Source organism: Chenopodium album, chromosome 6 (genome assembly GCF_948465745.1).
Source record: "Chenopodium album chromosome 6, dcCheAlbu1.1, whole genome shotgun sequence".
NCBI lineage: Eukaryota > Viridiplantae > Streptophyta > Magnoliopsida > Caryophyllales > Amaranthaceae > Chenopodium > Chenopodium album.
Genome location: NC_137839.1, coordinates 11,331,381 through 11,403,469, shown reverse-complemented (window position 1 = coordinate 11,403,469; position 72,089 = coordinate 11,331,381). Strand labels below are relative to the sequence as shown.

General features: G+C 36.2%; 3 protein-coding genes and 1 non-coding gene across 4 annotated transcripts; 3 read left to right on the top strand and 1 right to left on the bottom strand.

Annotated features, from left to right (window-relative positions):
* The first annotated feature begins 22,347 nt into the window (after positions 1 to 22,347).
* Positions 22,348 to 22,454, top strand: LOC145637435 (small nucleolar RNA R71). Its single transcript, XR_014114220.1, has one exon. It is a non-coding gene; the product is annotated as a small nucleolar RNA R71 (small nucleolar RNA).
* Positions 22,455 to 40,649: 18,195 nt separating this feature from the next.
* On the top strand, positions 40,650 to 43,611 carry LOC145634592 (uncharacterized). Its single transcript, XM_081686010.1, has 2 exons — positions 40,650 to 40,807; positions 42,670 to 43,611. The coding sequence occupies exons 1-2, from the start codon at positions 40,681 to 40,683 to the stop codon at positions 43,128 to 43,130; spliced, it is 588 nt and encodes a 195-aa protein (XP_081542136.1). The 5' UTR covers positions 40,650 to 40,680; the 3' UTR covers positions 43,131 to 43,611.
* A 677-nt stretch (positions 43,612 to 44,288) lies between these two features.
* On the bottom strand, positions 44,289 to 53,044 carry LOC145636676 (beta-glucosidase 12-like). The gene is made up of 9 exons (XM_081688239.1): positions 52,843 to 53,044; positions 46,893 to 46,980; positions 46,456 to 46,711; positions 46,060 to 46,175; positions 45,684 to 45,901; positions 45,502 to 45,533; positions 45,210 to 45,312; positions 44,996 to 45,104; positions 44,289 to 44,585 (listed from the first exon to the last, which is right to left on the bottom strand). Exons 1-9 carry the CDS (start codon positions 53,042 to 53,044, stop codon positions 44,408 to 44,410), a joined length of 1,302 nt encoding a protein of 433 aa, XP_081544365.1. The 3' UTR covers positions 44,289 to 44,407.
* Positions 53,045 to 68,477: 15,433 nt separating this feature from the next.
* On the top strand, positions 68,478 to 71,439 carry LOC145634591 (uncharacterized). Its single transcript, XM_081686009.1, has 2 exons — positions 68,478 to 68,635; positions 70,498 to 71,439. The coding sequence occupies exons 1-2, from the start codon at positions 68,509 to 68,511 to the stop codon at positions 70,956 to 70,958; spliced, it is 588 nt and encodes a 195-aa protein (XP_081542135.1). The 5' UTR covers positions 68,478 to 68,508; the 3' UTR covers positions 70,959 to 71,439.
* The last annotated feature ends 650 nt before the right edge of the window (positions 71,440 to 72,089 follow it).

The following is a 72,089-nucleotide window of genomic DNA, read 5'->3' as shown; positions in this document are numbered from 1 at the left end:
CAAGGATTAATTCATCCTAGGCTATCTCAACTGTTGACTCCATGATGAAAGCATTTAGGGTAACTTAGGCACGGAGGCTAAGCACTTCATACTTCGTGATGCAATGACAATTATGAGTGATTTTGACGAAGCATGCTTCAGCGTTAAGATTTCATGACAAAGGGTTCCTAAGGGAAATATATTTGGTCATGTATGCGTGATGTGTGTGATAGTGACACTAAATTTAGGCCGCAAGAGCTAAGTGTGTGGAAAAATATATTATTGAAAAGAGTCAAATGGTGGTGACTCTTAGGCTAGGTAAGCTAATGATGTAGGGATCAAGCCCCCAAGTCTAGCTCTAAATGAATAGGGATGAGCACAGGGGATCCCTTGATATGATCATAGTGTAAGTGTGTGAATGTGAATATGAATGCATTTTTATTACGGCCGCACCTCGATGTGAGGTTGCCTACGTATCCGTTAGGAATCAGGCTGAACGTAGCTCTAGCCGAACCTCGAACAAGTGTGTATACCTCAAAAAGGTCTTTTTAAGGGTTGTAACGTGGTTAGGCTAAAGGTTTAAAGAAGAAGGGGATAAAGGCTCAAGACCCTAGATAAGCCCGCAAGGTGTGCAACCTTGATTTTGAATATTTGTATTTTTATGCTTGAGGTTTTCTACTCTTTTTTTTAGCTCTTTCTTTTGCTTTAGCATATATTTTACTTTTGCAAGTGTGGGCAATCTTGATCATGCAGTCTATCACTCACTTGGCATTCATGTTTCTCAGGCACGGTACCGAGCACTCGATAAGAGACGCAATCTGAGACATGTTCTTATCGAAGATACTTTCATATCAAAGACATAGAAAAAAAGGTCATGAAATCTTGTCATTGCAGCTCGCCTCTTGTCTTGTGTTGTTCGCTTCATCATCACCCGGTCTTCTCGCTAGCTAGAGGCAATGGGATCTTGTTTGCTTCTATGAGATCTTAAATGAGGTTTTGAAACCTGTAGCATTCATCAGTGGTATGACCGTTTCCTCGATGGTACTTGCAATAGGAATTTGGATTCCATCTCGAAGATCGATTTTCTGGTGTTGGATCCTCGGTAGGGCCAATAGAATTGATTAATCCTCGATCATAGAGACGATTGAAAGCAGCATCGTAGGTCATTCCAATGGGTGTGAACTCTCGCCTGGGTTTCCTTTTAGATCCTTCATTATCTATGGCTAAGACGCCATTATGGTCAAAGGTACTAACATTATTACTAGAGTGGGCGTTTTCAGAAGAATAAGGATTGTCGCTCTTCTTTCCTTTCCAACCACCGTGGTTACTATTGTTAGTAGCTTTTGCTTTGCGAGGTCGTCTTCGATTTCAATTCCGACCTTGAAAGTATTCAAGTTGTGTTGATATTTTAAGTGCTTTGAATACTTTTCTTGGAGATTCTTGACAAACATCCTTACAGACTCCTTTTCGGTGGGGACCTCAATCATCTTGGCGGAATTTTCCCTCCATTTATTAAAGAAAGAAGTAAAGCCTTCATTCTCTTTTTGTCTTAGCATCTCAAGTTGTCTATGGTCAGTTTCAACTTGAATATTGCACTTGTACCTATCAACGAAAGCGTTTACTATCGATTCCCAGGTAGATGTTTTCTCCTTGTCAAGGGAGAAGAACCATTGTTGGCAAACGATTTCAAGAGATAGTGGAAACAGAGAGGGGAAAACCTTCTTATCGATACCCTTAATACTCATTATGGTTTCAAAAGCTCTTAAATGGAAGTAAGGGTTATCTGTTGCCTTGAATTTAGGGATGTCAATGGAGTTGAACTTATGCGGAAGAAGTTTTTTGTCCAGCGAGACCCCTTGTGAACTCATGCCCTGAAATTTATAGTCACTAGATAGCTTCCTCAAACTTTCTTGCATGAGGTTCATTTGTTGTTGCTTCACGGGATCGTCGACCTTAAGTGCGAGAAGTTTCAATGTCTCAGTCACAGTAGCCAATTGGTTCTTAAGATCATTGACTTCTTCTTGAGTTGCCATTATCTTCTTAGCCTTCCTCTTTTGACGAATCAGTTTATCAAAAAGTGAGACTTGAATAAAGAGGTTGTCCTTGATTAATCGCCCTTCTCTCCTCGACCAAGTACTGTGGAAAAGGAAATTGGGGATATTTATTGATAATTATTTGACTCAAACTTTATTCAACATGCAATGGATGGAGGAAGTGAAGAAAAATTGGAATAGAATGTGAAAGAAGATTTAGATGGAGGGATATGAAGAATTAGGAATAGAATGTACCCCCCAATTCAAATGACAGAAAAGACCGACTCATGCATGAACCTAAGACATGGTCATGGTGACATATACTCAAAGTGTGTGCTAAGACTAGTGAGTGTAGGTGACATGTTAAGACTCGTGTCATGACCATGTGGCTAGACTATGTAACTAGACTCAAGCAACGACTAAGTTAAGACTTCACGTATATGCATTAAACTGGATAGACTATGGTATTTTAGTCATAACTTTTTATCTGCGACTTTGATTGGGACGAAAGCAACGCCGAATTAAAGTTAAAACTCGGGGCTACAGATACATAGGTTGTACGACTCGTAGTTCTTCCTAGAACTCCGGATATGACCAAAACAAGTTGACGTTTGTGCAGTATACGGGAATAAAAAGCCGGGTTGACTTAAAGGAACTATGACTCGATTTTATGTTTATTTATTAGCTCAAATTAATTAATTAATTAATTAAACAAAGTCCTTTAGTCATTAATCAGTTTATTTAGTCTTAACACAAGTCAAACAAATGGTTAGGAAAAATCACATAAAGTATGCACAACAAATAATGCACAATTAGTCAAGTAGGCACAATATGATGCAATGAGTTTGTAACCTAACCATGGCTCTAGTTCTCTAAAGTTCGGGATATGGGTTATTCAATAGAGGGTCCATGGTTAATTGTCCGGATGCACCGCGCGGAAGCCTAACCGTGAAGGGTTGGCGCGAGTGGATGGGACACCGTGAGTTTTAGAAAAAAAAAACTCGCTTCCATGGTTTGGTGAATTCAACATCTCGGATGTACCCTTTGTTGCACGGAGCATTCAATCGGGTAGATGAAGCATGAATTCCCAGAGGGTTATGTCCATATGTAGAACACATATGGGTTTCAGAAAAGTGAGAAAAAATTCAATCAGGAAGTAGGATCGAGCAAACAATACGAAAAACTGGTCGAAATTAGAACGCATATTTCTGGCTCGGTATTGGGGGAAATTGGCGCCAGCAAACAGAGACTGGCGCCAACTTTTAACTGTAGCGCCTGGCGCCAATACTGGCGTCTGGCGCTACGGCTAAAAGTGTGGCACCAAGCTCTGGCCCCTGACGCTACTTCCCACATGCCTCAGCAGCTTTCTATGCTCGATAAAATCTTCCAGTTTCGCGTGGTGTTATTTCAGTCCTAGTTGTGAAAGACATTTCTCAAATTTCCTACGTGTAAAATCCTATGTTTTTGACTCATTACGGATGGTCTTTCCAATGAGAACCTTTTTATGCATATGACAATAATGTTAATCAAAATTACGCACATGAAATACTTAGATTTTTTCGAGTCTCATCCACTCATTCTAAATCATTGCCGAAACAAATTCAGGAATTAAAATAGAAATCCTCCCCAGTGGAGTCGCCAAAAACTGTAGGGAATAATTTCAAGCCTTTAAATCCCACTAGCTTGAACCCCACTGTGATCATACACTAAAGTACGGTGGCGTCCAAAAGGGAAGAAGATAGAGCAAAAGAGTCGCCAACAAGTTTTTAAGGAACTTGTAAACCGTTCACGAGGTGAAGGTTACACCCCTTAACGATCCAAGAGATCGTCAACTCCATAAGGTCATGAACCAAATAAGGGTTCGGGGATGAAGGTACAAATCCAACCTAAAAGAGATTGAACCTGCCCTAATAATAGGTGTAGACACCCATTTGTGTCTCCCCAAAACCAAACCCAGTGATGAGTACCTTTCACGTCGAATCATAATCGAATGAAACGAAAGTGTGGAAAGGTCTAGTGTTGCGGAAAGTTTTATTTCTTTTCTTTTCTCTTCTCTCTGTTTTTGAAAACTTTATTTTAAGAAAACAGCCAATCCAGTTTGGTTGGTCCATGATATGGGTCCAATAGTGGTGTAGTTGGATGGGGTTTGCAAAGACCTTTCCAACGATATATTATAAGCCCAATTCCGATGAATATTGAGGAAGTTATGGCCAATTTACTAAACTGGGTCCGGTTTGAGCTTTAAGTACGGCCCAATGATCTAGGGGAGGGCCTAATATGATTTATCATTCCTAACGTAATTAGGAATGGTTTTGGTCTTCTAGAACATTCTAGAAGGTTTTTATCATTCTTAATTCAATTAGGATTCTTCAGAGTTTTAATTAGATCAAATAGCATTTTCGACCGAAATTATATTATTTTATCTTCCAGTATGGAAAATTATCAGATTTTCGAAAACGCGTTAAAATCCGGTTTGGCGTCCAACCCCAGGCCTTGGCGCTTGGAATCAGGATTGGCGCCAGACGCCAGCCATTGGCGCCTGGCGCTAGCCACTGGTCCTGGCGCCAATGAGCCAGGGCTGGCGCCAAGTTAGTTTTTTGATCTTCAGACTCTGTTTTGATAAATTATCTTTTTTGGATGTTTTTCTCTATAAATATCGTATCAGAAAACTCCGTTTTCATTCATCATCTACATCTATCAATCACCAATTCTCTTTATTCTTAAGTTTTTAATAAATTCCGTTTTCAATCATCAACTCTCTTCATTCGCAAGTCCCAAGTTTTCAAATATCATTCATTCAATTCTCTTCATCTTCAAATAATTCATTCATCTCATTCATTCATCAATTTTCAATAATATTAATTCTTTAGCATTGATCTTTCAACATTCTTTCTTCTTTGCTTTTTAATACAAAATTCCGCATTCACAAGATCTAGAAACACCTAGCCATATTCGAAGTTGCCTTCGCCCTAGACGTGAAAGGTTTTAATTTCTGAGGGTTTGGTCCCAAATCTCTCTTTCAATTATTTAATTTAATTGTTTTGATTATTATTTTCCTTGAAGTTACTAACGTGTGTATTTTGTAATTAGAAAGAGGTACGAGGCATCCAAGTAAGTACTTAATTGATATTATGATGTAGATATCATGCTTATATTGTTATTTTGATTCCTAGTATTATGTCTAGGGTAACTTTAATATCAAGTATGATTAAAAGTATGATGCTTCCTATATTCTTTCTAATATTTATTCTTGTTAGTATCATGTTAGGGCTAAAGATTTAATTTTTATTGCTTAGTGACATGCTAGGGTTTGTTATTAATCTTGTTAGTATCATGCCTAGGATCTTGCTATGCTTTAACATGATTATGATTGATATTATTATTATTATAATTATTATTCATGATATTGATTATTTATTATGTTGCTTGATATGTATCATATTTTATATTCTTTATTGCTTGATCACACCTTTTATTGCATGTTTAAAGGGAATTTTGTACTTGCAATCGCGCTTAATAAGATATTAATAATCTTGTTAGGTTAATTGTGATTATAATTCAAGTGATCGCCAATAATAGATTTGTATGTGCATTAATATTCAACCAACATAAATTAAACAGGTTTAGGGTTAATCCTATTGATTGTATGTTAGTCAGAAAGCGCACATGAATACGAGCAGAATAAAGTAGAGGCCTATTATTAGGGCAGGTTCAATCTCTTTTAGGTTGGATTTGTACCATCATCCCCGAACCCTTATTTGGTTCATGACCTTATGGAGTTGACGATCTCTTGGATCGTTAAGGGGTGTAACCTTCACCTCGTGAACGGTTTACAAGTTCCTTAAAAACTTGTTGGCGACTCTTTTGCTCTATCTTCTTCCCTTTTGGACGCCACCGTAATTTAGTGTATGATCACAGTGGGGTTCAAGCTAGTGGGATTTTTAAAGGCATGAAATTATTCCCTACAGTTTTTGGCGACTCCGCTGGGGAGGATTTCTATTTTAATTCCTGAATTTGTTTCGGCAATGATTTAGAATGAGTGGATGAGACTCGAAAAGTTCTAAGTATTTCATGTGCGTAATTTTGATTAACATTGTGTCATATGCATAAAAAGGTTCTCATTGGAAAGACCATCCGTAATGAGTCAAAAACATAGGATTTTACACGTAGGAAATTTGAGAAATGTCTTTCACAACTAGGACTGAAATAACACCGCGCGAAACTGGATGATTTTATTGAGCACAGAAAGCTGCTAAGGCATGTGGGAAGTAGCGTCAGGGGCCAGAGCTTGGCGCCAAATTTTTAGCCGTAGCGCCAGACGCCAGTATTGGCGCCAGGCGCTACAGTTAAAAGTTGGCGCCAGTCTCTGTTTGCTGGCGCCAATTTCCCCCAATACCGAGCCAGAAATATGCGTTCTAATTTCGACCGGTTTTTCGTATTGTTTGCTCGATCCTACTTCCTGATTGAATTTTTTCTCATTTTTCTGAAACCCATATGTGTTCTACATATGGACATAACCCTCTGGGAATTCATGCTCTATCTACCCGATTGAACGCTCCTGGCAACAAAGGGTACATCTGAGAGGTTGAATTCACCAAACCATGGAAGTGAGTTTTTTCTAAAAACTCGCGGTGTTCTATCCAGACGCGTTAACCCTTCACGGTTTGGCTTCTACGCGGTGCATCTGAACAATTAACCATGGACCCTATTTGACTAAACCATATCCCGAACTTTAGAGAACTAGAGCCATGGTTAGGTTGCGAACTCATTGCATCATATTGTGCCTACTTGCCTAATTGTGCATTATTTGTTGTGCATATATATTCTATGCTTCTCCTAGCCGTTTGTTGATTTGTGTTGAGATTTAAATTAATGACTTAAAGAGCCTTGCCTAATTAATTAATTAATTAAATCGAGTCCATAACGTTTTTTCTTCTTTTAATCGGAATTGACCTAGTACGAGTTTAGGCATACCCAGTTGACTAATGATACCGAAAACAGTCCCGGATCGAGGCTCCAAAGTTGGTGCCAAAATCTGAGCTGTAGCGCCACTGTATGGTGTGTAGCGCCAGACATTTACTAAAAAGTCTGCCGCCAACCACCACATTGTGACGCCAGTCCTGTCGCTTGGCCGATACTTCAGATTATTTGTCGAGTCATCACCTAATGTCTAATTAGTCAGTTTCCTGTTTAATTCGGTTAATTTTGCTGGCAATAATGCTTAATGGAATCAATATTCGAGTTTAGGCACTAAGTCCCATGGTCTTACACAAGAGTCCAAGCATGTCACTTACACTCAATACACACACTAATACACGTCTTAACCATGATTAAGGGAGTCTTGGTGCGCGCGTTATTTTTCGTCATTTTTTTTTAGGGAGGTAAGTCGGATATTAATCCTCCAAATAAATAATAATACTTAAGTTCCCTACACACATGTACATTATTGCTCCCTAAAAATATGCATACTTTTTTTTTAAATAAAAGCCATAAAGTCAAACTGATTCGAGTTAAGTAATTAAAACGCAAACTGGCTTAATTTACAGCGCGTGGTCAAGAAAGGAAGGACGATTAATCAAAGATAACCTCTTCGTACAAGTCCAACTTTTTGACAAACCTATAGCTCGCAAGAGGAAAGCAAGAGTTATAATGGAAACTCAGGAAGAAGTTAATGATCTCAAGAACCAACTGGCTACTGTAACTGAGACACTAAAGCTTCTCGCACTTAAGATCGAGGATCCCGCGAAGCAACAACAAATGGACCTCATGCAAGAAAGCCTAAGCAAATTGTCCAGCGACTACAAGTTTCAAGAACTCACATCCCAAGGGGTCTCGGTGGACAAAGATCTTCTTCCGCAGAAGTTCAGTGCCAACGACATCCCAAAGTTTAGGGCAATCGACAACCCCTACTTCCATCTAAGGGCATTTGAAATGATAATAAGTATCAAGGGTATCGATAAGAAAATTTTCCCTTCTTTGTTCTCGCTATCTCTCGAGACCGTTTGCCAACAATGGTTCTTTTCTCTTGAAAAAGAAAAGACCTCTACCTGGGAATCCATAGCAAACGCTTTCGTCGATAGGTACAAGTGCAATGTTCAAGTCAAAACTGACCATAGAGAACTTGAAATTCTCAAGCAGAAGGAGAATGAAGGCTTCACATCTTTCTTTAACAAGTGGAGAGAAACCTCAGCTAAAATGATTGAGGTACCAAGTGAGAAAGAGTCCGTGAGATTGTTCATTAAAAACCTCCAAGAAAAATATTCAAAACATCTTAAATATCAAAATAACCTTCATACCTTTAAGGCTGTTTATGATATTGGGATTAATATTGAAGATGACTTAGCTAAATCTAAAGCTGCCAACAATAACTCCAACAGTGGCTGGAAAGGAAAGAAGAACGACAATCCTTCTTCTTCCAAAAATGCCCACTCAAATAATGTTAGCGCCTTTAATCTGGAAGAAGTCCTCGCCATGAACAACCAAGGACAAAAGAAATCGTTTAGGAGAAACTTCACTCCTATTGGCATGAGTTATGACACCGCATTTGATCGGCTAAATGCAAAAGGTCTTATAACTCCCATTGGACCATTTGGAGATCCACCAGTCGAGAAGAGGTCGCCTAATTGGAACCCCAATGCACATTGTAAATATCATCAAGGTAGGGGCCATTCCACTGAAAGCTGTTGGAAGCTTAAGGAAGCTATACAAGACTTAATTGACGGTAACAAGCTGCCGTTGCCTCCTGCCAGTAAGAAACCGAGTATTGACAATGCACCTCTAGCTCACACATTGGCTATCTCCGATGAAGAAGGCGAAGTTGACCCCTCATCTCTCATTAAGCCTGTCAAAGTAACCAATGTCGAAGAGGAAGAAGAAGAGACCTTTTTCGATGTCGAAGATAATCTTCCAGAACCAGTAAATGAGGAGGAGATACGAATACTCACACTGTATCTGAGGGAGACATCGCAATTGTTAAGTGAAAATCTCAAAATTTTGAATGAACTTCACAAGGAATATGATGAAGAACCTAAGAGAGAATTCACACCAGTAAAAATGACTTATGAGGCAAAATACTTTCCCTTACAAGTCACCGAAAGACCCAAGAAGAGCAATAAAGTTTATACTCCAATTGGGATCCCGTATGCACAAATGTTTAAAATGCTCTCCGAGAGTGGCAAGGTCAAACCTCTTGAACCGAGACCATTTGAATCATTAAAAAGAACAGATAGATATTACTGTCAATACCACCAGTCAGGAGGACACACCATAGAAAACTGCTTCAAATTCAAGGATTTGGTGCAGAAAATGATTGATAGAAAAGAATTAGTCCAAGTTCAACAAGAAGAGGATATAAATGTTAATGGAGTATGGGACAGTGATGAAGAAGATGTCTATCTAAAAGACATATTAGAACCTTCACCTTCCATATCATACACCACGGACGACATTTGGGTTGAAGAAGATTCATCAATAGACGTCCTCACAAGATCCGGGAGAATACAACCTCCTGTTTCAACACAACCCATGCCTACCGTACAACAAGTTCCCATACCTATCATCGAAGACAATGACATCGTTAAACAATTCAAGAAGACAAAAGTGGAGATGAATGTATGAAAACTTCTGGCAACATCTTGAGAACATAGATTGGCTGTGATGAATGCCTTGGATAAAATCGGGATAGATTCTGACACCACTCCTGAGGGACTAGCTAACTTCCTCACGAGTGATCTCCCTAGTCCAATTAATCTAATCACCTTCTCTGATAAAGATTTACCCCCGGAAGGTGACAAGCACTACAAAGCGTTAAACCTCACAGTAGTCTGCAAAAGAATGAATGTTCCCATGACTCTTGTAGACAATGGATCGGCTATTAACGTCTGTCCACTTAGGACTGCGAGGATGCTCGGCATAAAAGATGAGGATTTAACTCCGTCCACACAAGGAATAAGAGCTTACGATAATACTCGACGTTAAGCTCTTGGCAAAATAACCCTAAATGTGACGGCAGGAGCAATAGAACATGTTACTACTTTTCAAGTGGTAGACATCAAAGCCTCATTCAATCTGTTGCTAGGACGCCCTTGGCTCCATGACCTAAAGGCCGTCCCTTCATCTCTCCACCAACAAGTGAAAGCTATAGTTGGAGGAATCCCCATCACTATTGATGCTTCGTCAATGAGGATCAAGTCAATAGAGAATCCAATCATCAACGTGAAGCACGACGAAGATGATGAAGACCTATGGGGCTTTAACGAAGAAGTCTCCTTAATCCAAGAGGATGAAAGGACATCTCTTTGCCACGACCCCCATTCCAAAATGATTATCAACACTATGCTAAAGAAACAAGGACACTTCCCTGGGATGACCTTAGGAAAGAAGAAGGGGATAGAAAAATCGATAGAGTCACCTGGCCTCCCTAAACTAGATACTTTCGGACTTGGTTTCGAACCGACTCGGAAAGATCTCAAGCGAGCCCAGGACAAATTGAAAGCACGTAGGGACGCTCGCATTCAAAAGAAAGCAATTCCAATGGATCAGTACCCTCTTACGCTTAATGGTCAGTTTATAAAAGAAGGAGAAGACTATCCATACCATGAATTTCCCGAACCATTTGTTGTAAATGGCATACGACAACCAGGATTTGAGATTTTCTTGGATTGCTACTTCACTGACGAAATCCCAACTCCCGTCCATAAGGAGAAAGCACCTCCATGCTTTGACTTTAACGTCATGGGATTACTGTTTGGGCGAGAAAAGAATGAGCCAGTTTATGAGGAAGACAACTCCTCACTCATTCAAACGGTCCTACAAAGCGAAAACTTTGACCCCTCAAAGCTAATTACTCCAGCTGAAGGATTATTGCAAGGGTGGCGCAAGACTATCAAGGTGACTACTCCGAGTGGAAGGAAGATATCAATCACGACAGGACAAGGGCCGATGTTTGAAGAATCGTCAGAGTCAGAGTCTGAGTCTGAGTCAGAGACTTTCCCTTTAGAATCTCCTAAGTCTTTAGCTATAACGCCTTCCCTTCCTATTTCTTCTCCTAGAATAGTTAGTGATCCAGTCCCTGAGGACATATCACTCTTTGATGTAATGGTCTCAGAGTATACTAATATCGCTCATTTTCCTTACTTCTCGTGTTCTTCCCTAACCCAAGATGACGAACATTGCTTAGCTAACGATGAAAAAGATAAAGAATTTATTAAAGCAATGGAAACACTTGAAAAGAAAACACCGGTAATAGAAGAGACTAAAACAGTTGACATCTCAAATGATTCAACTCATAAAAGAGAAGTTAAAATCGGACTAACATTGAATAAACAAGAAAGAACCGATTTAATTAACTTGCTTAAAGAATTTATCGATGTATTTGCTTGGTCATATGAAGATATGCCAGGCATTAACAGAGAAATAGCTCAACACACTATACCACTAATACCAGGAATGAAACCTGTAAAACAAAAATTACGTCGAATGAAACCCGACGTAGCACTTAAAATAAAAGAAGAAGTTCAAAAACAAATAACTGCAGGTTTCATCAAGGTATCTAAATACCCCGAATGGGTCGCCAACGTCGTCCCAGTTCCAAAGAAAGACGGAAGGGTAAGGATGTGTGTCGACTATCGAGATCTAAACAAGGCAAGTCCAAAGGACGACTTCCCTTTGCCACACATCGATATTCTGGTAGACAACACAGCAAATCACGCGCTTCTCTCATTCATGGACGGATACGCAGGGTACAATCAGATTCTCATGGAGGAAGAAGACATGGAGAAGACAACTTTTATCACACCGTGGGGCACTTACTGTTACACGGTAATGCCATTTGGGTTGAAAAACGCAGGTGCTACTTACCAACGTGCAGCAACTGCCTTGCTTCATGACATGATGCACAAAGAAGTTGAAGTATATGTCGACGACATGATTGTGAAATCAAAGGACCGTCCAGGCCATCAAGTAGCCTTAAGGAAATTTTTCGAAAGGCTAAGAAAATACAATATGAGGTTGAATTCATCAAAATGTGCTTTTGGAGTCACCTCAGGCAAGCTCTTGGGGTACGTCATAAGATCTATAGGAATAGAGATAGATCCAACCAAGATTAAAGCAATCATGTCAATGCCACCGCCCAAGACCGAGAAACAGATTCGAGGATTCATTGGCCGTTTGCAATACATAAGCAGGTTCATATCAAAACTAACAACGATATGCGAACCAATCTTCAAAAAGCTCAAGAAGAACGTACCAGTAATATGGGATGACGAGTGTCAAAAAGCCTTTGACCGGATCAAAGCCTATCTCGCAAATCCTCCCGTATTAGCGCCAGCACTTCCCGGAATACCTCTTAGGTTATATTTGACGGTTACCAAAGAGACAATGGGAGCCATGCTAGCACAAGAGGTAGAAAACAAAGAGAATGCAATCTATTACTTAAGTAAGAAGATGCTTGAATACGAAACACGCTATACACCACTCAAAAAATTGTGCCTCGCTTTGGTGTGGGCCACAACTAAGTTGAGACATTATATGTTGGTGCATACCGTTTTCGTGGTATCTCGATTAGATCCACTCAAATACTTGTTCGAGAAATCAACACTCAATGGACGTATTTCAAGATGGATAGTCAACTTAGCCCAGTTCGATGTGCGGTTTATGCCACAAAAAGCTATTAAAGGATCCGTGGTGTCAGACTTTCTGGCAGATTTTCCAATAGAAGACTCGACACCAATACAGGACAATGAATTTCCAGACGAAGATTTGATGGTCACCGAAGATGATACTTGGACCTTGTATTTTGACGGAGCCTCAAACCAAAAGGGATGTGGTGTCGGAGTGCTACTAGTATCACCTAAAGAAGAACACGTCCCAATCTCAATAAAGCTTGATTTCGACGTTACCAACAATGCTGCTAAATATGAAGCATGTGTGGTAGGCCTTGAAACAGCTCTGGCATTGGGAGTAAAGAAGTTAAGGATATTTGGAGATTCCTCTCTAATCATCAACCAAATATCTAAAAGGTGGAAAGTTAGGAGCGAAAGCCTAGCCCCTTACCAAACTTATCTGGAAACTCTTACCGATCAGTTAGAGAAGGTGGAATACACATATCTACCTAGAGAAGAAAATCAATTTGCTGATGCCTTGGCAAGATTAGCCTCAATGGTTAGGATTCCCACGGATATTGAGAAAATGCCTCTAACTATCGAAAAAAGGCACAAACCGGCATATATACAGGCTATAGAAGACGACGATCCAGTCCAAGACGAAGATGAAGAACAAGAAGAAGAACCATGGTACACAGACATTCTCAACTATGTCACCAATGGAGAATACCCTCCTCATGCTGACAAAAGAGCAAAGCGAGCCTTGAGACTTTTGGCTTCTCAATATGTACTCATAGACAACGAGCTACATAAAAGGGTACCTAAAGGTCGAGCTCTCCTATGCGTAGGGAAGGTGGATGCACAAAGAATAATGAGAATGGTCCACGAAGGAATCTGTGGAACTCATATAAATGGCAAAATGTTAGTCCAGAAAATAATGCGAGAAGGGTATTATTGGACTACCATGAATAGGGACTGCCATCAATATGTAAAAAGATGCCTTAAGTGCCAAATTTATGCCAACTTACAACACGTTCCTCCATCTTTGCTCTACACCTACACATCACCATGGCCATTTTCTACATGGGGAATTGACATAATTGGCAAGATCGCTCCTCCAGGGACAGGAGGCCATGAATTTATTCTAGTAGCAATTGATTACTTTACGAAGTGGGTTGAAGCGCAATCATATGCTAAGCTGACTGCAAAACATGTAGCACTCTTTATCGATAGGAATATCATTTGTCGATATGGAGTCCCACATGAAATGATAAGTGACAATGGAACTCACTTTCAAGCCGAATGTGAAGAATTGCTACATAAATATGGTATCCAACATCATCATTCGTCCCTTTATAGACCTCAAGCAAACGGAGCAGTCGAGGCAGCTAATAAAAATTTAAAGACTATCATCGAGAAAATGACAGAAAATTATAAGGATTGGCCTGACAAGCTTCACTTTGCATTGTGGGGTTATCGCACGTCAATTCGTACGTCAACAGGAAATACACCATTTTCTTTGGTATATGGAATGGATGTCGTACAACCTGTCGAACTAGAAATACCATCTCTACGTATTGCACTAGAAAGTAAACTCGATGAAGTCGAATGGACTAGGGCACGATATGAAGAATTGATCCTACTCGACGAAAAACGACTAGAAGCCCTACATCACACTCAGTGCTATCAAACTCGTATGGCTAGACATTTTAATAAGAAGGTCAAGACAAGAAATATCAAAGTAGAAGATTTGGTATTAAAAGCGTTAAGAAAAAATGTTTTAGATCCAAGGGGAAAGTTTAGACCTAATTGGTCTGGCCCCTACATTGTCAAAACAATCCTGTCAGGTGGCGCAGCAAAATTAACTGACATGGATGGCAATGAATTCTCAAACATGACCAATCTTGACCAACTTAAAAAATACTACCCATAATTACTTGAGTAGGACACTCAAGAGAGCTACGTTCGGCCTGATTCCTTAGGAAAGGATACGTAGGCAACCCATTACGGGTGCGGCCACTTTATTTTTCGACACCTCCGCGTTCCAGAATCAACAGAAAGTCAACAAAAGTCGGAAAAGCAGCTGGCGTCACAGAACAGAGTCTGGCGCCAGCCAAAAGCCATTAGCTCCAGACGATGGAATTGGCGCCTGGCGCCAGACCTCATTAGCTGGCGCCAATCTGCAATTACCGACGCCAATTCAGTCATAAAATCTGGGCGAATTTCGGTGTTTTTCGGAAAATTTTCGACTTCCGTACTCGAAAGATTTCTGGAAAATTATTTTTTTTCGGTTTTTCATTGCTTTAATAAACCAAATTTAAAGTAACAATTTAATTGAAAGCTGAAATTTCATTAATAAAATTTAAATAAGGCTGAAATAAATTAACTTTAAATAAAAATTAAGAATCTAATAAATCTAAAGCTAAGCAATGGTCTAGTCTTTCTTCTCCTTCTTTGCTCTTTTCCAATTCTTTTCTGCCTCCTCCTCTTCATCCATTACTTTAGCCAGTAGGCATCCTTTAGAGGACCTACATTCAATTTTAGAATAGATTGTTTCTCCTTCAGCTAGCACCCCATGTTTCTTTTCCACCCAAACTTTCTTGTCTATAGCTTTCCTTTTCCCTTTCTCTTTAGTAGTTTTCTTTTTCTTAGGCATTGTAGGTGTCTTGAACTCAATTCTTGCACCTAAGCGTTCCTTGGCCGGTGTCACCCTGTCACCTAGACGATTCTTCACATCGGTTCTACCCTGATCAATTGAAGACTTCTTCAACAACCACTTCTTTACGTCATTAGGTAAAGAAGGGGGAACCTTTTGGGTAATCACTTCCCATAAAGGTCTAGCGCTCCAATAAGTGTCAAATTTATCTACTTCTTGAGATATGGGATACTCATAGGGAGGACGAAGATCCCCGGAAGGAATATTTTGAAGCAAGCCATATTGTCTCCTTACTCTGCAGGGGTAATAATATGTCATGCGAGATAAACTTGGAAGACGGCAAAAAGGTTGCTTGTTAACACCAACCATCCTTTTTATTTTCCACCATGGGATGACCCACTTGATAGCGAAATCACGTGATTCAAAGACTTTCTTCCACCCATGGCGCCCAATTTTAGGGATGCGCTTCTTTCTCCTCACAAAGCAAGTGGGCGTATAATTTTCAATATCATCCGGAGGACTAATTAATCCTAGCCTCTCCATTAGCCACATCTGTAAAAAAAAAAAAAAAAAAAAAAAAAAAAAAAAAAAAAAAATTTCCAATGCAAACAAATTAATATTACAATACAAAAATATATTTTTTGATTTCTGTAATTAAAAATATTATTTTTCTACCTGTAATAAAATTGGAGAACCGCGAAGAGGTGCTTTTGGATCCCTTTTCAACTCATCTAGACTAATCATAGTTGGCGCTCAGAAAACAAGGTTGGCGCCAACCCTGGCTAGCTGGCGCCAGGCACTTGTGGCTAGCGCCTGGCGCCAAGGCCTGGGGTTGGACGCCAAACTGGATTTCAACGCGTTTTTGAAAATCCGATAGATTTACCGTACTGGAAGATAAAATAATATAATTTCTTCAAAAATGCTATTTGATTTTGATTAAAACTCTGAAAAAGTCAACAAAGTCAACTTATCAATGCTAATTGAATTAGGAATGAAAAGAACCTTCTAGAAGATTCTAGAAGACTAAAACCATTCCTAATTGCATTAGGAATGATAAATCATATTAGGCCCTCCCCTAGATCATTGGGCCGTACATAAAGCTCAAACCGGGCCCAGTTTAGTAAATTGGCCATAACTTCCTCAATATTCATCGGAATTGGGCTTATAATATATTGTTGGAAAGGTCTTTGCAAGCTCCATCCAACTACACTATTATTGGACCCATATCATGGACCAACCAAACTGGATTGGCTATTTTCTTAAAATAAAGTTTTCAAAAACAGAGAGAAGAGAAAAGAAACAAAACTTTCCGCAACACTAGACATTTCCACACTTTCGTTTCATTCGATTATGATTCGACGTGAAAGGTACTCATCACTGGGTTTGGTTTTGGGGAGACACAAATGGGTGTCTACAAAACCCATGACCAAAATAAATAGTGATCATACATCTCCTACATAACCAACTCTAACATCAACCAAATAAACTCCAATCATAATAAATAAACCCAACTCTTACAATTTCACTCATAAGATATAATAATGAAGAAATGGAGTGAATAAACAAACTTTATTTTCCAACTTGAATTTTTTTCATTGAAGCTCAAATTTTTTTCTTTTGATCGACCTCCAACTAGAACATTTGAACATTGAACACTTTTTTTCTTTTGAAGTTCACTTATTTTTTTCACATTTTTTTCTTGAACTTCTCTTTTTTTTTTTCCTCTGATAATATCATGCTTTATTTTTTCAAGAAAATATAACTCTCAAACTCATCAAAAATAAACATGAATAACAACAAAAAAACTTCTCAAAATCCCACCCAAATTGTGCAAATAATAAGCACACTACAAACTCCCTCACCTCACTCACTAATAGCTCCCCCAAGACAAGCTTGGGAATAGTAACCAATGGGGCAAAATAGGCTTGTAATGCGGCTAATAAACAACAAAAAGTCAAGGCAACAACATGGGTAGCAAGAAGGGAACAAATGTATCTACAATATCTGGAGGCTACCTAAAAGAACAAATGCCTTCGTCCTCCACAATGTGCATAACAATGAATCATATAAACATTACTTATAGTTGCAAACCAATACTCAAATTCATTGACATACCAGGAACTATGGAACTATCACACATTCCTTACCAAATCAACTAGTCAAGCACTATATTCACAAGTAGTTGGACAAAATTGACGCATGTAAAGGTTTCAAGGCAATCAAACATCAAATCATGATCAACTAATCCACAATGCCTATCATCAAATACCAAGAATCAAAACAATTTTCTCAAGTAAGGGGCACAGGGAAGCATAATTTATAATTCATTGGAACGTATTTTTGGATTTTTTTATTTTTCAATTTTTTTGTACTTTTCATATATAAGAAAGCAATAAAAACTAACCTAGAAAGCAAGAAATCTAACCAAAGAAAACACACCAAAAAGAAAAGAGAAAAATAAATATACCAAACCAAAATCTCCCCCAAGCCAGAATCAGACAATGTCCTCATTGGCTCGGAAACTAGCCCAGCATAGCTATTTCTCATCATCCTCGTCCATCGAGCCGAAACCTGCACCTCCACTGCCACCTGCACCACCTGCACCACCTGCACCAGAAGAGCTACCACCAAAATAATCAGCGTGAAAACTCCCCCTCGCCGGTCCCCCGAAAGGAATGTCCTGCCCGTACCCGAAGAAAGAAGAATAGTCAGTGTAAATACCGCGGGCAGTGGGATCCCTATCGTATCCCTTGGGTGGAGGCTGAAACCAGTCAAAGTGAATAGCGTCATCGGGAATGTTGCCCCGACGAGCATAATCATCGTACATAAGGTAGAGAGCTCTACCCTGGTTCCTCTCTAGGTACCCTAACCTCTGGTCTAAGGAGCCTACCATCCTCCTAAGGTCAGTATGTGAATGCTCGATACGTCCTAGGGCCTGACCTATACTCTGAAGATCCCAAACTGGATCAGAGTCAACATGAGGGACGGAATGAGACATACAAGGTGGAGAGAAAGCCACCTTGGGCTGAGGCTGGGGTGGTGGAACTAGTGGTGGTGGTGCCTGCCCCCTAGCATTGGCAACTAAAACATCATAAGTGTAAGAAGGTTGCCTTGGGGGAAAGGCGGTCAAGTCAGGACTGGGTAAGGGAAAAATAGGCAAAGGTTGCTCGCTCCCAGTCCGAATACACCAAAAGGGTGTCCGCTCGCTATCCGGTCTAACCCACCCCACATCCTCAAAATACCTAGCAGTCATGTAGGTATCTGGTCCACAGTTGGTCAGCTGGTGGGGTCCGTCTACTACAAAACCGACCTTTTTCACCGTTGTTCGAGTGATAAGGCCTCCTAAACGGATAGGGGACTTGGAAGTGGTGCTGGTTGTGGCATGCCTACTCAAATGGTGAACTATAAACCTACCTATGTTCAATTTCCCGTACCCGTACACATAATGTCCTATGACAGCTAGTTCGTTAGTTTGAGCGTTATGAGGCTCTACCCAACCTAAAAAAACACAAACCCGCAAATCTTTGCCAGATTTTTGGGACAGGGTGGTGAATAGGTTTGGTACTAGTATGTTGGGGGTCGGGGGTAGGTAAACCAGTCAAAGCATAATATTAGTCACCTATTTTATAGTCCGCATGCCACTGGTGAGATAATTCAGAATTTAATTCAAAAATTTTACAAAATTCTACAAAAGTTAAACTAATATTTCTATTATTTAACCTGAAAAATAAATTTGGCCCATTTCTACTACTAACAACATGAAAAGTGGACAGGAATTCACAAGTAAGTTCTCGGTATGTAGGATAGTGCATGTCAACAAATTTTCTCATGCCAATGTCATTCAAAAATCGTTTAACAAAATCATACAAACCAAATGATTCTAAGGTAGGGCGGTGTAACCACCGAGAAGGAATTACCTCACGACCGACCAAATGCTCTAGCCGTTCCTTTTGTTCCCGACTCACAATCCGGATCGTCGGCCAGTATGGGAGTTGCAAGTCCGGGTCGTATTCCTCCCTCGAACTGGAGCTCCTACCAAAAATGGACCTAGCCCTCTTTGATGCCATGTTCAAGAAATGGGTTTGAAAATTATTGAATTAAAACTGAAAAATTTTTATATGAAAGTGAAGAAGATGAAGAGAGGATCACAAATATGTAAAGAGTTTTGAATTTGGGTTGGTAATGGAAGAGAAATCTTAGAGAGAAGTTAGAGAAAATTTGAGTTTTAGAGAGAGAAAGTAATGGAGAAAGAAGAAATGGAGGAAAAAAGAAGGAAAGAAAGAAGAAGAAGGGGGGCGGACGCCACTCGCGCCCGGTCGGGCGGTGGGTCGCCCGGTCGGGCGATCTGGGATATTTCATAGCTGGCACTCGCGCCCGGTCGGGCGACTTTCGCCCGGTCGGGCGACTTTCGCCCGGTCGGGCGATCTAAGTGTCCCGATTTTAACTAATTCTCGCGCTCGGTCGGGCGATCTATATTACCCAAAATTTACCTGGTCTCGCGCCCGGTCGGGCGCCCATCACCCGATCGGGCGATCTTGAGGTTCAAAAATTTGCCCTTCTCGCGCCCGGTCGGGCGAGGCTTGCCCGATCGGGCGGATAATTAAGTCCGTAAACGACAAGTTTCGCGCCCGATCGGGCGCCACTCGCCTGGTCGGGCGAAATTACTCTATTTCTAGACCTTACTCAAGCGCCCGGTCGGGCGAGCTTCGCCCGATCGGGCCCGAGGCTAAATTGTCCAATCGATATTTTCTTCTTTTCTCCAAAATTTGGCTAACTCTTTTCCTTCAAACCTGTACAAACACTCATAAAACTCATTAAATTCCCTCATCTCTCCTCTCATAAGAAAAAGGAAAAGAAAAACTAGACTAAAAAGCATTAAAAATACGGGTTGCCTCCCGCAAAGCGCTGGTTTATCTAGGTCCCGCACGACCTTCTTACCAAGTACAATATCTAGGACCCTTGGCCTAACGCTTGATCGGGTGGTTTCTCACCCGGTCTAGCGGTGTTCAGGCTACGATGGGGCTTCCTGACATACCCTGTGGGACGCCAAATCACCTTATCTGGTGGATCCTCCTTGACTTGGAATGGTAGATCTTCAATGCTACGCACTAAAGATCCTTCTTTGATCGAGGATTTCTTCAAATTTTCCTTGCATGCAACATTTGCAACTCGATCTGACGGAACACTTACCATAGGCTCGATTCGCACAACTTGCTCGATCGGTTCCACTTTTTCATCCTCAAAACCAAGACCTACATTATAGAGCACTCTTTCTATTGCATCGACTTCCTTCTGTCATTTGTCTATCTCATCTGAAAAGGATGCAACACAAGATACCGCCTCCAAGGGATCTTTTTCAAGAGCTTAGGGCTTGTTAGAATAATTTACAACCACATTAACACTGAAAGATTTCTCCTCAGTCATGGAGTTTTTAGGGGAACTATTCAGATTAAAAACAACTTTATCATCCCCTACTGATAGTGTTAACTTACCACTTCTTACATCTATGACTGCTCCTGCAGTGTTAAGGAATGGTCTACCCAAAATAATTGGGGTTTGCGTATCCTCAGCCATATCAAGAACAACCAAATCTACAGGTATATAAAATTTACCTACTCTAACTGGGACATCCTCTAAAACACCTAAGGGGTATTTGAAAGAACGGTCGGCCATTTGTAGAGTTATATTGGTAGCTTTTAATTTACCCATATTCAACTTAGAACACACAGATAATGGCATGACGCTAACACTAGCACCCAAATCACATAATGCATTATCAATCAAGAGATTGCCAATATGATAAGGGATAGAAAAACTACCCGGATCTTTTAATTTAGGTGGAGACTTATTTTGAAGTACGGCACTACACTTTGTAGTGAAAGCTACTGTCTCTACCTCACTAATAGACCTTTTTCTCGTCAATATTTCTTTCATAAATTTTGCATATGAGGGGATTTCTGTGATCAATTCAGTAAAGGGAACTATTACCTTCAAATCTTTAACCACCTCCAGGAACTTACCAAACTGCTTATCCAAGTTTGTCTTCAATTGACGATTAGGGAAAGGAAGTTTGATAATTGGCTTTGGAGCATTATTATTCTTGTCTGGAGTAGCCACCTTCTCTGGAATTGTACCCTGCGATGTAGAATCAGATATGTTAGTATTATCCTTTAGCCCTGCAGGGCTATCAACTATATTGTTTGGTTTAATGGAATCAAGATTAGCATTATTTAATAAAACAGGTTCATCAACTCTAGGCTTAGAGGGCCCTTCATAGTTTGAACCACTCCTTAGAGTAATTGCAAATGCTTGATCCGTAGGCCTAGTCGGTTGTGCCGGCAGAGCTCCCTGTTGGCGGGCTTGTAGAGTAGCGGAGAGTTGCGCAATTTGATTATCCATAATTTTATTATGCGCTAGAATTTGATCAATTGTCGCATCTCTGCTCTCCATGTGCTTTTTCATATTAACCAACATTGCTCTAATTTCTGCCAGAGAAGGGTCGGAAGATGAGGGGGTTTGTTGTGGTTGGTTCTTCTGGCTAGCATTGGGATGATAATATTTCTGCTGCTGTGGCGCCTGTGGTTCTTGTGGTGGGGGATTTTGAACATTAGTGCTCCGGTAGGAAAGGTATGGATGATTCCGATACCCATGATTGTAAGTGTTGGAGTATGGTTTATTCTGCCTATAAGCTTGGAAGGCATTAACTTGCTCCACGGAACTCCTGCAATCCTGCTCCCAATGACCTACAATACCACAATTTTCACAGAAAGCCTCATTAGAATTATTATTAATCGCAGAAACATTGGCTACATTAGCAGTACTCAGATTATCTAATTTTTGGCAAATAGAGGTTAGTTGAGCTTGCAAAAAGGATACAGAGTCGACACTATGCTTCCCCTTGTTAGCAAATCCTCTGGGATTCCCATATTAGGAATTGTGTATCACCATATCTTCAATAACCTGACCTGCATCATCAACATTAAGATTCATAAATCTCCCACTAGCTGCAGAGTCTAAAATTATTCTAGAGGAATTTCCAATGCCGTTATAAAAGGCTTGGATTAACTGCCATTGCGCTAAATTATGGTGAGGGCATTCTCTTTGTAAGTCCTTGAACCTCTCCCAAGCCTCATATAAAGATTCATCGGCTTCTTGGGCAAAGTTCTGGATCGCACTCCGTAGTACTGCTGTTCTCTCTGCAGGATAATACTTGTTATAGAAATTCAAAACAAGAGTTTCCCAGTCAGTTATACCAAGTGTAGTTCTATTTAAGCCATTAAACCACAATTTAGCTTTTCCAGTTAAAGAGAAGGGAAAGAGAATCTCCCTGATTTGGTCTTGAGTGACCCTGGCTTGCCTGATGGTGTTGCAATATTGACAATAGTTGGCAATGTGAAGATTCGGGTCTTCACCCTTGGCTCCACTGAATTGCTTCCTCTCTATCATCGTTATAAACTGAGGTTTAATTTCAAATTGAACTCCATCAAGAGCCGGAGTAGGGGTGAGATGTGGAAAATCCGTAAGCTTTGGTTGTGAATAATCACTAAGCTTCTTTGGAGCCGTCATCTCTGATTCTGCGTCTGATGATGTCTCTGAATCGCTAGAACCAGTTGGAGGATTTCGGTGATTATTGTTATTATCACCCGAATCCGCCAGGATTTGCTTGTAGAATTTTTCTGTCTATGGAAGGAACGTTCGATCTTAGGATCGAATGGAATGTAACCTGATCTGGAACACCTGTGCATAAACAAAAACTAGAAGAAAATATGAGATTTGTCTCAGAGAACTAACGCTCTCTGAGACAAAAGGGAAATAATCTAGACTACAAAAACAACCAGAAATAAAAATAAAACCGTTTCCCCGGCAACGACGCCAAATTTTGACAGGGTAAAGTTGTATCCCCTAATCAAAAGTAAATACCTAAGTCCTCTAACTAAAGTAGATAGGGAAGTAGGGTCGATCTCCACAGGAAAACAAGTCTTTTTACTCCTAATTAATTATTATAATCTAAATTATCTAAGTAACCAATATTTATATTTGAGTATGAAACTAAACTACAAAGAATAGGAGTAGGGAGAAAACAATATATAAAAGGATCTAGGGGTAAAGTAGTTGTCGGCTTTCCTCAAGCATGGAAAGCGTTATCGGTGGATTTTTCTTCAAGTATAGAAAACCGCCAAGTCGGCTTTCCTCAAGCTTGGAAAGCGTTATCGGTGGATTTTTCTTCAAGTATAGAAAACCGCCAAGTCAGCTTTCCTCAAGCACGGAAAGCGTTATCAGTGGATTTTTCTTCAAGTATAGAAAACCGCCAAGTCGGCTTTCCTCAAGCATGGAAAGCGTTATCGGTGGATTTTTCTTCAAGCATAGAAAACCGCCAAATTCCTTTGTCGGCTTTCCTCAAGCATGGAAAGCATCATCGGTGGATTTCTTCAAGCATAGAATGACACAAAATTTATACATCGACTTTCCTCATGCATGGAAAGTATCATCCGGTAGGTTTCTTCAGGCTTAGAAAACTACCAAACTCCTTAGTCGTCTTTCCTCAGGCATGGAAAGCGTTTCAACGAATGTTATCCGGTGGATTCCTTCAAGCATAGGAAGCTGCCAAACTCATTTGTCACCGATACACTGGTGCCAGATACGTATTCTATCCTTTTACTCTTTTATCTGTGGAATTAACATTTTTCTGCAGGTATCGGCGTATACAGAATGATTTAGGATCGCAGAACGTCTTAAATCATTCTTCGTCCCTATCGACTACTTTGACTATCGTTTTCGAAACTGACGTTTCTACAAACTCAGTCAAAGTGGGGGCTTCCGTAGACACCTAAACATGTCTCCCCAAAACCAAACCCGATGATGAACAACCTTTCACCGCCACTATTGGTCGGATTCAGTATTTAATCCCGAGAGTGCTTAAAAAATCGTATTTGATTAAATTCGTATTTTTGAATAGTCCATGGATTAGTCTTGATGATTGGAAAAAGCATAGTTTTAATTTCAGCCCAAACTTATTATTTAATTTTAGCCCAAACCTTTTTTATTTTATTGTTTTATTATTTATTTTTGGCCCAAACCTTTTATTTATTTTATTTGCTTCTTTTCGTATTTTAGCCCAAATAACAATAAATCAGAAAAAGGCCCGAAATTATCAATCGGCACTTAAAATGTTGAACGAAATTAGGGTTAAAAATGAATTTAGACGGAAAAGCGGACTGAAAATTCCCGCGGCAGGGCAGCTATCCACCGTGTCATGGGAAACTATCCCGTCTGACGGTGGGATTTCCCGTGACACGGGAAACCTGCTGTGACACGGAAATTTCCGTGTCTTTTCCGCACAAACCCTTAACGCGTTTTCTCCCCCATTTACTAAATATTTCCCGCGTCACACAAAATTTTCACCATGTCACGGGAATGTTTCCCGTCTGACGTTGGGATTTCCCGTGTCACGGTACAGTTTGCCGTGTTGCGGGATACTTTTTTAGGGTTTTTATCATTTTAGGGTTCCGTGTGTTCCCTCAACACATTTTTTCTATAAATACCCCCTTATTTCTGATGTACGGGGCATCAATTAATTCTCTATTTTTCTCTCTTCTATGCTCTAGCCTAAACACTAGCCTACCCTTCTTCTTTCAAAATTCCTTCTTCAAGCACTCCAAGGAGTCCATACTTTACTCGTGGTTCTGTCCTTAAGCCAAGGCGTGAATTGAAAGGTAGAACTGTTTGAGGGTTTGGCCCAAAATCAACTCTACTCTATTTAATTTAATTTAATTATTGTTCTATTATTATTTCCTTGAAGTTACTAACTCGTTTATTATTTTGTAGTTGCAAACAAACAGAATCAAAGTAAGAATTATGTTCCTTTTATTTCTATTATTTTTGTAACGATTTTATATTGTTAGAATTATTGTTAAATTGCTTCAAATATTGATGTTTATTCTATTATTTTTATGATCACTATATTGCATGTTTAAAGGGAATATGTAATTGAAAATCATGCCTAATAAGATAATTTGGACAACCAGTTTAGGATCCTTTTTAATCTTGTTGTTTAATCAAGTGATCACAAATATTTTAGAATTATGTGTTGCAAATTGAATTAAACCAATTTAGCTTAATAATAGTTTGGAGCAAATTGAATATTTTGTTTGTATGCCTTTGAGATCGCAGGAATCACTTTTCACTATATGAATCGAGTAGAGGCCAATACGGGCGAATGTGACTCCATGACTCACTTCGTACCATCATCCCCGATCCTCCTTTCGTGGTTCCGAACCATATGGAGTTAGTAATCTCATGGATTATGAATGGGGTGTGTAGACACTCATTTCTGTCTCCCCAAAACCAAACCCAGTGATGAGTACCTTTCGCGTCGAATCATAATCGAATAAAGTGAAAGTGTGGAAAGTTTAGTGTTGCGGATAGTTTTAATTTCTTTTCTCTTCTTTCTGTTTTTGAAAATTTATTTTAAGAAAATAGCTAATCCAGTTCGGTTGGTCCATGATATGGGTCCAATAATAGTGTAGTTGGATGGGGCTTGACAAGAGCTTTCCAACGATATATTATAAGCCCAATTCCGATGAATATTGAGGAAGTTATGGCCAATTTACTAAACTGGGCCCGGTTTGAGCCTTATATGCGGCCCAATGATCTAGGGTAGGGCCTAATATGATTTATCATTCCTAATGCAATTAGGAATGGTTTTAGTCTTCTAGATTCTTCTAGAAGGTTCTTTTCATTCCTAATTCAATTAGCATTGATAAATTGACTTTTGTTGACTTTTCAGAGTTTTAATTAAAATCAAAGAACATTTTTGAGGGAAAGATACGATTTTATCTTCCTGTACGGAAAATTTATCTGATTTTAGAAAACGCGTCAAAAACAGGATTAGCGCCCAAAGCCAGCCATTGGCGCCAATCAGCCAGCGTTGGCGCTTGCTCTCTTTTTGGCTGATTTTTCTATAAATAACGTCTTAATAACTCCGTTATCGATAACCAGTTTTCAATTATAATCATCTAAAACCGATATTCATCTACAACCAATTTTCAATTATATTCAGCTACAACCAGTTTTCATTCATCAATTTTCTCATTCTCTTTAATCATTCACCATCTTTTTCTCTCTTTTTTTCTAAACTTGCTTTTCAAATACAAAATTCCGCATTCATTAGATCTAGATACACCTAGCCATATTCGAAGTTGCCTTCGCACTAGACATGAAAGGTTTAATTTCTGAGGGTTTGGTCCCTAATATCTATTTCAATTATTTAATTTAATTGTTTGTTTATTATTTTCCTTGAAGTTACTAATGTGTGTATTTTGTTATTAGAAAGAGGTACGAGGCATCAAAGTAAGTGCTTTAATTGATGTTATGATGTAGAAATCATGTTTAAAATGTTATTATGATATTCCTAGTATCATGTCTAGGGTAATTTTTTATCGTTATGATGCTTTCTATGTTCTTCCTAATATTTATGATTGTTAGTATCATGTTAGGGTTAAAGATTTGATTTTTATTGCTTAGTGACATGCTAGCGTTTGTTATTAATCTTGTTAGTATCATGCCTAGAATCTTGCTATTTTTATTATGCTTTAACATGATTTGTGATTATTTTTATAATTGTTTTGATTATGATTATAATTTTATTATTGCTATAATTATTATAATTATGATTAACATGATTATTATTATTATTATTATTATTATTATTATTATTATTATTATTATTATTATGATTGTTATTATTATTATAATATTTATAATTTATTATGTTGCTTGTTATTGCTTGATCACGCCTTTTATGCATTTTTAAAGGGAATTTGTATTTGTAATCACGCTTAATAAGATAATTAATAATCTTGTTTAGGGTTAATTTTGATTATAATTCAAGTGATCGCCAATAATAGATTTATTTGTGCATTTATATTCAACCAACATAGATAAACAGGTTTAGGGTTAATCCTATTGATTGCATGTTAGTCAAAAAGCGCACATGAATACGATCAGAATAAAGTAGAGGCCTATTATTAGGGCAGGTTCAATCTCTTTTAGGTTGGATTTGTACCTTCATCCCCGAACCCTTATTTGGTTCAAGACCTTATGGAGTTGACGATCTCTTGGATCGTTAAGGAGTGTAACCTTCACCCTGTGAATGGTTTACAAGTTCCTAAAGCTTGTTGGCGACTTTTTTGCTCTATCTTCTTTCCCTTTTGGATGCCACCGTACTTTAGTGTATGATCACAGTGGGGTTAGGGGATTAACGCTTGAAATATTCCCCATAGGGTGTAACCTTCAGGGGTCAATCGTTGGTTCCTTCATTGTCCCTTATTCGTGGTTGCCTTTTTATAATCCGTGAACGGTTCACAAGTTCCTTAAAAACTTGTTGGCGGCTCCCTACTTTGCTTTGTCCCTAATCGTAATGTCGATTCCCACTTTCTATGAGTGCCAAGCATATTCACAACATGCTTTCACGTAGGCGCACTTCGAGCGACGTCTACACCATGGAATAGTAATTATTGAATTTTTACCTTATTATTGGGTAAATATAAAGTTATTCATGTGTCATTTATCATATTGCGTGGTTAATTATTACAAAATGCAAAGAACTAGCTTTCTCATTCAATCAACACTTGTGTAATATTTATCTAAGAGCTAAATTCAAATTGAATAATTATCAATGAGTTATCGTACCTACGTACATAAGTGAGACAAATTGTAATGAACTAGTGATAGACTGATAGATTGATAGATGATAGTCACACATGGTTATATACAAAAAAGAATGTCCTTTTTTTTAAGGTACCACACACTCTTCAATAATTGTTTAATCTAATGAGGCTATGAGTACTATTAGTTTGCTTTATCACTAATTCAATTTGTATAAAATATTTGTTAGAGTTTTAGACTTTCTAACTTATTAATAATTAGTAAATTTGTAAATCTATAGTAGTGTAAGAACTTGAAAAATAGGGTCAACAATAGGTTAGGTTTAAAATTATGGCCGGGTTAAAATCAGATCGATTAAAATTGGATCGGTTTAAAATTGGGCCTGGTTAATATCAGTTTGGGTTAAAAAGACCGGGTTAAATCGGTTATTTGTCGGATCATTTTCGGATTGGGTTGAGTTCATGTCGGATCAAAATCGGTTGGGTTTGAGTTCAAATCAGGTCATATCGGGTTCGTTCAAGTCGGGTCAAATTGGTGCCGGGTTAAGTTCAGATCGGGTTAAATTCGGATTCGGATATAGTTCGGGTCGGTTATAGATCGGATTTGGATCCTGAACTTCTCATGTCAAATCGGATCGGTTACAGTTAAAAATGGATGATTATTTTTGGATCTGTTCGATTTTGACACCTCTAGTTCCTACGGGATGGTGTGAGGATGTGAGTAGTCGAGTAAGATTTCAGCCTTTCTCTTTCTCTGTTTTCAAATCTCCGTCTGACATATAACTGATTATTTAACATAGTTAAACTTTAATTTGCATACATGCCGATACACTTTGTTTATTTATACTAATACTTATTTAATAATAAATTTCATGATAAAACATTTTTTTATTTAATTTGTAAAAAACTATTAGTCAAAGTTGATATATCAATAGTGAAAGCAAAACTTCATCCAATGTATAATAATTTATTGTAAATCGAGGGTCACTTTGATCAAATTTAGGGTCACTTTTACAATTTTTTTGGGTAACTTTTATCAATAAAGCATAAATACTTCGTAACTTTTATTTATGTCAGGATAAATTTTATTCATATTAGGGTAACTTTTGCTCATATTAGGGTAGATTTTGCTCATTTTAGGGTAACTTTATAACAGATGTACAATATATATTGTACATCTGATTTATTTAAAAGTTATTTTAGAGTATTATTATTGGTAAACTATTAATATTACATATGTATAAAAAAAATTACTTGTACAATTTTCAATAAATATTTATTTTTTTTATCCCTAACTTATAAAATATTTCTAGATTGAACTCAATATCTTTTTACCGTTCAGCCACTAAATCAAAGTAGCTCAATTGAAGTTTTGAACATTGCATAACTACATAACATCCGATACATTTATCTTTTTTATGCAAATACTTTTAATGAAATATAACACAAGCATGCATAAGGCAGAAATGTCATGTAACACCCTAGAAATTCCTTCCTTTAATTTTAAAATACATGTTTTGCCCTGTTTAAAACTTTAAATAGGAATATCTAAGACATTACCGCCACCGTGATAACGGTTAAGGCAAGTATCAAAGACACACAGCGGAAGACTAATTTCAAAAAAATTCAAATCAAGTCAATTTTGAAAAGTCAAAAAGCGAGAGTAAAGTCAAACAAAGTAAAATAAAATCAACCTATAACTTGGAACCACAGTAGGCCCTTATTAAAACAAAACTAAACTCAAAACCCTTTTTGTTAGTCACAAATAATAATATAGTCATAAATAAATAAAGCAATAACACATTCATATACTTATAGAAACTAGCATGATTCACTCTTCACTCATGTCCATTCATGAATATGCTTCATCACGTGAAAAGTTTATCTCTACTTGTTTCCACTACTCTCCATTAAAAATGGGTCATCATAGGGACAAGATAAAGACAAAGCCAACAAACACACAAAACACACACAATCAACAAAACTGAGTACATAAGCGTAAATAACTCACTAACATATAATTTCCTATCAACACACAACTTACCTCGTGTTGCACCTGTCTTTCAAACATACAGCATTCAACAAAAGTTCTCACTAGACACTACATAATTTATTTAATGTTGACTACGCATCGAACGGGTTTCCCCCAACCTCCCCCAAATAAATTTGAGGTTACTGACACGGGAGCTAACCGTGCCAGCATCAATAACCACTCGTAAGTGGCGGAATTCCTGCGCATAATAATAATAATAATAATAATAATAATAATAATAATAATAATAATAATAATAATAATAATAATAATAATAATAATAATAATAATAATAATAATAATAATAATAATAATAATAATAATAATAATAATAATAATAATAATAATAATAATAATAATAATAATAATAATAATAATAATAATAATAATAATAATAATAATAATAATAATAATAATAATAATAATAATAATAATAATAATAATAATAATAATAATAATAATAATAATAATAAAGAATGTAGTAGAAGTTATGGTTCAATATAAAACCCCATAACTCCCCCCATATGTTCATACTCAAGGTATATATATTCCAAGAGTTTTGGTGCGTAATCTCTTTCACTTTACATTATTTACCGATTATTAAACTTGGTGATATGACTCTCAAACCATAATAATTCAATCAACAATAATTATTCAATCAACCAAATATACCAATTTAATTCTTGAATAATTAGTGACCACATAATATTTAATGTTGAACCCTTTTTAATTCTACCTCGGTGCCAATGACACCTTAAACGCATAAGCGCCACAAATCCTATCCCTCGGTGTTAAAAACACCTTAAGTGCACTAAGGCACCAACATACAATTTATTCCTCGTGTACATAGACACTTATATAGCTCTTTTCCTCATGCTTTAGCATCAATAAAATTTATATGAACAATAATAAAATTCCTTTTCAATATTCCAAACCAAATTAAACATTTAGTTTAATTAAACATGCTCTCTAACATGCCATAAATAAATATGTGGTTCATAAATAATATTCCAAACTATTATTCTCCATTCAATAATCCATCACAAATAAATCATGCTTCATAATCCAATCACCAATAATATCCAAATCATGATTTCCAATCCAAACCTAGCATGATACTACTTGTAATCAATCAAACACCTTTAGCATGCTATTTTATTAACATAATTATGCTAAGTACGCGAACGTACATTGTATACGATCTTAGAATCGCCACGACTAGTAAAAATCACTCACTTCGAAGTCTCCTACAATTTAAAATTATAGAAGAGTATTAAAATCCACTTTACACAAATTTCCAGCAATATATATTATTATAAAACTCCCACATAATTTAATTAAAACATGCTGAAATTATATTTAAAACATCATAATTTAATCCCAATTAATGGGTAATTAAAATTCCTTAATGGCCTGTTTGGAAACCAGAATTTCATTTGAAATTCTGGATTTGGCCCAATTACCTTGTTTGGATGTGCTTGGAATTTGGGAATTGGATTTGGCCCAATTCCAAGATTTTGAAGACATAAGTTTATTTTGTTAAAATTGAAATTCCAACTCTAAACCCATCATTTCAAATTCCAACATTGAATTAAAATAAAAATAAAAAATTAAAAAAAAAAAAAAAAAAAAACCCAACTCTTTCTCTACTGCCCCGATTTCCAATTTCTCTAGCTTGGCTCCCAATTTTCTCTCTCCTCCATTGAAGCAGGTTATTTCCTCCATGATTTTTTTTCCTCCATTAAAATGTACTCTACCCTTCATTGAAGCGGTGCATGAGTTTTTCTGCCATTGAAGCCTTTTCTTCATCCTCATCCTTTTACATGATTATATTTCCCCACCGCCCTTAACAATTGACGACATATATTTACCGGAACTTCATAGACGATCGGGATTATGAATCTAGAGCACGGTCTGGATAATAGCAGCAGCATCCGCACGATTTTCCGTCGTTAATCTAGTAAGGCAGTAACTTCTATGACATTTATAGATGATTTCTTGGGAGAAATTACGACGGAGTTAGGGTTCCGGTGAGAAGCGATTGATGGCAAGTTGAAGCTGTTGTTGATGATGATTTGATCATGAGTTGAAGCTGTTGTTGATGATGATCCGATCACCTTCACCGTTTTCGATAGTAATGTTGAACAAGAATTCATGCCTCAAACTACATAAAAATGGCGTATTATTCTAAAAAATACAATGAATTTCAAATGATTAAATTGAAATTCAAAATTTTCCCAAACAAAATATTTGGATTTGAAAGTCTGTAATTGAAATTTCAGATTTGAAATTCCAAATTTGAAATGAAATGTTAGTATCCAAACACTACCTAAAAACTTGATTTTAAGTGCTCTACTAAAAATTCCAGCACTATATTTTAATTAAAAATTGTTGTAATTAAGTCTTAAAACACTTTAATCAAAGGTCTAAACCATTATACATCATAACCCTTCAAAAATTTACAAATCAAGAATCTAGGGTTTCAAAAATTTGGGGCTTTTTAATTAAAAATATAATCTGAAAATTAATTAACATAATACTTATAATCAAAATCAAATCCCAAAACTCATAATTAACAATTAGATTTAGGAATAAAATAGTTTTAAACAATAAAGATTCAATTTTTTTTTACATTCGAAAAAGGGGAGGGGGAGAGCCGCGGCAGCTAGCACGCTGGCTGCCAGCGCCGGTGGCTACCTACTACCGGTGGTCGGCAGTGGTGGGGGGGAAAGAGCAGCCGAAAAAAAAAGAAAGTGGAAGGGGAAAGAGGAGAAAGAAAAGAAAAGAAAAATAAGGAGAAAGGAGAGACAAGTTTACCTTGGGTTTTCTCCGCTCTGGGCAAAGTTTGATTTGCCTCATATGTGGGATATTTATACCCCTTCTCTACAAACCCTTTTTCCCTAACTTTACTCTTTTAATTTTCTAATCTCAATCCTAATAAAACTTTACTTAATTAAAACTTTCCTTAAATTAAACCCCAATTTAATTAAATTAATTAATTAAATTAATTAATTAAATAAACTTTCCTTTTATAAACATTTCCAAACTTATTTAAAATAAATAATTAAAATACTGTAAATAAAGCAATTCAATTTAATTAAATACTTCTCAAAATACTTATTTTACTTAAAATACGTATAAAAATACGAGATATTACATGTCATTGGTAATAATTCTTCTTAAAGGGCTAGCTATATCGGCATACCGCACATTGCGCACGTTGGAATCCCTCGTATCATAAAAATTGTTTTTAAAAAAAAGTAACTAGATTTTAACCGGTGCGGTGCATGGTTTGCTCGTAAGTAATTTTAAAGAAGAAGTGTAAAGAACTATACTTGTAAGTTATAATAGAGAATCAATAAGAATGAGAAAATACTTGTTAATATGTGAGTTGTGCCAATAAATATGCATATTTAGGGGTGTCCGTTTCGTTTTCGGGTTGTATTTAGTCCAAATCCGATCCAATCCAAAATATAATTCGATTTTCAATTTTTCAATCCGATCCGATTCGAATTTCTCTCCCAATCCAATTCGATCCTATCCAAGTTAATATTCGATTATTTGGATCCGATCCGAAAATCCAAATAATAATACATTATTTTTTAGCACCTAATACGATTATAAAAAGGACATTTTGTGAGAAACTACCTTTTAAAACAATTTTTTTGCGAGAAACTACCTTATAAAAAAATGTTGTAATAAACTACCTTATAAAAGACTAAATGTTGTAAGATACTACCCTTGGTCGGAAATTGAGAGTTGACTAAGTTTTTCCGGCGTTGACCAAGTCATGTGCCGGTCACGTGACATTTAATTCATCTTTCCCCCCTTTTTCCCTAATTTTTTCTTTTTGTGATAGCTTTTCCTTCAAAATAAATCACTGTAGGCTTAATTTGCTTTCTCTCTCCCTTCATTAAACACAAACACATTGATTAGTCTATCTCACAGAAGCTCTGAAGCAATATTAATGGCGGTTTTGAGTGCGAATTGAATTTCAACTAAGATATGCTTCTCAGTGATAATTGATTTTCAACCAAGATATGCTTCATTAAACAAAATCTTGAAATCAATTATTCCCTCATCCACCCATCTAAAGGTTTTGTAGCCCCTTTGATTAGTTTCGAGATTGTGAAATTTGTATGCTTCATACTTCTCCTTGGGTTTTCATGCGTCCAAGAGGTCAACCTTGCTATGGGGATTCCACATTTGCACTTCGAATTTGGGGTTGAAGCCATTGTACCCTGCATTTTTAACAAATTTAAAGCGTTAAACCATAATCTTAAGAACTCCCAAATTCTGACATACAAACCAACAATTGAAAAAGGGATTTGGTCGAAAAACAACAACGACATCATAAATTAAGCAACTTTAACCTAATTTTAGTACTGAAGAGAGAGAATTGACTGAATTGAGGAAAAGCACGAAGGAAAGGGGGGAAAATTTTGGGATTTGGGTATTATATGGATAGGCTCAGGGAAAGTTAGGGAAAAAAATGGGGAAAGATGAATTAAATGTCATGTGACCGACACATGACTTGGTCAACGCCGGAAAAATTAAGTCAACTCAAACTTTCCGACCAACGGTAGTATCTTATAACATTTAGCGCTAGCCTTTTATAAGGTAGTTTTTTATAACATATTTTTATAAGGTAGATTCTCGCAAAAAAAAATGCTTTAAAAGGTAGTTTCTCACAAAATGTCCTTATAAAAAAATTAGCTTTAATATAAATACAAGTCTTCAAAATCATGATTAACATAAATAGTTCAATATTAAGTCACTATCATCTATATCTATACTTTACTATATATTAAAAAGCGTTCCTAAAAATGTTTATGTGCCACGTTGCACCCTCGTCATATCATCTATCAACTATGAGCATATTCTAATTGAAATATCTATCATGAGATTCGAACTCACAACCACAAAAGTATGAATTAGATGTCGGAAGTATCTTTTAGTAAAGGGGTTCCTCTATCGTTAAGGATAACTTTTAGCTCTGTTCTTGGTATGGAAATGGTTGATAACCATGTAAAATACCTCGGTTTGCCGACGGTTGTAGGGAGGTCGAAGAAAGCGGTTTTTGCTTTTGTAAAGGATCGAATTTGGAAGAAGGTACAGGGTTGGAAGGAGAAACTTTTATCGAGGGATGGTAAAGAAGTTCTTTTGAAGTCAGTTATTCAGGCGATCCCAACATACCTTATGGGTGTGTATAAATTCCCAACTGGCTTGATTAAGGAGATCCATGGTATGATGGCTCGGTTTTGGTGGGGCTCGAATGATAAGGGAAGGAAAATTCACTGGAAAAGTTGGGACTCTTTATGTCAACTGAAGTTTCTTGGGGGAATGGGATTTAGGGATTTAGGAGTGTTTAATGATGCCCTCCTTGGAAAACAAATTTGGCGCCTTGCAACAAATGAAAATTCCCTTGTCAGCCGTGTGCTTAAAGCCAAATACTACCCCCGAACTTTTGTTTTCGAGGCCGCACTTGGTCCGGTTTCGAGCTATTCGTGGAAGAGTTTATGGAGTGCTAAAGCACTTGTGAAGGACGGTATGCTTTGGAAAGTTGGGGATGGGCACACTATCAATATATGGGATGACCCTTGGATTGTGACTGACGAAAGCCGCTTTATTACCACTGACAGGAGCGAAAATGAGTGTATCATGGTGAACGATCTGATGGACGAGGTGAATTGCTGTTGGAATTTGGAGAAAATTGAGAGCATTTTTTATGAATGCGACAAGCAGGCTATTCTAGCCATCCCAATTAGTGAGAGAAGGCCTGTTGATACTCTCACTTGGGCATGGTCGAGAAATGGGCATTATGATGTGAAGTCAGCTTACCTTCTTGGAAAATCTCTTCCATTAGATAATTTCGAACAATTCTGGGTCGAATTGTGGAAGGTGGAGGCTACCCCGAAAATCCGTCACTTCTTATGGTGATGCTGTTCGAAGTCCCTACCCACCAGAAGCATCTTGCACCATAGACATCTGATAGAAGATGCTCTCTACCCTTGCTGTAAATTCGAGGTAGAATCAGCCATTCATGCTGTAATTACATGCCCATGTGCTCACCAACTTTGGGTGAAAAGTGGTTGTGAGGAGGCTCTCAACTTTCCTGCAACTGATTCGTTTGGAGAAGTGCTACTTCACTGGGCAAAAAATCTCCCAAAAGAAACATACTAGAGAGCCATTTTTCTCACTTGGTTCATCTGGTATCGAAGAAATAGGTGGGTCTTCGAAAATCATTGGGCCATGGCTGATGTTACTCTCCTCCGACACAGCAAATTGGTGGCTGATTTTTGGAGCATACAATGAGAAAATATATGGAGGTACTCTGCCTTTATCTGAGACTGCTGGAAGCACAGTTTGGATCCCCCCTCCTGCTGGTGTTGTGAAAACCAATGTGGATGCTGCTATTTCTGATGATGGTTGGGTCAGAATGGGCGCTATTGCTCGGGACAGCAGAGGTTCAGTTTTGTTCTCAGTTGTGCGTAGGCTCAAGGCTCGCTGGGAGCCGTTGGTGGCAGAGAGTATGGCTGCTCTATTTGGGATAAAAAAAAAAGGCAAGGGATCAAGGGCTTTGTGATGTTATTCTAGAGGCAGACTCCTTGCAGATGGTTTCTAAGCTGAAAAAGAACTCTTTGGCTCTCGCTACTGTTGATGGTATTCTTGAAGACATTGTATCTATTAGTTTGTGCTTTTCCTCAATTATTTGGTCACATGTTAGGCGTGATGGGAATTTTGTTGCCCACCATTTAGCTAGGTTAGTGTCGTATGGTTGTGAACAATTATGGGAATATCTCGTGCCTGATGAGATTTCTCCGTATGTATTGTCGGACTCTATTTCTATGATTTAAATGCACTAACCGTTTTCTTCAAAAAAAAAAAAAAAAAAAAAAAAAGATGTCTTACCATCTCATCCATATATTAATCATATTTTAATACTTGACTCATAAATATATAAGTATATGGATTGGATAGAGATATGAACATTTAACTGCAATTTTGATCCTATTATTTGCTAATTATGATCATCGAGATAATACATACAAGCAAGAAAAATTAACTATTGTTATAAATTTTAGTTGTTAAATTATTTTGATAATAATTATGTCTTTATTTTCATTATATTATAAATTATAGGAAAAATACACTTTAATAATCCCAACTATGGGCGATTTACCTACAACTATTATTGTAGGTTGTTTGACACGTGTCAGCGTGTGAGTGGTTCCAAAAAAAATTTTTAAAAAATACAAAAAAAAAATCTGGCAGCCACCTCCACCACCTGCCGCCCAAACACCACCTCCAGCCCTAACCACCACCTCCACCTCCTACCGAACACCTAAATCGCACCACCTCCAGCCCTAACCACCACCTCCTGCTGACCACCTAAATCGCACCACCTCCAGCACCAACACCCCCAAAACCCCTGAATCGCACCACCAACACCCCCAAAACCCCTAAATCGCACCACCAACAACCCCGAAACCCCTAAATCGCACCACCAACATCCCCGAAACCCCTAAATCGCACCACCAACCGCACCCCTGAAACACCTAAATCGCACCACCAACACCCCCTTGCCCATGAAACCCTTGTGCGTCACAACCAGCCGCACCCCCGAAACCCTTGCCTGTGAAACCACCAGCAGCCCTAAATTGCCCCGAAATCCTTGCCCGTGAACTGATTGGAGCTTGAATCCGCGACACCCCGCCGGAAATTGCTTCGCGAGATCGCAAGCGGTGGTCGGGTTAGCTACGGGGCTGGGATTCGGGATGGTTGATCTCCCGATGGTCAGATTTGGGAATAAAGGGTGGTTGTCGTGGCTGAAGGGAGGAGGGGGTGGCGGTTAGGCTGAGCTGATTTTTCTTTGTTTTTTTCTTTTTTTTAATTTTTTTTAAATTAAGCCAATCATGTTCTGACATGTGGCAATTAAAAAACCAAAAAAAAAAAGTTTACCATTTCAGCAGGTAAACGGTTTTTGGGACTACTGGAGGAAAACTGACTTGATAGTTGGGATTATTGTAGAATAAACGTTAGTTGGGATTATTGTAGGTAAATCGCCCATAGTTGGGATTATTAAAGTGTATTTTTCCTAAATTATATACAAAGAATATGTCTATATAATTTTTTTTACAAGAACATGTTTATATAACTAGTCAATAGTTATTCCATAAATAATTTATTCAAAGGTTTAAAGAGAAACTATTATAAATTATAAACAAATAATGAATAAATAAATAATAAAGAATGAACCTATCTATTCAATTACAAGTATTAAAAAAAATAACCCGGAGCATCGCTCGGGCCACACACTAGTTATTTAATTAATACAAAGTCTCTGTTAGTTGAGACGAACACTACAAGAGGGGGGGTGAATTGTAGGTGAGTTCCTAGTGACTACTTTTTCAAATATAAAACAGAATAAAATAGGAACTTGCAATGCACACAGGATTTTACGAGGAAACCTTCTAGTGCCCAACTAGAAGTAAAACCTCGACCCTACCTTAGGGATTTCGAACACAAACAATTTCACTATAATAGGGCAAACACCAAGTTACAACCTATTATAATCAAACCTCTACTCACAAGTTTCTGACCGAACTTGCTACAGAATAGGATTCTGTTCTACCCAATCTAAGTCCCACACTTAGACTCTCTCTCGTACTCCCTAAGCACAAATCTTCTCAACTTCTCAACAGAAGCTCTCTCTCTGTATGCAATGATAACAAAAACACTCTCACCCAAATAACCCAAACCAATTACAAGTAAAGACACCTAGTATATGATAGGCAAGCTATGCATGAAACCCGAAACTAATATGACAAGATGATAAGCTTGGCAAACTTACACAATTAAAGCTCTGTAAATTCTTCACGCATAAAACTCACAAAAAACCTAAACTCCTTTTTTTCTCTACTATTTATACAAGTATTACTTGTATAGAATGTAGGTTTTCTTAAAGATAAATAAGTTAAACTTAACTTATCTTTATACACGGTTTTTATGTAAATCATTAGAAGAAAATCTTTTCCGAAAAATAAGATAGAAAGATTAAGTTAAAAAGCATAATATCTTTTTAACAAACTAATTTTAAGAAATAAACATTTAAAGAAAATCTTTTTCGAATTCTATCTTTTATCTTTTCCGATTTTAATTTATTTGCCAAGCTAACTTGCCACGCTTCTAATGCATATCCTACTTAACATATTTAACAATGAATCTAGAAGATAAAATCTTAACTAAGTCATTGCTGCGCTGTGCTCCTGTACTGGTAGGTTTACTTGAGCTCCACGCTTACTAAGTTCCTCCAAAGATCTTAGCCAGCTATCTTCAAGTTCCTGTAAAGGAACGTTCCTGTTAAGGAACTCAGTTCCTGTGAGGGAACACTTCTTCTGTTTCGAATAACCTTCTTGAATAAAGAACTTCTTCAAGTCTTCTTAGTTTCAGTTACTTCTTCCATCTCCAAGATCAATTTCACCTAAACTAAACAAACACTTGAAAAACCTTTATTAAATGAGTTTGCTGTAGTTTAAGTTCCTCATCATCAAAACATTTAACCATCAACAGTCTCCCTAATTAATTTTATACAGTAGTATGTATTTGAGCTAAACTTCAAAAAAAACAAAGAAATCCATATTTATACAAGCTTAATTTTACAACTCGGTTTCCGGATTGGATTGGATCCAATTAGGGTCAATCCAATCCACTCTGAAAATCCGAATTTTTAAAAAATCTCAATCCGATACGATCTGATTTAAAGTTCGGATTCGATCCGAATTGATAATTTGGTTTAGATTGGATTAGATTTCGGTTTTAATCCAAATTATGGACACCCCTAAATGTAGTGGCATTTTCGTACTTATGAGCATTGGAGTGAAATATTTTAATGTTATTATATTGTTATGGTGATGTGGCAATTAACCTGGAGTTTTCTAACGTTTAACAATTGTTTGAGACCCCGTTTCTATCCCCGTTCTAAAATCCCACTTTCTAAAAATCACGAACTCCCTCCTCTTCTCTTAGATTATGTATTAGAATTCCACTAAATTGGAGCGTCGAGCGATAGAGAAAGCGAACAACATATTGATGTCTGAATTTGCCACTCCACTGATTTGGAGCTTCTTTACTATAGTGATCCTTTAGAAAACCTAGCCATACATTGCTCGGTTGCCACCGCCACCCACTCAAACCTTGGAAACCGTAGCTATAGCTTGCTGATTCGCAACCACCAACTCCAATTCGTTGCCACCAACTCCAAATCGTAGCTGTAAATGAAATAGAATTCGAAGCGTCGAGCGTTACGACTAGGAGAAGATGAAGTTCTCGAACGGAGAAACAAACAAAACAACAAGTTTTCCTATCCTATGTGTAGAAATGTAAGGTTTGACGGATGTTAGTCAAATGTTAGTATGATATTTTAAATACCCCAAATTTTTACGATATTTTACCCTTACTTTAATAACTAAAAATCTAAAATGACCTTTTCAACACCATATAAACAAATCACACAGGGTTCATCTAATATGACATATTAGTAAATACTTGTTAATATGTCATATTAACAAGTTCCGTTTATATGGGGTTAGAAAGGTCATTTCAGTTATTAACAGCTCCGGTAAGAATAATTGGTACGCCGTGCCTCTTTCTACAAGTTTTCTACTACAGCTACACCTTTTCTTCAGAAAACCGTTCCAACCTCAAAGCAAAAATGCCAAGCGAAAAAACGCCAATGGAGGAGAAAGCAAAGCGTCAGTTCTTCCCATCTATGGATTCTCGAATGCAGCGCTACAAATTTGTTTGGAGAGTTTTAATGGTTGTCAACTTAGGTTTTGGAGGTCACTTTCTTTCTCTCTCTTCCCTTTATTGCATTTTTTTTGCTATTAATCTCAACTTTTCTGCTCTAATTTGCTGATTTTGTACTACATTTTTTCAATTCCATTGCTTAATTTCTTGTTATTTCTTCTGATTATTGCAATTTTAATCGCATTTTTATTGCCCCAATTTGGATATTTGTATGTTTAGTGCCTGAGATACTTCGAAATGGGTAATGGAATCAGAAAGAGGATTCTGTTTATAATTTATGCCTAGTTTTTTTTAGGGTTTTCTGGTGTTTAGTGTGATTTTCTTGGGTTTAGGGAAACATGGGAATGAGATTTTTATAGTGGGTTTGTGTTAGAAGGGTTTAATTTGCTACATTGATGAACTGAAGAACTGGAAAAGAGGAGAGAATAGGAAAATTAGGGTATGGGTTGAATTTGAAGTTAGATAGTTTAGAATGTATATGAATCCGAGGAACGGGTTAATCTCATATTGTCTTCAAGATTACTTTTGAACCAGTTAGGGTCTGAATCTTTAACATGAATGTTTAATAGCGAGAATTCTAATGTTCTTTGATTCAGCGGCTGGGTAGTTATAGCTAGAATTAATATGATTTGCATTGATGAGTGTATTGATTTCATAATCTAATGGTGGAGGCCGGAGAGTTGATTTTATCGATAGAAACTTTTATGTAAACGTTGGTGTTACGTTATTGCTGAGTTCTATAAGGATAATTCTCTTTTATGTATGGTAGAGAAGAAAAGGATCCAAGATTGAGGTAGTCGATTCTTACTAGGCATGCATTTGTGGAGAATGTGCAGGGGAATGTGAAAACCTGAGCTGAGTCATTACCCAACATTAATTAGCATTTTTGTTACTACTTCCATTGACGAGTTAATAGATTGATGACCAATGTTGTTGAAGTCAAGAATCTTGCATTTTCAACTTCTAACATAAGGCGGAGGGATAGGGAAAGATGAAAATATGATTGCTCAACTTTTGTTGCTTGTTAATTTGTTGCTCATGAGTTGATCATTTAAGCCTTAACTGCTTTTGATTTTCATGCTGGTTAAGGGCTTGCAAGCAGGGTTATAAGTCCTTACAAATTGTGAGAGTAAAATTTGGTTGAAGTCTTTAAAGAGCTACCTAACATGGTTAGCTTTTTATAATGCTTGTAATATTGTGTTGTGACAGCTTTATCTTGTTCTAGCTGTCCAGTGATGAACTTTTCACCAGAAACCTTTGTGCCTGACTATATAGTAGTTTGATGATCCTCTATGACTTGATTTTGATTTAATATATGACTTGTAACCGTTGTAAGTGTCATCAATGATTTCTGCTTTACATAACTTATAGGAGCGGTTGTGTCACCAATTGTTTCAACAACATCTACAAGTATAGATGTTGAGAAGATAGTCTTACCTGTCCATTCAAGATGTTTCTTCTTTGATCCAATACCTTTGCCCATTTCAAAGATCTTTATTGATAAATCCAGTAGTTCAAACTGATTTGATTTGGTCATTATTTTATCTGGAGATTCTGGACCAAAGTGCTCGTACCTGGCTTGTGGATATCGAGATAAATGGCATTCAAAACAAGCAGTCTAGACTGCCACTATTGCTTAGTCCTTGTCCAAAAAGCAGTTTGCACTTAAATAAATTAACATCATAGATCAGACAATTCCTATCTGATTCCAATTCCTGGAAATATTATTTTTGCCTATCTCCAGCCCTCATTGCCCTTGCTCCCCTTCTTTTTTGGTGCATGTTATGTTTGGTGCAATTATGAAAGAATTCATTTGTGAAGTGAATTCATCAAGTTAGGCTTTGAACTATGAGTTTGATCAATTGTCACTTATAAGACAAACCCAACGTTGCAGCTTATATTTTTGGAATGTCAAAAAAGAAAGATGGAAGTTCGAAAAGTGAAAAGCATGAAGAAGCTCGGCCTCCTGCTACAAGTGCACCAACAGTCACTTCTGTGGAGAAGCCAGAATATGCAACAGCAACCCCAACTGCAGAGCTTGCACTTCCTGCACAGACAAGTGAACCGGAAGTTAATTTTTATGGGCAGCCAATTGTACCAGCAACACCAGCTGCAGTGGATGTACTTTCTACTGATGAAAGTGTGGAGCCAGAATATCCACCTGTTACCCCGATTGCAGAGCTTGTGAAGGTGCATGAGCCAATTACTGAGGATCAGCAACGAGAGATCTTCAAGTGGATACTGGATGAGAAAAGAAAGGTCAAACCCAGGAGTAGAGATGAAAAGAAGCAAATAGATGAAGAAAAGGCCATGCTCAAGCAGTTTATACGAGGAAAATCAAACCCTTCCCTTTAGCCTCCTCCTTAAGAGAACGTCACATTTATCCTTTGAACCTGATTTTTTGGATCCTGCAACATGTCTAACTTCAGGAGATAGTATCTCAGAGATGTGAGCCAGTTTTTTTGGGTGCTCCATTTAGTGTTTTGAGGGCTCTCTAGGGGTATATATACATGAAATCATGCCTACACTTTTGAGAAGGAATTGACTGCGCTTTAGATCTAGCATATTTTTACACTGAAAATCTGGTCATTTGTAAGATGGAAAAATGCTCAAGTGATGAAGCTCATGGAAAGAACGTTCAATATCATGAAAGCTGTGTACAGCTCGGCTATAGGGCTTGTGCTGAGTTTGATGATTATGAAGTTTTCTTCATATGTTGTTCCCTCCATGTTTGGTGACTGACATTCATCAGATTCCCTTATTTTTTGAAATCCTGAAGTTTAACTTAAGGAAAGAGTGTTAAATTACCTGACCAACCTGTCAACATTTCCCTTTACCCGTCTTCTAGATTGGTTCCTTCATTGTACCCTAAAACACTATTTTGACATAAAGCAGATTAACTTGTCGACATTTGAAGGAATGAAAATTCACCACATGCCTTTAAGGTTTCAATTGACACTTGCATGTGTTGTTTGAGAAGGTTAGATTTCAAGAAGCTTGCAATAAAAAACAAATTGGTTTCAGAAATCTACAAGAAAACTCTTGACATAGTTGTGTTTACATATGAATGTCTTCTATCGTTACTTAAATGAAGTATGTTGTTTGCAGCCCATACAGCTATAGGAGGGTTGTACATCTATGGTTATTTGTCACCATGGATGATTCTGCAGTGATAGTAGTCCATGACAGGCGCCCTCGGCTCAAACAATTGAGCCCCATTTCATGTGTTTATATGGAGATGTTTCTATTGGGTGAAATTTTGGACTTGGGTAATTTTTAGTGTTCACATTGGCTCCACTGTTATCCTAGTTGTAGAAAGAGCTTTAGGTAAAACGCTTTGGAAACAATAATTGATAGATTTTAAACCACAATTAAATGATTACAATGATGAAGCAAGCAATAATCAGTCATCACCCACTAAACTTTTGTTTAATTGAACCACTCAATTGTTTGAATTTATAATCTCGGTCAGGATTTTATGTTAAAATTTTTTAAAATTATACTATCAAAATGACAATCAGTTCAGAACACAGAGATTATAATAGACACTAAGATAACCCGCCGGGCAGCCATTAGGACATTTAGGAGTATGACATCACAGTTTTTTCAACTTTCTTTTTGCTTGAATGGCCTTAATGTATCCTCTTTTGCAGGAACTTCTTGAACCAGAGAGCAGAAAGTTTAGGGTATCGTTTTAGCCCGTCTTTGTAGTCCACATAGTTGATCCCAAATCGGACAGTATAACCGGAGTACCATTCAAAGTTGTCCAACAATGACCAAGCAAAATAGCCCTTCACATTAACACCTTCCCTACAATCCAAAATCACTGCAATCAATCACTAGATTCTACAAGAACAAGTAGGTGCCAATGCAATTATTATCTTTGAGGGAACTATCAGTAATGATAATAATTGCATTGGCACCTATGTAAGGCCTAAGGGATTCCTTTGTTCTTTAATGAGTTAAGCCTAGAGCTGAACATAGGAAAATCACACTTTGAGCTGGAAAAAAGTTGGCCTCAGTCTAGACCGAACATAACACCCCTTAAAAAATGGATAGATTGAGATTGAATCTAGTTAAACTCGTGATTTCGTGAACTCTAAAGAGTTGGATGTAGAGTGAACGATTCTACGAGTATCATTTATCAGAAAATTAAACATGTTCATTGTAGAATGAAATCATCTCTATCCCTCTATCAAGAAATAATTCAAATCACTTACTTAATTGCAAGATTTAAGAAAGCAAGATGATCATGGTGGTATTGCACCCTCATTTTATCACTACGTGCTTCCTCAAGTGACAAACTGTTATTGTTAGCCTCGTCAACACCTGCAAAAAGAGGAGGCGACAGTTTTGAGTATGATCATTTAAATTTCTGCCGCACACTTGAGTTATAGAGAAAGAAAAGGTGCAATATAATAGTGCTCAACCCACCATTCTCTGTTATATAAACCAAAGGGTTGTTATATTTTCTCTTCACATACAGCAAAAGATCTCGAATTCCTCGTGGATAAACATACAGCCAATCTGAACCAGCCTGCAGAATGAGAAGGGCAAAATGAACAATGTTACGGAGTACTACCCTTTAAGTCAAGGAAACAACCCTTTTGGGGGGCATCCCGGACCAAGAACTAGGATCAGGTATGATACTTGAGATTTAAACGAAAAAAAACTTGTATAATTCATAAATAAGAAATTTCGAGGTAATGAGGAATCACTCGTATACCTTTGGACCAATTGGAATTCCATTTCGCTTCACTGCAAGGAAACAACCCATTATTACTCGTAGTAAAAAGTAAAAACCAGCAAAAGCTTCGTGATTACTTAGCAATTCCTGAAAAATGTAACGAGTTTTTCTTGATTTATGTAGGAGGTACATCAGAACATTCTGTAAGACTATAAACATACCTGTTTGTCTGACAATAGGATCAGTGATGTAAGAGGGTTTTGCCTGCTTCAGGTCAGGAGAATAAGCTGCATAGTTAGCAGTGTAATAATTCAAACCCAGAAAATCAAAGGATCCATTCACCATCCTAGACTGCTCGGCAGAAAATTTAGGCAACCGGCCTTTTACAAGGGACTGCATGGTATGTGGATATTCACCTTTCGTGATTGGATCCATAAACCTGTATGCAACCTTTCCAATATGAGATCCCATTTCTATGTCAAATAAAGATAGATTATGTCCTAGTATGATATATAATAGAACAAGATCAAATTGAAATGGGTGCTGAAAAATGTAGATTCAGTGAAGGACCCAAGTTTTAATAGATACACAGCTCACCATCCAAACATGAAGTCAAGTGATCTCATTGCTGCAAACTGATGGCGTTGTACTTCAAACAGTGGAACAAACCAAGTTACCACTAGAGTAATACCGATTACACCCTTTTGAGAAACCTGTGTTCATAAGTCATAACAGGGTAATCAGATAACAGGTCAGTGAATTTTTCTTTGTTCATGTGACAAAATGTTGTTGATCATGCTAAGATACATTATTTTGAAGCGATTTAAAAATGCAAGGACAGTTAGATAGTTATACAAGTCCAATAAGCTGAAATGCAAAATACTAAGTGCTACTGATCAATCAAGTCATTTATGAAACTGCACAACTAAAAAAGTTATGACTTACAGGACATATTTAATGTAAAGTTGGCTTATATCAAAGAAGTTTATAAACCTGATATTTACGCCTATACAAATCCACTGCTGCTGCATGAGCAAGAAGTTGGTGATGAGTAACCAAGTACGGTTCAGTAGATGAATCTCCACCAGTACAGTTAAGCTGTTGCCATTTTGAACATCGGCCAGGAGCCAAAACCCCATACGCATACCCACCATTACTATAGGTCCAAGGTTCATTCAATGTAATCCAATGCTTCACTTTGTTACCAAATTCCCTGAAGCAAACATTTGCATAATCCCTAAAATCATCCCTGCAAGATTGTGACAAGGATTGAAATTTTCGTTCTTTAAATGTTGAATTTCTTAGCTAATGTATGGGAAAAGCTGAACATATATGGCTTGGGCATAGGTATATAAAATCCTATCCTTTTTGTCTGTAAGTTGTCCAAAGGTAGAAATCAATCATGCCAGGCCACTCAGAAAATAACTTACACGATATAAGGACTGAGGAAACCACCATACTCGTCTTCCAATGCTTGTGGGAGATCCCAATGGAAGAGAGTCACATAGGGTTTTATACCTACCAATACAAAAAATATAATCAGCAGTATTGCAAAAAAGACCTATAACTTGGAACCACAGTAGGCCCTTATTAAAACAAAACTAAACTCAAAACCCTTTTTGTTAGTCACAAATAATAATATAGTCATAAATAAATAAAGCAATAACACATTCATATACTTATAGAAACTAGCATGATTCACTCTTCACTCATGTCCATTCATGAATATGCTTCATCACGTGAAAAGTTTATCTCTACTTGTTTCCACTACTCTCCATTAAAAATGGGTCATCATAGGGACAAGATAAAGACAAAGCCAACAAACACACAAAACACACACAATCAACAAAACTGAGTACATAAGCGTAAATAACTCACTAACATATAATTTCCTATCAACACACAACTTACCTCGTGTTGCACCTGTCTTTCAAACATACAGCATTCAACAAAAGTTCTCACTAGACACTACATAATTTATTTAATGTTGACTACGCATCGAACGGGTTTCCCCCAACCTCCCCCAAATAAATTTGAGGTTACTGACACGGGAGCTAACCGTGCCAGCATCAATAACCACTCGTAAGTGGCGGAATTCCTGCGCATAATAATAATAATAATAATAATAATAATAATAATAATAATAATAATAATAATAATAATAATAATAATAATAATAATAATAATAATAATAATAATAATAATAATAATAATAATAATAATAATAATAATAATAATAATAATAATAATAATAATAATAATAATAATAATAATAATAATAATAATAATAATAATAATAATAATAATAATAATAATAATAATAATAATAATAATAATAATAATAATAATAATAATAATAATAATAATAATAATAATAATAATAATAATAATAATAATAATAATAATAATAATAATAATAATAATAATAATAATAATAATAATAATAATAATAATAATAATAATAATAATAATAATAATAATAATAATAATAATAATAATAATAATAATAATAATAATAATAATAATAATAATAATAATAATAATAATAATAATAATAATAATAATAATAATAATAATAATAATAATAATAATAATAATAATAATAATAATAATAATAATAATAATAATAATAATAATAATAATAATAATAATAATAATAATAATAATAATAATAATAATAATAATAATAATAATAATAATAATAATAATAATAATAATAATAATAATAATAATAATAATAATAATAATAATAATAATAATAATAATAATAATAATAATAATAATAATAATAATAATAATAATAATAATAATAATAATAATAATAATAATAATAATAATAATAATAATAATAATAATAATAATAATAATAATAATAATAATAATAATAATAATAATAATAATAATAATAATAATAATAATAATAATAATAATAATAATAATAATAATAATAATAATAATAATAATAATAATAATAATAATAATAATAATAATAATAATAATAATAATAATAATAATAATAATAATAATAATAATAATAATAATAATAATAATAATAATAATAATAATAATAATAATAATAATAATAATAATAATAATAATAATAATAATAATAATAATAATAATAATAATAATAATAATAATAATAATAATAATAATAATAATAATAATAATAATAATAATAATAATAATAATAATAATAATAATAATAATAATAATAATAATAATAATAATAATAATAATAATAATAATAATAATAATAATAATAATAATAATAATAATAATAATAATAATAATAATAATAATAATAATAATAATAATAATAATAATAATAATAATAATAATAATAATAATAATAATAATAATAATAATAATAATAATAATAATAATAATAATAATAATAATAATAATAATAATAATAATAATAATAATAATAATAATAATAATAATAATAATAATAATAATAATAATAATAATAATAATAATAATAATAATAATAATAATAATAATAATAATAATAATAATAATAATAATAATAATAATAATAATAATAATAATAATAATAATAATAATAATAATAATAATAATAATAATAATAATAATAATAATAATAATAATAATAATAATAATAATAATAATAATAATAATAATAATAATAATAATAATAATAATAATAATAATAATAATAATAATAATAATAATAATAAAGAATGTAGTAGAAGTTATGGTTCAATATAAAACCCCATAACTCCCCCCATATGTTCATACTCAAGGTATATATATTCCAAGAGTTTTGGTGCGTAATCTCTTTCACTTTACATTATTTACCGATTATTAAACTTGGTGATATGACTCTCAAACCATAATAATTCAATCAACAATAATTATTCAATCAACCAAATATACCAATTTAATTCTTGAATAATTAGTGACCACATAATATTTAATGTTGAACCCTTTTTAATTCTACCTCGGTGCCAATGACACCTTAAACGCATAAGCGCCACAAATCCTATCCCTCGGTGTTAAAAACACCTTAAGTGCACTAAGGCACCAACATACAATTTATTCCTCGTGTACATAGACACTTATATAGCTCTTTTCCTCATGCTTTAGCATCAATAAAATTTATATGAACAATAATAAAATTCCTTTTCAATATTCCAAACCAAATTAAACATTTAGTTTAATTAAACATGCTCTCTAACATGCCATAAATAAATATGTGGTTCATAAATAATATTCCAAACTATTATTCTCCATTCAATAATCCATCACAAATAAATCATGCTTCATAATCCAATCACCAATAATATCCAAATCATGATTTCCAATCCAAACCTAGCATGATACTACTTGTAATCAATCAAACACCTTTAGCATGCTATTTTATTAACATAATTATGCTAAGTACGCGAACGTACATTGTATACGATCTTAGAATCGCCACGACTAGTAAAAATCACTCACTTCGAAGTCTCCTACAATTTAAAATTATAGAAGAGTATTAAAATCCACTTTACACAAATTTCCAGCAATATATATTATTATAAAACTCCCACATAATTTAATTAAAACATGCTGAAATTATATTTAAAACATCATAATTTAATCCCAATTAATGGGTAATTAAAATTCCTTAATGGCCTGTTTGGAAACCAGAATTTCATTTGAAATTCTGGATTTGGCCCAATTACCTTGTTTGGATGTGCTTGGAATTTGGGAATTGGATTTGGCCCAATTCCAAGATTTTGAAGACATAAGTTTATTTTGTTAAAATTGAAATTCCAACTCTAAACCCATCATTTCAAATTCCAACATTGAATTAAAATAAAAATAAAAAATTAAAAAAAAAAAAAAAAAAAACCCAACTCTTTCTCTACTGCCCCGATTTCCAATTTCTCTAGCTTGGCTCCCAATTTTCTCTCTCCTCCATTGAAGCAGGTTATTTCCTCCATGATTTTTTTTCCTCCATTAAAATGTACTCTACCCTTCATTGAAGCGGTGCATGAGTTTTTCTGCCATTGAAGCCTTTTCTTCATCCTCATCCTTTTACATGATTATATTTCCCCACCGCCCTTAACAATTGACGACATATATTTACCGGAACTTCATAGACGATCGGGATTATGAATCTAGAGCACGGTCTGGATAATAGCAGCAGCATCCGCACGATTTTCCGTCGTTAATCTAGTAAGGCAGTAACTTCTATGACATTTATAGATGATTTCTTGGGAGAAATTACGACGGAGTTAGGGTTCCGGTGAGAAGCGATTGATGGCAAGTTGAAGCTGTTGTTGATGATGATTTGATCATGAGTTGAAGCTGTTGTTGATGATGATCCGATCACCTTCACCGTTTTCGATAGTAATGTTGAACAAGAATTCATGCCTCAAACTACATAAAAATGGCGTATTATTCTAAAAAATACAATGAATTTCAAATGATTAAATTGAAATTCAAAATTTTCCCAAACAAAATATTTGGATTTGAAAGTCTGTAATTGAAATTTCAGATTTGAAATTCCAAATTTGAAATGAAATGTTAGTATCCAAACACTACCTAAAAACTTGATTTTAAGTGCTCTACTAAAAATTCCAGCACTATATTTTAATTAAAAATTGTTGTAATTAAGTCTTAAAACACTTTAATCAAAGGTCTAAACCATTATACATCATAACCCTTCAAAAATTTACAAATCAAGAATCTAGGGTTTCAAAAATTTGGGGCTTTTTAATTAAAAATATAATCTGAAAATTAATTAACATAATACTTATAATCAAAATCAAATCCCAAAACTCATAATTAACAATTAGATTTAGGAATAAAATAGTTTTAAACAATAAAGATTCAATTTTTTTTTACATTCGAAAAAGGGGAGGGGGAGAGCCGCGGCAGCTAGCACGCTGGCTGCCAGCGCCGGTGGCTACCTACTACCGGTGGTCGGCAGTGGTGGGGGGGAAAGAGCAGCCGAAAAAAAAAGAAAGTGGAAGGGGAAAGAGGAGAAAGAAAAGAAAAGAAAAATAAGGAGAAAGGAGAGACAAGTTTACCTTGGGTTTTCTCCGCTCTGGGCAAAGTTTGATTTGCCTCATATGTGGGATATTTATACCCCTTCTCTACAAACCCTTTTTCCCTAACTTTACTCTTTTAATTTTCTAATCTCAATCCTAATAAAACTTTACTTAATTAAAACTTTCCTTAAATTAAACCCCAATTTAATTAAATTAATTAATTAAATTAATTAATTAAATAAACTTTCCTTTTATAAACATTTCCAAACTTATTTAAAATAAATAATTAAAATACTGTAAATAAAGCAATTCAATTTAATTAAATACTTCTCAAAATACTTATTTTACTTAAAATACGTATAAAAATACGAGATATTACATGTCATTGGTAATAATTCTTCTTAAAGGGCTAGCTATATCGGCATACCGCACATTGCGCACGTTGGAATCCCTCGTATCATAAAAATTGTTTTTAAAAAAAAGTAACTAGATTTTAACCGGTGCGGTGCATGGTTTGCTCGTAAGTAATTTTAAAGAAGAAGTGTAAAGAACTATACTTGTAAGTTATAATAGAGAATCAATAAGAATGAGAAAATACTTGTTAATATGTGAGTTGTGCCAATAAATATGCATATTTAGGGGTGTCCGTTTCGTTTTCGGGTTGTATTTAGTCCAAATCCGATCCAATCCAAAATATAATTCGATTTTCAATTTTTCAATCCGATCCGATTCGAATTTCTCTCCCAATCCAATTCGATCCTATCCAAGTTAATATTCGATTATTTGGATCCGATCCGAAAATCCAAATAATAATACATTATTTTTTAGCACCTAATACGATTATAAAAAGGACATTTTGTGAGAAACTACCTTTTAAAACAATTTTTTTGCGAGAAACTACCTTATAAAAAAATGTTGTAATAAACTACCTTATAAAAGACTAAATGTTGTAAGATACTACCCTTGGTCGGAAATTGAGAGTTGACTAAGTTTTTCCGGCGTTGACCAAGTCATGTGCCGGTCACGTGACATTTAATTCATCTTTCCCCCCTTTTTCCCTAATTTTTTCTTTTTGTGATAGCTTTTCCTTCAAAATAAATCACTGTAGGCTTAATTTGCTTTCTCTCTCCCTTCATTAAACACAAACACATTGATTAGTCTATCTCACAGAAGCTCTGAAGCAATATTAATGGCGGTTTTGAGTGCGAATTGAATTTCAACTAAGATATGCTTCTCAGTGATAATTGATTTTCAACCAAGATATGCTTCATTAAACAAAATCTTGAAATCAATTATTCCCTCATCCACCCATCTAAAGGTTTTGTAGCCCCTTTGATTAGTTTCGAGATTGTGAAATTTGTATGCTTCATACTTCTCCTTGGGTTTTCATGCGTCCAAGAGGTCAACCTTGCTATGGGGATTCCACATTTGCACTTCGAATTTGGGGTTGAAGCCATTGTACCCTGCATTTTTAACAAATTTAAAGCGTTAAACCATAATCTTAAGAACTCCCAAATTCTGACATACAAACCAACAATTGAAAAAGGGATTTGGTCGAAAAACAACAACGACATCATAAATTAAGCAACTTTAACCTAATTTTAGTACTGAAGAGAGAGAATTGACTGAATTGAGGAAAAGCACGAAGGAAAGGGGGGAAAATTTTGGGATTTGGGTATTATATGGATAGGCTCAGGGAAAGTTAGGGAAAAAAATGGGGAAAGATGAATTAAATGTCATGTGACCGACACATGACTTGGTCAACGCCGGAAAAATTAAGTCAACTCAAACTTTCCGACCAACGGTAGTATCTTATAACATTTAGCGCTAGCCTTTTATAAGGTAGTTTTTTATAACATATTTTTATAAGGTAGATTCTCGCAAAAAAAAATGCTTTAAAAGGTAGTTTCTCACAAAATGTCCTTATAAAAAAATTAGCTTTAATATAAATACAAGTCTTCAAAATCATGATTAACATAAATAGTTCAATATTAAGTCACTATCATCTATATCTATACTTTACTATATATTAAAAAGCGTTCCTAAAAATGTTTATGTGCCACGTTGCACCCTCGTCATATCATCTATCAACTATGAGCATATTCTAATTGAAATATCTATCATGAGATTCGAACTCACAACCACAAAAGTATGAATTAGATGTCGGAAGTATCTTTTAGTAAAGGGGTTCCTCTATCGTTAAGGATAACTTTTAGCTCTGTTCTTGGTATGGAAATGGTTGATAACCATGTAAAATACCTCGGTTTGCCGACGGTTGTAGGGAGGTCGAAGAAAGCGGTTTTTGCTTTTGTAAAGGATCGAATTTGGAAGAAGGTACAGGGTTGGAAGGAGAAACTTTTATCGAGGGATGGTAAAGAAGTTCTTTTGAAGTCAGTTATTCAGGCGATCCCAACATACCTTATGGGTGTGTATAAATTCCCAACTGGCTTGATTAAGGAGATCCATGGTATGATGGCTCGGTTTTGGTGGGGCTCGAATGATAAGGGAAGGAAAATTCACTGGAAAAGTTGGGACTCTTTATGTCAACTGAAGTTTCTTGGGGGAATGGGATTTAGGGATTTAGGAGTGTTTAATGATGCCCTCCTTGGAAAACAAATTTGGCGCCTTGCAACAAATGAAAATTCCCTTGTCAGCCGTGTGCTTAAAGCCAAATACTACCCCCGAACTTTTGTTTTCGAGGCCGCACTTGGTCCGGTTTCGAGCTATTCGTGGAAGAGTTTATGGAGTGCTAAAGCACTTGTGAAGGACGGTATGCTTTGGAAAGTTGGGGATGGGCACACTATCAATATATGGGATGACCCTTGGATTGTGACTGACGAAAGCCGCTTTATTACCACTGACAGGAGCGAAAATGAGTGTATCATGGTGAACGATCTGATGGACGAGGTGAATTGCTGTTGGAATTTGGAGAAAATTGAGAGCATTTTTTATGAATGCGACAAGCAGGCTATTCTAGCCATCCCAATTAGTGAGAGAAGGCCTGTTGATACTCTCACTTGGGCATGGTCGAGAAATGGGCATTATGATGTGAAGTCAGCTTACCTTCTTGGAAAATCTCTTCCATTAGATAATTTCGAACAATTCTGGGTCGAATTGTGGAAGGTGGAGGCTACCCCGAAAATCCGTCACTTCTTATGGTGATGCTGTTCGAAGTCCCTACCCACCAGAAGCATCTTGCACCATAGACATCTGATAGAAGATGCTCTCTACCCTTGCTGTAAATTCGAGGTAGAATCAGCCATTCATGCTGTAATTACATGCCCATGTGCTCACCAACTTTGGGTGAAAAGTGGTTGTGAGGAGGCTCTCAACTTTCCTGCAACTGATTCGTTTGGAGAAGTGCTACTTCACTGGGCAAAAAATCTCCCAAAAGAAACATACTAGAGAGCCATTTTTCTCACTTGGTTCATCTGGTATCGAAGAAATAGGTGGGTCTTCGAAAATCATTGGGCCATGGCTGATGTTACTCTCCTCCGACACAGCAAATTGGTGGCTGATTTTTGGAGCATACAATGAGAAAATATATGGAGGTACTCTGCCTTTATCTGAGACTGCTGGAAGCACAGTTTGGATCCCCCCTCCTGCTGGTGTTGTGAAAACCAATGTGGATGCTGCTATTTCTGATGATGGTTGGGTCAGAATGGGCGCTATTGCTCGGGACAGCAGAGGTTCAGTTTTGTTCTCAGTTGTGCGTAGGCTCAAGGCTCGCTGGGAGCCGTTGGTGGCAGAGAGTATGGCTGCTCTATTTGGGATAAAAAAAAAAGGCAAGGGATCAAGGGCTTTGTGATGTTATTCTAGAGGCAGACTCCTTGCAGATGGTTTCTAAGCTGAAAAAGAACTCTTTGGCTCTCGCTACTGTTGATGGTATTCTTGAAGACATTGTATCTATTAGTTTGTGCTTTTCCTCAATTATTTGGTCACATGTTAGGCGTGATGGGAATTTTGTTGCCCACCATTTAGCTAGGTTAGTGTCGTATGGTTGTGAACAATTATGGGAATATCTCGTGCCTGATGAGATTTCTCCGTATGTATTGTCGGACTCTATTTCTATGATTTAAATGCACTAACCGTTTTCTTCAAAAAAAAAAAAAAAAAAAAAAAAAGATGTCTTACCATCTCATCCATATATTAATCATATTTTAATACTTGACTCATAAATATATAAGTATATGGATTGGATAGAGATATGAACATTTAACTGCAATTTTGATCCTATTATTTGCTAATTATGATCATCGAGATAATACATACAAGCAAGAAAAATTAACTATTGTTATAAATTTTAGTTGTTAAATTATTTTGATAATAATTATGTCTTTATTTTCATTATATTATAAATTATAGGAAAAATACACTTTAATAATCCCAACTATGGGCGATTTACCTACAACTATTATTGTAGGTTGTTTGACACGTGTCAGCGTGTGAGTGGTTCCAAAAAAAATTTTTAAAAAATACAAAAAAAAAATCTGGCAGCCACCTCCACCACCTGCCGCCCAAACACCACCTCCAGCCCTAACCACCACCTCCACCTCCTACCGAACACCTAAATCGCACCACCTCCAGCCCTAACCACCACCTCCTGCTGACCACCTAAATCGCACCACCTCCAGCACCAACACCCCCAAAACCCCTGAATCGCACCACCAACACCCCCAAAACCCCTAAATCGCACCACCAACAACCCCGAAACCCCTAAATCGCACCACCAACATCCCCGAAACCCCTAAATCGCACCACCAACCGCACCCCTGAAACACCTAAATCGCACCACCAACACCCCCTTGCCCATGAAACCCTTGTGCGTCACAACCAGCCGCACCCCCGAAACCCTTGCCTGTGAAACCACCAGCAGCCCTAAATTGCCCCGAAATCCTTGCCCGTGAACTGATTGGAGCTTGAATCCGCGACACCCCGCCGGAAATTGCTTCGCGAGATCGCAAGCGGTGGTCGGGTTAGCTACGGGGCTGGGATTCGGGATGGTTGATCTCCCGATGGTCAGATTTGGGAATAAAGGGTGGTTGTCGTGGCTGAAGGGAGGAGGGGGTGGCGGTTAGGCTGAGCTGATTTTTCTTTGTTTTTTTCTTTTTTTTAATTTTTTTTAAATTAAGCCAATCATGTTCTGACATGTGGCAATTAAAAAACCAAAAAAAAAAAGTTTACCATTTCAGCAGGTAAACGGTTTTTGGGACTACTGGAGGAAAACTGACTTGATAGTTGGGATTATTGTAGAATAAACGTTAGTTGGGATTATTGTAGGTAAATCGCCCATAGTTGGGATTATTAAAGTGTATTTTTCCTAAATTATATACAAAGAATATGTCTATATAATTTTTTTTACAAGAACATGTTTATATAACTAGTCAATAGTTATTCCATAAATAATTTATTCAAAGGTTTAAAGAGAAACTATTATAAATTATAAACAAATAATGAATAAATAAATAATAAAGAATGAACCTATCTATTCAATTACAAGTATTAAAAAAAATAACCCGGAGCATCGCTCGGGCCACACACTAGTTATTTAATTAATACAAAGTCTCTGTTAGTTGAGACGAACACTACAAGAGGGGGGGTGAATTGTAGGTGAGTTCCTAGTGACTACTTTTTCAAATATAAAACAGAATAAAATAGGAACTTGCAATGCACACAGGATTTTACGAGGAAACCTTCTAGTGCCCAACTAGAAGTAAAACCTCGACCCTACCTTAGGGATTTCGAACACAAACAATTTCACTATAATAGGGCAAACACCAAGTTACAACCTATTATAATCAAACCTCTACTCACAAGTTTCTGACCGAACTTGCTACAGAATAGGATTCTGTTCTACCCAATCTAAGTCCCACACTTAGACTCTCTCTCGTACTCCCTAAGCACAAATCTTCTCAACTTCTCAACAGAAGCTCTCTCTCTGTATGCAATGATAACAAAAACACTCTCACCCAAATAACCCAAACCAATTACAAGTAAAGACACCTAGTATATGATAGGCAAGCTATGCATGAAACCCGAAACTAATATGACAAGATGATAAGCTTGGCAAACTTACACAATTAAAGCTCTGTAAATTCTTCACGCATAAAACTCACAAAAAACCTAAACTCCTTTTTTTCTCTACTATTTATACAAGTATTACTTGTATAGAATGTAGGTTTTCTTAAAGATAAATAAGTTAAACTTAACTTATCTTTATACACGGTTTTTATGTAAATCATTAGAAGAAAATCTTTTCCGAAAAATAAGATAGAAAGATTAAGTTAAAAAGCATAATATCTTTTTAACAAACTAATTTTAAGAAATAAACATTTAAAGAAAATCTTTTTCGAATTCTATCTTTTATCTTTTCCGATTTTAATTTATTTGCCAAGCTAACTTGCCACGCTTCTAATGCATATCCTACTTAACATATTTAACAATGAATCTAGAAGATAAAATCTTAACTAAGTCATTGCTGCGCTGTGCTCCTGTACTGGTAGGTTTACTTGAGCTCCACGCTTACTAAGTTCCTCCAAAGATCTTAGCCAGCTATCTTCAAGTTCCTGTAAAGGAACGTTCCTATTAAGGAACTCAGTTCCTGTGAGGGAACACTTCTTCTGTTTCGAATAACCTTCTTGAATAAAGAACTTCTTCAAGTCTTCTTAGTTTCAGTTACTTCTTCCATCTCCAAGATCAATTTCACCTAAACTAAACAAACACTTGAAAAACCTTTATTAAATGAGTTTGTATTAGTTTAAGTTCCTCATCATCAAAACATTTAACCATCAACAATTTCCCCCTTTTTGATGATGACAAACTTAAGCAAACTCTAGAGAAAGTTAAAACAAAATAGAAGGACGTATTTTTGTATTTTTGATTTATAAACAAAAAGTAAACACACAACTGAACAAAAGCTAAAAGCAAAAATAAACAGAAATAACTAAGACAGAAAGTAAACTAATCTATCAGCATCATATCAGAGAAAGTTCTGATACTCTATCAACTGGAACCCATAACAACTTCAGCCTCCATGTTTGCTTCTTCTTTTCCCCCTTTTGGCATTATCAAAAAGTCCTGCTTTTTCAAGTTTATTAAGCATCTACCCACAGCCCCACAAGCAATTCATCGAGTGTGGGAAACTAAAGGCAACGCTACTAAACAACCTCAAGTAAGTTCTACCCTTCAGCATAAGTGTTCAAAATACACATAAACACACAAGTATAAGCAGAGTTCCAACATTTCATTAAAAACCAAAAGATTTATCATCCAGTTGAACAATTTAGAAAATTTACAAACAAAATTAATTGTTCAAATACTAAAGGCAGAAATTAAAATTGTTCATGACTGCAACAGAGAAAATAGGCTAGGCTGAATATGAAATAGGACAGGCTAGGTTTCAAGGAACTCCAGAATTTTCTTGAATTCCTCATTTGTTTGTTGTGCAAAGGCCTCCAAACTTTCTTCAATACCCTTGAGTTTCACCAGGAACTCCTCCTTCTGTTCCTGTAGAGCCTTGTTGAGTTCTTGCTCTTGAAACTCCTTTTGCTCTTGAAGTTCCTTATTCTGTTTTAGCACCAGCTTCTTGAGTTCCTTTAACTCCTTCCCCTGCTCCTGTACCAACTTTTCCAGAGTCACCACCTGAAGCTTTTCAGCAGAGTCCTTCATTTGACTCTCAACCTTTTCCATTCTGTCAACTAGTTCAGCAACTTGCCCATTGAGGATATTTTCCTCAACATCCAACTCCAATGGCTGTTCCATACTGGTTTGAGGAACAGCACTGGCAGAAATTCTCCTGCTCTTTCTTACAGGCTGCTCAGATACAACCTTTTCCTTCCTCTTCCCTGTCACTTTCTCTTTCTTTTTCTCTCCCTTCTCTATTTTCTGAATTTTTCCTTGCACCACTTCCAAACTTAACCCAGCCAGGGTTTCCTCATTAATCACATTTTCTGGCTTTTCATCTAAAGCCCCATATTTACCCTTCAAAACTATTCCAGCATTCTCAAATACAGTGGACAAAATGGCTCCATACCCCACTTTTGTCCTATTGGGAACACAGTGTGCTAAGTGCTGGTACATTAAAGAAGGAAAGTTAACCTTGATTTTCTTAGAAATACAGAAAATCACTGCCATATCCAACAAACATGCTTCCCCCTTTTTAGCAGTTCTGGGCAGAATAGTCTTCTTTACCAAGTTAAACAACAGCTTGTTTAAGGGACTAAAATCATTATGACTAATAACCTTCTTCCCTCTCTGACCACCTAAGGCCTCAACAATATCACCAGTCAAATAGCTACCTACATTGACACTTCCCTTTCCCTTAATATAAGTGTCATACCCCTCAGTAGGAGTTTTCAGAATTTTACCTAGGGTTTCAATGTTCAGTTCGATTTTTACCCCATTAACAACACTTGAAATTGTCCCTAATTTTGCTTGAAAATTTTGGCAAAATTCAGTCATAGCTACAAGATACATATAGTTTGCTGAAACTCTTGACAACAGAAATTCCCAACCTTGAAACTTAATTAAATCAAGAAATTCTAGAAATCTTGCTTTCTTACACCAAACAACATCAATGCGATGACCAACTACATACCTTCCAGCCTGTGACTCAAGTTCCGCTTGATCAGTCACTTCCTCTTCTTCATCTTCCTTTTCAGATTCTTCCTTTTCTGAATTGTTTTCCTCCTCTTTATCTTCTTCTTCTCCCTCACTCATCTCTTCTTCATCTTTGTTCTCCTCTGTTGTCTCTTCTGAGTTTTTCCCTTGAGAAAACTCGTCAACTTCCTCAATTTGCTCTTCAAGAGACTTTTCACTTTGTTTCTTTTCTTTCCACTCTTTTAGTCGTTGAAGAATGCTTGAGACAGAGGAATCCCCTTGATCGCTCTTACTTTCTACTTCTTTTGATTTTGGAGGAGATTTTCTAGGGTTTTCAGAAGTTTTGTTTGAGGTGGAGGATGATTTGTAGTTTACCATGGCTAAGGGAGAAGTTTCTTCTTGAATTGTGTTTTCAGAGTTTTGTGATTCTTCTGAGGAGACAAATTCAGCAATGATCACCATTGATGATTTAGGAAAGGTTTTTAAGAGGTTGAAAGAGTTTTTACTGGGAAGGGATTAATTTGATGTGATAGTGAGGTGAAAGAAGTAGGTGAAATCAGCTTTTATAATAAATGAAGCGGTGTGAGGGAATTTAGGAAGTTTCACTGTTCAGTCATTAATTGAACAAATTCAATTAATTTTTCAAATTTTAAATTACTGGATGAATCTTTCAAAAACTTAACTTTCCAAATTCAATTAATCTTAAATGAAGTTTCTACAAAACACAATTGGAACACGCTTTTTACATATGTGCAATGTACAAATTTAATAACTTATACCGTTGAGCAATTTAATGAAATTACCTTTGGTAGTTAACAACGGTGACACTTTAAATTAGCTATGTTTATCACACCAAGGTTGTGGTAGAAGCTCTTTTTGCTTTATTTACATTATTTTTGACTTTGCCATATCTTGGAACTTCAGAGGCTAGTACTTCAGCTTGATCATCCCAAGTTCCAGTCTCAATTTCTCAAATCTTTCTCTGTTCAAGGGCTTGGTTAGAATATCTGCAATTTGATTTTCAGTTTGACAAAATTCTAACTTTATATTCCCTTGCTCCACATTATCTTTTAGAAAGTGATGCCTAATGCGGATGTGTTTTACCTTTGAGTGTTGAGTTGGATCCTTAGAAATACATATAGCACTAGTATTATCACAGTAAATAGGTACACATTCAAAAATAATACCAAAATCTCTGACCTGTTGTTTTATCCATAGAACTAGTGAACAACATGCTGCTGCTGCCACATATTCAGTTTCTGCTGTAGATAAAGCGACTGTGTTTTGCTTCTTGGAACCCCAAGAAACTAGACAAGGACCTAAAAATTGTACCATACCTGAAGTGCTTTTTCTATTAACCAAATCACCTGCATAGTCAGCATCAGTAAAACTATTTAAATCAAAAGAATCACTTCTGGGATAGAAGAGACTCAAATCATCAGTTCCTTTCAAGTATCTTAGAATTCTTTTTACTGCTGTCAGGTGAGACTCCTTTGGATTTGCTTGGAACCTGGCACACAGACCTACACTAAAAGATATGTCAGGTCTACTAGCTGTTAAGTAGAGTAGTGAGCCTATCACACCTTGATACATAGATTGATCTATGCAAGTTCCAGATGGATCTTCATCTAATCTAGTAGCAATTCCCATAGGAGTATTATTGGTTTTGGCATTTTCCAACTTGTATTTCTTGATCAATTCCTTAATATATTTTTGCTGATGAATCATAATTCCCTCTTCAGTTTGCTTGATTTGTAAACCAAGGAAGAAGTTTAATTCTCCAGTCATGCTCATTTCAAATTCTCCACTCATAAGGTCAGCAAAATACTTGCATAGAGATTCGTTAGTTGCACCAAATAAAATATCATCAACATAAATTTGTACAACTAAGATATCAGTTCCATTTGACTTTAAAAATAGTGTTTTATCAATTTTACCATGTTTAAAACCATTAGCCAAAAGGAACTTAGATAATCTTTCATACCATGCTCTAGGAGCTTGCTTTAACCCATAGAGAGCTTTGTCAAGCTTATAGACATGGTTTGGGAACTCTGGATTTTCAAATCCAGGAGGCTGTTCCACATAGACTTCCTCATTTAAGTATCCATTTAAGAAAGCACATTTGACATCCATCTGGTACAGCCTAAATCCCATATAAGCAACAAAAGCAATAAGTAAACGAATAGCCTCTAACCTGGCTACTGGTGCAAATGTCTCTTCATAGCCTATTCCTTCCTGCTGGTTGAAACCTTGTACAACTAGTCTTGATTTGTTCCTGACAATAATACCATGTTCATCTAGTTTGTTTCTGTATACCCATTTTAGTCCAATGGACTTCTTGTCTTTTGGTCTAGGTTCTAGATGCCAAACTTTATTTCTTTCAAATTCATTTAGTTCAGCTTGCATGGCATTAATCCAGTCAGCGTCAGTTAAAGCCTTAACATAATTCTTAGGTTCCATGGAGGAGAGGAATGCATTAAATGCACAGAAGTTCCTAAGCTGAGATCTGGTTTGAGTTCCTTTTGTGATATCGCTCATGATTGCATCAACTGGATGGGATTTCTGATGTTTCCAGGGCCTTGGAGTGAAATCTTTGATTGGATACAATCTTTCTTCATTGTTGTTGACTGGCTCTTCTGTAGGAACTTGTTCATGGAACTCAGTTGGACTTCTACAGGTGTTTCCACATTCTGGCCTTCATTATGGTCATCAGTCTGTTCTTGAAGTGGAGTTCCTGGTGCGTTCTCCATCTTTGGTTCAGCATTTGCTTCATGATTCGTTACTTCTGCAATTTCAACTTGCTGCTTCTGCAGTGATGCTGGTTCCTCATCTGGATTCTGCTTACGCATAAGTCCAATTTCAAAATCATCATCACAATCCTGTACATCAATCAAATGTTCAGTTTCATCAAATATAATATGTACAGACTCCTCAACACACATAGTTCTTTTATTATAGACTCTGTAAGCTTTACTATTTGAGGCATATCCTAGGAATACTGCCTCATCACTACGTTCATCAAATTTTCCAAGTTTCTTTTACCATTATTGTGAACAAAGCATTTGCATCCAAAAGATCTAAAGTAGGAAATGTTAGGTTTTCTCCCTTTCATAAGTTCATAGGGAGTTTTGTTGGTGATGGCCCTAACAGATACTCTGTTAAGTATATAACATGCTGTGTTTACTGCTTCAGCCCAGAAGTTCCTAGGCAGCCAGCTTGATATCAGCATTGTCCTTTCCATGTCTTCAAGGCTCCTATTCTTGCGTTCCACCACTCCATTTTGTTGTAGAGTTCTTGGGGCAGAGAAGTTGTGATCCACACCATATTCAGTACAGAATTCATCAAATTTAGAATTCTCGAATTCTGTTCCATGATCTGATCTAAGATGTATCAATTGATTGCCTGTTCTTCTCTGTTCTTTCTTTACAAAGGCAACAAACTCATCAAACGTTTCATCCTTGCTTACAAGAAAGAAAACCCAAGTGAACCTTGAAAAATCATCAACAATAACCATTACATATTTCTTACCACTTCTACTTTGGATTCTCATTGGACCACAGAGATCCATATGAATGAGTTCCAAAGGCCTTTTGGTACTTACCATCTTTATGGACTTGAAGGAAATTCGGGTCTGTTTTCCTCTAGCACAAGCTTCACACACTTTGTCATACAGGAACTTAATGCAAGGAAGTCCTTCCACTAAGTTCTTAGATCTTATTTTATCAAGTAAAGAAAAGCTTGCATGGCCAAACCTTCTGTGCCATAAAAGAGGATCATCTTCAATAACACTAAGACATGTTAAGCTGTTGTTAGGAACCTCATTAAGATCCACAATATATGTGTTCCCTTTATGAGTTCCTTCCAAAATAATGTTCTCAGTGTCATTGTGGATGATTCTACACTTATTAGAAGTAAAGCTAACAGAATTACCTTTGTCACAAAACTGTGAAATACTTAACAAATTGTGTTTGAGGCCCTCGACTAAAAATACATTATCAATGGCATGGGAACGTGACCTTCCTATCTTTCCAATAGCAATTATATCACCTTTCATATTATCACCAAAGGTCACTGTTCCACCATAGTAGGCATCCAGTGAGAGAAATCTAGATTTATCTCCATTCATGTGCTTAGAACAACCACTGTCGAGGTACCAAGTGTTGTTCCCCCTCACTGGAACCTGCAGGAAGAATTAAACGTTAGAGTCAGGAACCCAGGTTTCCTTGGGTTCCTGTGTAACAGGAGTTGATTCATTTTTCTTGATCCAGATTTGTTCTACATGTTTGACATTCTTCTATGTACTTTGTTTTTTCTTAGGACACTTAACCTGCTTATGTCCTGTATTGCCACAGAAATAACAAACAATGCTACTAGGCAAGTTGACATACTTCTTTTCTTTCTGGAACTTGTTTTTAAAACCTAAACCTTCAGTATTCTTGGTTTGAGCCTTAGTAATCCAATCAGGAACTCTATACTCTATTGGTTGCTTACCTTTCCTAGCTCTCTCAAGTTCCCCCTCAAGACGTGCCTTATCCGTTTTTAAATCTTCCAAATCATGTTTTAATTTTTCAAAATTCGGATAATCAGTAGGTGGAGGAACTTCAGAATTAGGAGTATCGACACTGAGTTTTAACAAAGACAATTCCACATTCAGGAGTATGTTATCTTGTTTCAGATTCTCTATAGTCTCTTTTAAATTTTTATTATCATCAAACAGACTAAAGAACCTGTATTGAATGTCAAACTTCATGTTATCAACCCATTCACTGTTCTCTTTGTAAGTTACTAAAGCTTTATCACTTTGCTGTTTGGATCTATGTAATTCCTTTAAATCTTCTTGAATTTCCAAAATAGTATTTATTAGATTCTCTTTAGACAGATGTTTTAATTGATTGTAAGAGAACCATACCTCAGACTCAAGCTCCTTTAGTTTGGCAGCTTCATCAGTTTTTTCCATTAAACATAAATGAGAAGTTTCTTCTAATGGTTGGTCCTCCTCTTCTTCAGAAGCTGTATCTCCCCAAGCAGCTAGCATGGCTTTCTTCACATTGTCCTTGGTGAAGTAAGGCTTATAGACTTTTGACTCTTTGGATTGCTCTTTGCCTTTTGTCTTTCCTTTCTCTCCATCCTGTACAGGGCAATCCTTAATGAAGTGATCTTTTGACCCACACTTGAAGCACGTTGTGTTTCTAGAACTTGTGTACTTCTTGTTCCTGTCGAACTTCTTGTTATTCATCATCCTTTTAAATTTCCTCACTAGCATAGCCATCTCTTCCTCATCAACTTCTAATTCTTCTGAATCTTGAGCCTTGAGTGCAAGGCTTTTACTTCTGGAACTTTCAGTATTGGAACTCAGATGAAGTTCATGTGTCATCAATGATCCCGCTAGTTGTTCCATATTAAACTTGGTGAAGTCCTTAGCTTCCTGCATAGCAATAACCTTGGATCTCCAGCGTTCATCTTGTGGTAGGCTTCTTAGGATCTTCCTAGCCTGTTCATCAATAGGAATATGTCTGCCAAGGGAGTTCAGTTCATTAATAATATCATTGAATCTGGTAAACATCTCTTCTATGGTTTCTTTAGATTGCATTTCAAACCTTTCATACCTAGACATCAATAAATCTATTTTAGAACGTTTTACCTCGTTAGTACCTTCATGAGTTACCTGTAGCAAATCCCAAATCTGTTTGGCAGACTTGCATCCCATGATACGATTATGTTCATGGGGTCCAAGTCCACAGTGCAAATACTTTATAGCTAAAGCATTCAGTTCAAGTTTTTGATAATCTTCTTTATCATAATCAGAAATGGATTTAGAAACTACCTCATGTTTGTCATTGGTTGCAGTTATTTCAAAATCACCAGTTTCTATAACACGCCAAACCTGGTAATTTTCAGCCTTGATGAAGATCTCCATCCTGTTCTTCCAGTAGGCATAGAACTTACCATTGAACATAGGTGGACGTTGGGTTGAGTACCCTTCTTCAAGTTTCTCCTTGTAATTCATCTCTCCATGAACTTACTCAGCAAAGTTATCTGCTTGCACGTGAGAACCTTGCTCTGATACCAATTGTTAGTTGAGACGAACACCACAAGAGGGGGGGTGAATTGTAGGTGAGTTCCTAGTGACTACTTTTTCAAATATAAAACAGAATAAAATAGGAACTTGCAATGCACACAGGATTTTACGAGGAAACCTTCTAGTGCCCAACTAGAAGTAAAACCTCGACCCTACCTTAGGGATTTCGAACACAAACAATTTCACTATAATAGGGCAAACACCAAGTTACAACCTATTATAATCAAACCTCTACTCACAAGTTTCTGACCGAACTTGCTACAGAATAGGATTCTGTTCTACCCAATCTAAGTCCCACACTTAGACTCTCTCTCGTACTCCCTAAGCACAAATCTTCTCAACTTCTCAACAGAAGCTCTCTCTCTGTATGCAATGATAACAAAAACACTCTCACCCAAATAACCCAAACCAATTACAAGTAAAGACACCTAGTATATGATAGGCAAGCTATGCATGAAACCCGAAACTAATATGACAAGATGATAAGCTTGGCAAACTTACACAATTAAAGCTCTGTAAATTCTTCACGCATAAAACTCACAAAAAACCTAAACTCCTTTTTTTCTCTACTATTTATACAAGTATTACTTGTATAGAATGTAGGTTTTCTTAAAGATAAATAAGTTAAACTTAACTTATCTTTATACACGGTTTTTATGTAAATCATTAGAAGAAAATCTTTTCCGAAAAATAAGATAGAAAGATTAAGTTAAAAAGCATAATATCTTTTTAACAAACTAATTTTAAGAAATAAACATTTAAAGAAAATCTTTTTCGAATTCTATCTTTTATCTTTTCCGATTTTAATTTATTTGCCAAGCTAACTTGCCACGCTTCTAATGCATATCCTACTTAACATATTTAACAATGAATCTAGAAGATAAAATCTTAACTAAGTCATTGCTGCGCTGTGCTCCTGTACTGGTAGGTTTACTTGAGCTCCACGCTTACTAAGTTCCTCCAAAGATCTTAGCCAGCTATCTTCAAGTTCCTGTAAAGGAACGTTCCTGTTAAGGAACTCAGTTCCTGTGAGGGAACACTTCTTCTGTTTCGAATAACCTTCTTGAATAAAGAACTTCTTCAAGTCTTCTTAGTTTCAGTTACTTCTTCCATCTCCAAGATCAATTTCACCTAAACTAAACAAACACTTGAAAAACCTTTATTAAATGAGTTTGCTGTAGTTTAAGTTCCTCATCATCAAAACATTTAACCATCAACAGTCTCCCTAATTAATTTTATACAGTAGTATGTATTTGAGCTAAACTTCAAAAAAAACAAAGAAATCCATATTTATACAAGCTTAATTTTACAACTCGGTTTCCGGATTGGATTGGATCCAATTAGGGTCAATCCAATCCACTCTGAAAATCCGAATTTTTAAAAAATCTCAATCCGATACGATCTGATTTAAAGTTCGGATTCGATCCGAATTGATAATTTGGTTTAGATTGGATTAGATTTCGGTTTTAATCCAAATTATGGACACCCCTAAATGTAGTGGCATTTTCGTACTTATGAGCATTGGAGTGAAATATTTTAATGTTATTATATTGTTATGGTGATGTGGCAATTAACCTGGAGTTTTCTAACGTTTAACAATTGTTTGAGACCCCGTTTCTATCCCCGTTCTAAAATCCCACTTTCTAAAAATCACGAACTCCCTCCTCTTCTCTTAGATTATGTATTAGAATTCCACTAAATTGGAGCGTCGAGCGATAGAGAAAGCGAACAACATATTGATGTCTGAATTTGCCACTCCACTGATTTGGAGCTTCTTTACTATAGTGATCCTTTAGAAAACCTAGCCATACATTGCTCGGTTGCCACCGCCACCCACTCAAACCTTGGAAACCGTAGCTATAGCTTGCTGATTCGCAACCACCAACTCCAATTCGTTGCCACCAACTCCAAATCGTAGCTGTAAATGAAATAGAATTCGAAGCGTCGAGCGTTACGACTAGGAGAAGATGAAGTTCTCGAACGGAGAAACAAACAAAACAACAAGTTTTCCTATCCTATGTGTAGAAATGTAAGGTTTGACGGATGTTAGTCAAATGTTAGTATGATATTTTAAATACCCCAAATTTTTACGATATTTTACCCTTACTTTAATAACTAAAAATCTAAAATGACCTTTTCAACACCATATAAACAAATCACACAGGGTTCATCTAATATGACATATTAGTAAATACTTGTTAATATGTCATATTAACAAGTTCCGTTTATATGGGGTTAGAAAGGTCATTTCAGTTATTAACAGCTCCGGTAAGAATAATTGGTACGCCGTGCCTCTTTCTACAAGTTTTCTACTACAGCTACACCTTTTCTTCAGAAAACCGTTCCAACCTCAAAGCAAAAATGCCAAGCGAAAAAACGCCAATGGAGGAGAAAGCAAAGCGTCAGTTCTTCCCATCTATGGATTCTCGAATGCAGCGCTACAAATTTGTTTGGAGAGTTTTAATGGTTGTCAACTTAGGTTTTGGAGGTCACTTTCTTTCTCTCTCTTCCCTTTATTGCATTTTTTTTGCTATTAATCTCAACTTTTCTGCTCTAATTTGCTGATTTTGTACTACATTTTTTCAATTCCATTGCTTAATTTCTTGTTATTTCTTCTGATTATTGCAATTTTAATCGCATTTTTATTGCCCCAATTTGGATATTTGTATGTTTAGTGCCTGAGATACTTCGAAATGGGTAATGGAATCAGAAAGAGGATTCTGTTTATAATTTATGCCTAGTTTTTTTTAGGGTTTTCTGGTGTTTAGTGTGATTTTCTTGGGTTTAGGGAAACATGGGAATGAGATTTTTATAGTGGGTTTGTGTTAGAAGGGTTTAATTTGCTACATTGATGAACTGAAGAACTGGAAAAGAGGAGAGAATAGGAAAATTAGGGTATGGGTTGAATTTGAAGTTAGATAGTTTAGAATGTATATGAATCCGAGGAACGGGTTAATCTCATATTGTCTTCAAGATTACTTTTGAACCAGTTAGGGTCTGAATCTTTAACATGAATGTTTAATAGCGAGAATTCTAATGTTCTTTGATTCAGCGGCTGGGTAGTTATAGCTAGAATTAATATGATTTGCATTGATGAGTGTATTGATTTCATAATCTAATGGTGGAGGCCGGAGAGTTGATTTTATCGATAGAAACTTTTATGTAAACGTTGGTGTTACGTTATTGCTGAGTTCTATAAGGATAATTCTCTTTTATGTATGGTAGAGAAGAAAAGGATCCAAGATTGAGGTAGTCGATTCTTACTAGGCATGCATTTGTGGAGAATGTGCAGGGGAATGTGAAAACCTGAGCTGAGTCATTACCCAACATTAATTAGCATTTTTGTTACTACTTCCATTGACGAGTTAATAGATTGATGACCAATGTTGTTGAAGTCAAGAATCTTGCATTTTCAACTTCTAACATAAGGCGGAGGGATAGGGAAAGATGAAAATATGATTGCTCAACTTTTGTTGCTTGTTAATTTGTTGCTCATGAGTTGATCATTTAAGCCTTAACTGCTTTTGATTTTCATGCTGGTTAAGGGCTTGCAAGCAGGGTTATAAGTCCTTACAAATTGTGAGAGTAAAATTTGGTTGAAGTCTTTAAAGAGCTACCTAACATGGTTAGCTTTTTATAATGCTTGTAATATTGTGTTGTGACAGCTTTATCTTGTTCTAGCTGTCCAGTGATGAACTTTTCACCAGAAACCTTTGTGCCTGACTATATAGTAGTTTGATGATCCTCTATGACTTGATTTTGATTTAATATATGACTTGTAACCGTTGTAAGTGTCATCAATGATTTCTGCTTTACATAACTTATAGGAGCGGTTGTGTCACCAATTGTTTCAACAACATCTACAAGTATAGATGTTGAGAAGATAGTCTTACCTGTCCATTCAAGATGTTTCTTCTTTGATCCAATACCTTTGCCCATTTCAAAGATCTTTATTGATAAATCCAGTAGTTCAAACTGATTTGATTTGGTCATTATTTTATCTGGAGATTCTGGACCAAAGTGCTCGTACCTGGCTTGTGGATATCGAGATAAATGGCATTCAAAACAAGCAGTCTAGACTGCCACTATTGCTTAGTCCTTGTCCAAAAAGCAGTTTGCACTTAAATAAATTAACATCATAGATCAGACAATTCCTATCTGATTCCAATTCCTGGAAATATTATTTTTGCCTATCTCCAGCCCTCATTGCCCTTGCTCCCCTTCTTTTTTGGTGCATGTTATGTTTGGTGCAATTATGAAAGAATTCATTTGTGAAGTGAATTCATCAAGTTAGGCTTTGAACTATGAGTTTGATCAATTGTCACTTATAAGACAAACCCAACGTTGCAGCTTATATTTTTGGAATGTCAAAAAAGAAAGATGGAAGTTCGAAAAGTGAAAAGCATGAAGAAGCTCGGCCTCCTGCTACAAGTGCACCAACAGTCACTTCTGTGGAGAAGCCAGAATATGCAACAGCAACCCCAACTGCAGAGCTTGCACTTCCTGCACAGACAAGTGAACCGGAAGTTAATTTTTATGGGCAGCCAATTGTACCAGCAACACCAGCTGCAGTGGATGTACTTTCTACTGATGAAAGTGTGGAGCCAGAATATCCACCTGTTACCCCGATTGCAGAGCTTGTGAAGGTGCATGAGCCAATTACTGAGGATCAGCAACGAGAGATCTTCAAGTGGATACTGGATGAGAAAAGAAAGGTCAAACCCAGGAGTAGAGATGAAAAGAAGCAAATAGATGAAGAAAAGGCCATGCTCAAGCAGTTTATACGAGGAAAATCAAACCCTTCCCTTTAGCCTCCTCCTTAAGAGAACGTCACATTTATCCTTTGAACCTGATTTTTTGGATCCTGCAACATGTCTAACTTCAGGAGATAGTATCTCAGAGATGTGAGCCAGTTTTTTTGGGTGCTCCATTTAGTGTTTTGAGGGCTCTCTAGGGGTATATATACATGAAATCATGCCTACACTTTTGAGAAGGAATTGACTGCGCTTTAGATCTAGCATATTTTTACACTGAAAATCTGGTCATTTGTAAGATGGAAAAATGCTCAAGTGATGAAGCTCATGGAAAGAACGTTCAATATCATGAAAGCTGTGTACAGCTCGGCTATAGGGCTTGTGCTGAGTTTGATGATTATGAAGTTTTCTTCATATGTTGTTCCCTCCATGTTTGGTGACTGACATTCATCAGATTCCCTTATTTTTTGAAATCCTGAAGTTTAACTTAAGGAAAGAGTGTTAAATTACCTGACCAACCTGTCAACATTTCCCTTTACCCGTCTTCTAGATTGGTTCCTTCATTGTACCCTAAAACACTATTTTGACATAAAGCAGATTAACTTGTCGACATTTGAAGGAATGAAAATTCACCACATGCCTTTAAGGTTTCAATTGACACTTGCATGTGTTGTTTGAGAAGGTTAGATTTCAAGAAGCTTGCAATAAAAAACAAATTGGTTTCAGAAATCTACAAGAAAACTCTTGACATAGTTGTGTTTACATATGAATGTCTTCTATCGTTACTTAAATGAAGTATGTTGTTTGCAGCCCATACAGCTATAGGAGGGTTGTACATCTATGGTTATTTGTCACCATGGATGATTCTGCAGTGATAGTAGTCCATGACAGGCGCCCTCGGCTCAAACAATTGAGCCCCATTTCATGTGTTTATATGGAGATGTTTCTATTGGGTGAAATTTTGGACTTGGGTAATTTTTAGTGTTCACATTGGCTCCACTGTTATCCTAGTTGTAGAAAGAGCTTTAGGTAAAACGCTTTGGAAACAATAATTGATAGATTTTAAACCACAATTAAATGATTACAATGATGAAGCAAGCAATAATCAGTCATCACCCACTAAACTTTTGTTTAATTGAACCACTCAATTGTTTGAATTTATAATCTCGGTCAGGATTTTATGTTAAA

Excerpts from the sequence above, each read along its gene's own strand:
- LOC145634592 (XM_081686010.1), top strand. The coding sequence starts at position 40,681 with ATGCCAAGCGAAAAAACGCCAATGGAGGAGAAAGCAAAGCGTCAGTTC. Across the intron at positions 40,808-42,669 it reads TGTCAACTTAGGTTTTGGAG|CTTATATTTTTGGAATGTCA; the intron begins GTCACTTTCTTT and ends CCAACGTTGCAG.
- LOC145636676 (XM_081688239.1), bottom strand. The coding sequence starts at position 53,044 with ATGTCGTTGTTGTTTTTCGACCAAATCCCTTTTTCAATTGTTGGTTTG. Across the intron at positions 45,534-45,683 it reads TCCTATTGTCAGACAAACAG|TGAAGCGAAATGGAATTCCA; the intron begins GTATGTTTATAG and ends GTTTCCTTGCAG. Across the intron at positions 44,586-44,995 it reads TTCTTAAATCTTGCAATTAA|GGAAGGTGTTAATGTGAAGG; the intron begins GTAAGTGATTTG and ends TTTGGATTGTAG.
- LOC145634591 (XM_081686009.1), top strand. The coding sequence starts at position 68,509 with ATGCCAAGCGAAAAAACGCCAATGGAGGAGAAAGCAAAGCGTCAGTTC. Across the intron at positions 68,636-70,497 it reads TGTCAACTTAGGTTTTGGAG|CTTATATTTTTGGAATGTCA; the intron begins GTCACTTTCTTT and ends CCAACGTTGCAG.